The following is a 72089-nucleotide window of genomic DNA, read 5'->3' as shown; positions in this document are numbered from 1 at the left end:
ATTCAGCCAGAAAAACGGGAGCAAGAAAGAAGCGACATGGGGGAATCAGTCTTTCCAGAAACTGATCCGATTTCTTTATTTTGGGGTTTGCTTATATACCTTTTGTTACACGTAGGGATGAATACAGAGTCACGCGGGAGTCAGCAGTCCTGACCTTTGTCAAAATCAGGTGCTTCACATAAATGTATAAAAAAAAGGTCTTAGGAATATTACATCATCTTCTGGCCATGAGTGAGACCTGCTGAAATTTTATGATCCTTTCTTTCTGATAACCAAAAAACTTATTTCTTCCAAGGGTGTTTTTTCTTAAACCAGGCACCACCCTCCAAATAAAGTTACATTTCTATAGGGTGAGGGTGTAGTGAGTTACAATCAAGAAAGGAATTTATTTAACCCAAGGTTAACATGATTAGTCTTAAAGGTTAATACTTATTTCTCCTATATGCTTAAAGGTTAATACTTATTTCTTCCTATATGCTAGTTATATTCATTATAAGGGTAGGGAACATGGAGATTTAGCAGCAAACATCAGCCCAACAAATGAAAATCCTTTCACCAATGCTCCCCTTAAGATCTATTTAGTCTTAAGATATGATAAAGTTACATTCTTACATAGCAAGGACACAGTGATTTATAACAAAGTACAGTGATCTATTACAAAAGAGAAAATCCATTAACTCAAAAAAGTCTAGTATTGCTAACATCAAAAACTACTATATTTCCTTTGCTATATTCCAAATACATAGATTAATATATTCCCAGGTGCCTAAGGATATAGAGGCCTGGCGGCAATCATTGACTCAACAAGAAGAAAAAGCCCTATGCTAATTAAGACTCTCAAAGTACTCTAAAACTCTCTGTGCTGTTTACGGTTGAGAGGTAGTAAACAATCATGTGCGTAGTGGCAACAGTATGGATAATCCTGTCACACAAGCTAGTCTGTCAGCAGAGAGGTTTGACCTGAGACATCCTTGTCCCACCCAGAGCAGGGAATTAGCAGCAATTATTGACACAACAAATGAAGAACCCTTCACCAATATAATTCCTAACCAACACACTATACTAATAATTTCTAACTCCCCAAAAGAATTTGCCTTTAGTAAGTCTAAAACATCTCGTGCCTCTCAGGTTAGGAGGCTGTAGACAATCACATTTGGCCAGACGAATCTATACAGGTGGGCTAGATAACCTTCAGAGGAGTCCGTAAGCTGAAACACTCTTGTCACCCCCAAGAATTTTTATTGCCTTGGAGCTGCACGTTTACTCCTTCTCCAAGAGAAACGGTTATGGGGGAGAGCCCCCGTAAAGTCAGAGGTGTAGGTGAGAGCATAAAACAGACTCTGGTTTTGGGGTTAGATGCTCGGGAACAGGGGGTTTCCTGAGGCTTGATCACGCCTTTGTGTATGCCAAGCCTCCTTCCTCATGACCTTTGCCATGGGCGGAGTTCCTCACGCTGGCCCCCGGCAGCAACCCACTCCAGTGTTCTTGCCTTGAGAATCTCAGGGGCGGGGGAGCCTGGTGGGCTGCCATCTATGGGGTCCACAGAGTCAGACATGAAGCGACTTAGCAGCAGCAGCCTGTAACACTCATCTCTCACAAGATGGGTAAGAAGAAACCAGCTCAAGACAGACCACCATCTGCAAGTGGTGATGACCCAGATCCCAGCATCAATTAACTGATAAATCCATTAATTAATCCATTAATCAACAAGGAACTAAGTAACTAAGTAACTTCTGTGTGAAAGATGTTGGCACCTTGTAGACACATTCCTGTGCCCAGCCTGAAGCAAACTTACGTGCAATAGTAAGAGTTTATAAATAGATCTACATTTTACATTGTGAAGTTTTTTTAGTTTTCTTATCCATTAGAATATGGCAAAATATTTACAGATGAAAAGATTAGCTTCAAAATAGTCCAGATTAAAGAATGATGAAGCTGGGTGATGACTCTATGAGGACTCGTACTATTCTATTTTAACATATGCTTTAATACTTACATAAGAAAACTTTTTCTAAAAGTCTTACTGTAGGTCTAATGGTTTTAGAAATGAGTTGAATTAAGGAAAGGCAAGTTAGTATATTAAAGATAAAGCTAATTTAAATGGACAGTTAAAAATAGATCCATTCAGAAACTGGTTTCTATGATAAACTGAAGACAGTGTCTGAAGTGAAGTGAAGTTGCTCAGTCGTGTACAACTCTTTGCCACCCTGTGGACTGTAGCCACCAGGCTCTTCTGTCCGTGGGTTTCTCCAGGCAAGAATACTGGAGTGGGCTGCCATTTCCTTCTGCAGGGGATCTTCCCAATCCAGGGATAAAACCCAGGTCTCCCACATTGAAGGCAGGCACTTTAACCTCTGAGCCACCAGGGAAGGCCCCTGAAGACAGTGTCTAGTCTCATATAATTTTGATGACAGAATCATAATACAACTTTCCCATAACCCTAAGAAAATCAAATGGCATTGGGATCTGCAGCAAGAAGCTTCTGTTCAGCCACCAAGAAAAGTAACTTAAGACCCCAGACTCTCCTCATAGTAGGATAACATGGTAATTCCCAAAAGAAGAATATTAGGTCCAATCTGAGCCCAGAAATAGACAGCTGTGGGACCACCCAGGGCTTGCACGTATCTCCCAAAAGGAGCTTCTAGGTGGCATCAAGAGAAGGGACATAGAAAGGAGAGCTTAGAATTTTCTCTTCTTTCAAGATTTTTTTAATGTGGTCCTTTTAAAAAAAATCTTCATTGACTTCGTTATAATATTGCTTCTGTTTTATGTTTTGGTTTTCGGCCACAAGACATGTGCGATCTTAACTCCCCAACCAAGGATTGAGCCCACACCCCCTGCATTGGAAGGTGAAGTTTTAAACACTAGACTGCCTGAGAAGTCCCAGGATTTTCTCATAAATATGTGAGTGCAAGTTCATGTTTGAAATACTGAGGCACAGAGAAGCAAAACGTCATCTGGCTAGAAGAATAAGATAAATAGCAAAAACTCCAACAGATAAGCCAAAGCCAGATCAGACACACAAGACAATGCAGAGGAAATGCTCCCCATTTGTTGAGAATGAGAAGAAGACATCAATTATCTCCAACCACTGACCCCAGAGAAGACATCACACAAAAAGGAACAGTAAAGAGAAGTCTTGACAAAGGCTTCCCTGGTGGCCCAGACAGTAAACAATCCACCTGCAATGCAGGAGACCTGGGTTCAATCCTTGGGTTGGGAAGATCCCCTGGAGGAGGGCATGGCAACCCACTCCAGTATTCTTGCCTTGAGAATCCCAATGGACAGAGGAGGCTGCTGGGTTACAGTACGTGGGGTTGCAAAGAGTAGGACACGACTGAGCAGCTAAGCACATGATCAATGGAAATGAGGAAGGGGGAGCTTTCCAGGCTCAGGGAGCTGCATATACAAAGTTCAGAAGCATCAGAGTACAGTGCTGCTGCAGCTGCTAAGTCGCTTCAGTCGTGTCCGACTCTGTGTGACCCCACAGATGGCAGCCCACCAGGCTCCCCCGTCCCTGGGATTCTCCAGGCAAGAACACTGGAGTGAACTGCCATTTCCTTCTCTAATGCATGAAAGTGAAAAGTGAAAGTGAAGTCCCTTAGTCGTGTCCAACTCTTAGTGACCCCATGGACTGCAGCCTACCAGGCTCCTCCATCCATGGGATTTTCCAGGCAAGAGTACTGGAGTGGAGTGCTGTTGCCTTCTCCGTCAGAGTACAGTGACCACTCACAAAATAAAGACTGGCTGGTAAGGGTGTTCAGAGAAGGGACCCCTCCTACACTGTTGGCAGTAATGCAATTTGGTACAGCCACTATGGAGAATAGTATGGAGATTTCGTCAAAAGAAAAACTGACGATAGAGTTACCATGTGGTCCAACAGTCCACTCCTGGGCATACATCTAGACAAAGCTGTAATTCAAAAAGATACATGCACCCCAATGTTCATAGCAGCACTATATGCAACAGCCAAGACGTGGAAGAAACCCAAGTGCCCATCAACAGATGAATGGATAAAGAAGGTATGGTGTATATACAATGGAATATTACTCAGTCTTAATAAAGAATGAAATACTGCCATTTGCAGCAACATGGATGGACCTGAAGAATATTACACTTAGTGAAAGAAGTCAAAGACAAATACTGTATCACTTATATGTGAAATCTAAAAAATAATACAAACGGGTCTATATACAAAATAGAAACAGACTCACAGACATAGAAAACAAACTTATAGTTACCAGAGGTGGGAGAGAAGAGGAGAAAGACAAATTAGGGGTAGAGAATTAACAGACACAAACTACCATATGTAAAATAGATAAGCAACAAGGATATACTGTATAGCATGGGAGATCATACTCATTATCTTGTAATAACCTATAATAACCTATAATGTATATAATCTGCAAAAATACTGAATCGCTGTTCTGTATACCTGAAACTAACACAATATTATAAATCAACAATACTTCAATTTTAAAATTGCCTAATAGAAAGAAGGAAAAAAAGAAAGAGAGATGAGGGGAGGAGGAGCAGGAGGGAAGAAGGAAGGAAGATAGATAGATATAGATAGAGAGATAATCAGTATGTTAAGTCAAGGATGTGTGAAGTAAGCTGATTGGACATCCAGAAGTTGGTACTCTATTCTGCAGGCAGTAGGGAGCCACTACAATGACCTGTAATTTCGGGAGGGCTCTCTGAGATTAAGTGGGAAAGGAAAGATATTCCTGGAAGTAGGTGGCCTAAATGGGTGAAGGGGTGCACTCAGGGTCCGAAGGGGAGAGGACTAAGGACTGGCTGGCCAATGAGATGGGTCCAGCAGGGAAGGACTGCTGACAGGGCAGGGCAGGACAGGGCGCTAATCCTCAGGCGTGCTCAGTATCCTTCTCCTGTGGGTGTCTTCCTGGTGGGGAGGAAGCTGATTTCAGGGGCTCTGCAGAATCTGCTGGTTCTAACCTCACCCACTCTCATACCAAGGTCTGCCATGGCCAAAACTGGACGCTCAGTTGAGGAACTCTAGGACTAACCTTTAAAATAGATCTCTCCCCTTCCACCAGGAGTGAGCTATGTTTCCTACTCTCTTGAGTTGCCAATGTTCCTGATCCCCTATTTTTCCTGATTAAAGGAAGCCTATTCTATAGATTGAGCAGGATGACTAGGGTGCAGGGAAAATCACAAGACTTCCCCATAAATTAACTTGATCCAACAGTATGAAAGACAGACTGAGGGGACTTCCCTGCTGGTCCAGTGGTTAAGACTCCATGTTTCCAGTGCAGGGGGCACAGATTTGATCCCTGATCAGGGAGCTAAGAACCCACATGCAGTGAGATGTAGCCCAAAAAAGAAAGATGGACTGAGAATTTTAGGGTTTTGTCCCCTTCTTAGTATGAAGCCCTGGTTAAATATGTTGGACATGTGGGCGTCCAACTGCAGCGGTGGAGATCAGTGAGGTTTGGGCTAGCAGGACAGTGCAGAGATGCCCCCAATTCCCAGCCAAGGAGGCATTACTGTTACTGTTAAGACACTTCAGTCATGTCTGACTCTGTGCAATCCCATAGATAGCAGCCCACCAGGCTCCCCCATCCCTGGGATTCTCCAGGCAAGAACACTGGAGTGGGTTGCCATTTCCTTCTCCAGTGCATGAAAGTGAAAAGTGAAAGTGAAGTTGTTCAGTCGTGTCCGACTCTTAGCGACCCCATGGACTGCAGCCTTCCAGGCTCCTCCATCCATGGGATTTTCCAGGCAAGAGTACTGGAGTGGGGTGCCATTGCCTTCTCCGAAGGAGGCATTAGGAAGGATAAACCCTCAGAGAAACCTCATACACAAATTCTCTCCTGTCCACACCCGCAACCACCATCCCATGGAGGCCTGGATCCAAGACTCCTGTGGTCTGCATCTGGTTGAAAGCTTGCGGCAGGATCCCTGGGGGAGGGGTGGAGGCGGAGAGGGGTAGTTTTGCTCCTTGGTAGCCTGTTTGGAGAACTTTATTTGGCCAGAAAACAGAAGCAAGCAGGGGTGAAAGGGGTGAGGTTGAAGCATGCTGTGAACTTGGCAAAGGAACTCTGTGAATTCCGAGATAGGAGAGCTGCAAGAGACAAGACGGGGAGGGGAGGTGCCACCAGCATCTTTCCAATGAGTGGCAGCAAAACCTGCATTAGAAAACTCGGCATTTCCAAGTGGCTTCAAATGACTTGATTGTTTGAAAAATAATTGATGGTTTCTAAACAGTCACAGGAAATGGACAATTTAAATGAAACCCACATGTAGCTTTGGTTTCACATTTGTACTGCCCAAATTAGTAGGATAGCTTTTGTCTAACTCACTGCATACCTGGCTCCATACATGTGGCAGGGTTAGCAGCAGTATTTAGGTAACTGCGATGATAAAGTAGTAATTTTAAAAATCCCTTCAGTCTTCACATGATACCAGGAAAGTGAGTATCATTTTCTCACTTCTCAATTCCATTCTCTATGCAAGGTGTTTCCCAGGCGTAAGGCACACCTCAGCCCTTTTCTCATTCACCACAGGCTGTGATAGGAAAGAAACAAGAAATACTGCTTTGCATTTAGGATTGGATGTGTTTATGCTGAGATTTTAGCATTAATAGGAACAAAAATTACAGTTTAAAATAAAAAGTACAATTAAAAAATATATCAGACTAGTTAACTCCATTTTGTGTGTCACTTCAGGAAAAGACTTCACAACTCCAACTTGTGGGGAGAGGTCAGCTCGACGTGGGGTCTGCTCTTTTACTGCATCTGTTTCTCATAAACCGACGCGCCACGAGTACTCTCATCACCGCACCGGAGAAAATTCAGTTTGATTTCTACTTTTCTACACCATGTGGACTATAGTGGAATTCTAGAAATCTGGTTATAATTTAATCCAGTGTAGATTACACTGAGATGAGACCTGATGGTTCTTTAGTAACCGTCCTCAACAAATTGATGCGTGTACCGACAGCTGGTGTACCAGCCAGAGAACCAACAGCCTACGACAAAACTCTCTGAAATCACATCATGTGGATTTTCCCTGTGGGAGAGGAGAGGTTTTTGAGTCACGCCAGGGTGGTGGGTCCAGGCCACTATTGCTGTCAACCTATCACTTCTGAGCCAAGTAAATCCAATGTCTTCTGATCCCTGCGTCTCTGGAAATGGACCCAGTATCCGGATCTGCCTTGAACATCTTCATCCGCTGTGATGGGAGGGGCCTCTGCTCACCCAGCCCCCAAAGCCCTTCTTTCCCTCAGACTTTGCTGTTGTAGGTGACAAGGAAGGTTAAGAGCAGCCTCCTTCAGCATCCCATCAACTTTCCTGCTTCTTCCCTCTCCCTGTCCTTGATGTTCAGTGCCAGTTACACCCACATAATCCTATACACACATTCATACACTCACTACATTCACATACACACTCACACAATCACATACACACTGCACTCATAAACTCACTCTCACACTCACCTTCACACACTCACATATACATGCATACACTCTCACAATAACACATACAAACACACACACACACCAGCAAGTCGACAGACTATGTCCCAGTGGGACATGCACATTTAAGCCTCTGAGACCTGGCCCTCCTCTGTGCCCCCGGTTGCCCTCTTTGCCCCTCTTCTCCACTTTTTGCTCTTCCTTCCCCTTAAAAAAACACCTGTGCCAACACCAAATGGTCCCCACTGCCTGGACTGCAGTCAGGGGTTTCTACTCACCATGAACACCTCCTCCATCCACCCACGTGCATCCACCCACAATCTGAGCTGGGCTTTAGACATCATTATATTCTACACATTCAGTTTAACATCACTGGAGATCCATTAAAATAACAGAAATAAATAATCTAAAACAGATATAAAATATGCAAATTACATAAATACATAAATTCTAAACCCACAGAGAGAAGGAAATATAATAAGAAAAATAAATCTGGAAACCTTACTCCATCTAATCAGTGGCAATAAAGGGGGAAAAGAAGCATAGAAAATTGGCCCAGAGAGACAGTCAAAAGTAGGATGAGAATAGGCGAATTCAAACAAATCAGTAATGACAATATACAACAATGATGTATCATCCATCAAGTGGAACTGGTGAGATTGAAATAAAACAAAAAACAGAGTCCAACTCTGTACTGTTCACAAGCCATACACTTAAGCTAAGGACATGAAAAGGCTGAAAGAGAGGATAGAAAAATAAGCGCCAAGCAAATATCAATTACAAACAAGCTGAACAAATTATGTTAAAATCAGACAACATGAATTTAAATACAAAAAAACAGTAATGTCCACATCTTCAAAAAGCTATGACAATTCCAAACTTGAATGCACCTAATAAAGCAGCCTCAAAATATACAAGACAAAACTTGATAAAACCAAAAAGTGACATTGACTTCTTATAATAGAAAATTTCAAATTGCTGCTCTCAATTACAGATATGGTCCACAGAATAAAATAAACCATTAAAGACTTAGCAATTAAACAATTGCTGTTGAAGATGTTATATAGTTAATATGGTGACCCTGTGAAAGTGAAAGTGGCTCAGTCGTGTCCAGCTCTTTGCGACCTTACGGATTATACAGTCCATGGAATTATCCAGGCCAGAATACTGGAGTGGGTAGCCGTTTCCTTCTCCAGGGGATCTTCCCAATCCAGGGATCGAACTCAGGTCTCCTGCATTGCTAGTGGATTCTTACCAGCTGAGCCACCAGGAAAGCCCATGGTGACCTTACTGGTATAAAATTAGAATAAGGAGGAGAATGAAAAAAGAAAAAGAGGGGTAAGCAAATAAAAAATAAAAAGAACTCCTTGAAAATGTATAGCATTTATCCAAATAGCTACTGCAAAATCAAATTATAAATGATACAGTCTTTCCTAATAAGCTGTGAAATATTTGATATCAAAGTGTCTGGGATAAAGGACTAAGGTATACTCAGAGGGAAATGTATAGAACTATTGCATTTATATAACAAGGAGAAAGACTGAAGATAAATTATCTAAACTTTTAACTCAAGAAGCTAAAAAACTCTAAATACACCCCCATGTAGGAGATGAAAGGAATGAATAAAGATAAAAGTTACTGAAACAGTGAGCTGAGCAAAGTGGAATTAATCTATTAAGCCTAAAGCTGCTTATGTGAAAATCAATAAAATAGGCAGTCTTGGAAAATCTGATCAAGAAATTGGAAGTGAAGAAACAAATAATTAAGCTTAGGAATAAGAAAAATCTAGAATTGTAAAAGAGACATTTTGGTTATTAAGACTGACTTAAGAAAAAGTTTAAAAGTTAAAAAGTAGATGACAAACCTTGGAAGAAATCACAAATGCAGTCAAAGATTAATTTTAAAAGGAAAAAAAAAGAAAGAAAAGGCCCAGACAGATTATATGGGTGAAGTTCTACAGAACATTAAAGAAACATACCTTACGGCCCTCCCTGGCAGTCCAGTGGTTAAGACTTTACTTCCAATGCAGAGAGTGCCAGTTCGATTCCTAGTCAGGGAACTAAGATCCCACATACCTTGTGGCCAAAAAACCAAACACACAGAACAGAAGCAATATTGTAACAAATTCAATAAAGACTTTAAAAATGGTCCCTTAAAAAATCATGTTAAAAAGTACAATAAAAATTAAATTTAAAAAGTTTAAAAAAAGAAACAGGTCCTACAGTACAGGAAATGTTCACGAAGACAGAAAAAAATGAAAAGGGACCTGATTTATTTTACTAATATAAGCCATGTTAGCCAATTCAGGAGAAGACAACTCCAGAAAATAAAATAATGTACTCTCCTCTTCTGTGAATAAGCTAAGTCACTTCGACTGTGTCTGACTCTTTGTGACTCTATGGGCTATAGGCTGCCGGTCACCTCTGTCCATGGGATTCTCCAGGCAAGAGTACTGGAGTGGACTGCCATGTCCTCATCTAGGGGGTCTTCCCCACCAAGGGACTGAACCTGGGTCTCTTATGTCTCCTGCATTTGCAGGTTGGTTCTTTACCACTAGCGCCACCTGGGAGGCCCAAATGCACAGGTAAAAATATTAATTTAATAATCTAACATTGAATTCAACAGTATGTATTTTAAATATACTGTATCCTAATAAGGACTCTATTAAAATTCAAGATCAATGCAAAATTACAAAATTTTATGTTAATAAATTATAGTAATAAATTTATTAGAAAAACAATATGATAATCTCAATAGAGATAAAAAATGATTTGATAAAATTCAAAAGGAATTTTCATATTAAAAACTTTAGCAAATTAGACATCAAAGAAAACATCCTAACTGCCATTCCCTAGCCATTGCCAACAAGCATTCTGCTTAATCATAACACAGTCAAAGGACAAGACTGACCTCTCCCACCCTAACCACTCAATATCCTGTTGGAAGTACTTGCCAGCACAAAAACTATTTTTAAAAAGACACTAGCAAACAATAGAAAATCTATTATTTTCTATGTATGATATGATTATATAGAAAATTCAAAATTAATTAGCCATTTTTTGCATATAAGTGAGAGTCAAGAAGAGTGACTGAACGTGAAGATCAACATGCACAAATCATTTAGGCTCCTACTTACCAGCCCAACAAATAAACAAAAAAAGAGAAAAATAAGAGAAAATAGAGTAAAGAATTCAATCCATAATGGCAACACCAACTAGCAAATGTCTAGAAATAGAAATAAACAAGAAAATTCAAATCCTGTGTGAAGAAAATAATAAAATTTTCATAAAAGGAAGACCTAAATAAATAGAGAAATAGGCTGAGGTCTGACAAAGACAGATTTATTATGAAGCTAATAAGTTTTAAGCCACTTAGAGATAAAGCTTCAAATCTCAATGGAAGTTCCCATCCAACAAGTCATTCAGGGTTTTAAGTCCCTTCCATCCTGTAGCCTACCCTAGGAATTAGGGGCTTCCTTGGTGGTTCAGATGGTAAAGAATCTGCCTGCAATGCAGGAGACCCAGGTTCTATCCCTGGGTCAGGAAGATCCCTTGGAGAAAGGAATGGCTTACCCACTTTAGTGTTCTTGCCTGGAGAATTCCATGGACAGAGGAGCCTGGCAGGCTACATTCCATGGGGTCACAAATTTGCTTATTGCTGCATACCAGATTACTTCCAAATTTAGTGGCTAAACACAACAATAAATATTATCAGTTTCCATGGGGAAGAAATTTGACAGCAGCTTAGCTGGGTGGTTCTGCTCCAAGTCTGTTATGAGGTTGCACTTAAAATGCCAGCCAGGGCTACATCAACTGAAGTCTGGACCACATATAAGAAAGCTCCATCACATGACTGAGGGTTTGTGCTGGGAGTTCACAGGGGTCTCAGCTCTCCACTACATGGACCCTCCATAGCACTGCTTGGTGTCCTCATGACACAGCAACTGGCTACCACCAGAGAGAGTGATCCAAGAAAGGGCAAGACTGAAACTCCGTGGCTCGTATGACCTGGCCTCGGAAGTTCCACTGCCACTTCTGTAATACCCTACTGGTGATACACACCCAAAGTGTAGAGGAGGCATGAACCCCAGGAGGTAAGATCAATGGAGGTCATCATGGAATTTGGCCACTACACTCTCCTCTTCAAAACATGGCATCCAGTGTCATTATAGAAATGGAAAAAAAGCCCAGAGGATTGCCCGGCAGTTCTTAGGGGCCAGACCTGGAAGCAGCCAGCACTGTTCCTGCTCACACTCCTTGGCACATGACCCCACCTAATCCTAAAGGAGGCTGGGACATGAACCCTTGCTGTGTGACCCTGGTGAGGACAGGGGTTTGCAGATCGGCCCATGGTTGGACTGCAGGTACATAATCCAGTGATCAGACTAACAACAAGTGAACAGGAGAGCTTGGGTTTCCCGTTCAGCATCAAGTTGACAGAGAATCACAGAAGCAACTTCCAGCTCGGATCTACTGGGATGCAGGCAGAAGATGGCCACTTCTCAAGACGAGGACTTTGTAACAGACCTGGGAATACAAACTCATCAATGTTCAACCATCAAATAAAGCCGCCCATCCTCGAAGCTTTGGGGGAAGGTGAAGGAACCCCGCCATGGGAGCAGGGATTTTGGACTAGGGCCTTCTGGGTGATGAGTCTTTTGCCCTGACTCACCAGGCTTGACTTCAAGGAAAGGAAGGTATTTGATGGCTCTTGGGATTAAATAGATTTAAGTCAAAGGAAAGTGAGATAAAAGATGGTTCAGCTTGAGGGTGAACAACAAGGACCACAAAATCGTGGCTGTGGGTGGCCTGAGTGATGGATGGATGCAGAAGGGGAGCAGGTGGAGAGTGTGACTGCGTGGATGAACAAGAGGGGCTGTGAATGCCGTGCTAACACACCCAGATAGCCCCATTTGGAGTTCACAGAAGGAGGCTCCATGTTCTGCCCTGGGATTACAGACCTCTCAGACCAAGGGCGAGGATGGACACGGTGGGATGAGTGGCCCACACAGGAGATAAATCAGGGGTTTCATCGGGGACAGGTAAGGAGGAGTGGACAGATGGGCCCAGCCCCGGGGACACTGCAGGCTATTGGTAATGACTCACCAGCTTGGCTCTGTATCCACCCAGGCAAAGACCCAGAGTTGCAGCTGCTCCTGCACTGTTAGGACCTCCATTTTTTTCCAGGTACATTTTGTCATAAGTCTCAGAGTGTTCAAGAGGGAGGTTTTCTTGCTTTTTGTGTTTTAGAGGAAACTGGAACGACAGGCCCTGGTTGAGTGAAGCTTTCCTTCCCTCTATGAACAGCTCACTCAGGATGCCTTGAATTTGCATAACTGCCAGGTGGCAGTTCCCCATCCAAAGTCCTTCATCGGCTCCTGGACAATGACAATGAGGTGGCCATCATAACCACAAGGACATCAAGGGTGCCGCCCACCCTCCAAACTTCTCTCGAGCCCCTGCGGACCCTGCACTTGCTCTTCACTTGTGTGGTCTCATTAATTCTCAGAACCTCTTGAGGTAAAAATACTATGATTAACTCCACTTTACAGGTGAGGAAAATGTGATTTTAACAAGATTATTCTACCCCAGACCTCACAAGCCAGAAGTGACAGTGACAGAGGTGGAATTCAATACCTGTCTCTGTCCCTGGACACCCTTTTCTCTGCCGAGTCCCCCGTCTTTTGAAGCCTCTGTGAATAAAAATAACACCTACTGTGTACTTTCACCACCTCAGTCTGCAGTGTAGTATGTTGGTGCCTCAGACCCTGGGCTCTGGGATAAGATTGAAAAGCTCAGATCCCGGTCTCGGTTCTGTCCCGTGACATAGGAACAATAACATGTGTCTCCTAAGACTGCGGTGAGGATGTAATTGACTGATGCTTTCGATGCACTTTGTCACTGCATGTCACCCACGGCCGCGGTCCTGAGACTCACTGGGTTCCAGATCCAGTCTAAGTCCCTCCCACATACCGGGTCCTTGAATTCTCACAGTTCTTCAACAGGCACAGAAGAGCTCCACAGAATGTCAAGGTCCCAGCTTCCCTGCTGAGGTTGGCATCAGACTGAACTAGGGCAAATTATGCTCCTCTGTTGCTTAGATGGACTTTACAAGGAATAATGAAATGATTGTGAAATCAATCCAGAAAAAAAAAAAAAAAAACTTGCTCATGGACACTTTGGGGTCAACACAGCTGCATAGCACCATAGGTCACATTTCAGAAAGGAAAAATGAAACATTTTTGTCTTCAAAGACCTCGACAGAAATGTGAGTTAATTATACTGCAAAGCAGAAAGAAACCCCTCCAGTAATAGTGGTACTAGGAGGGAGAAAGGGAAGGCATGAACGAGGCTGCCTGGTGCATGGCATCAGGCATCTGAGCCGGACCCTGAAGGCTGAGTCAGGACTTTGAGAGGCACTGGGGTAAAACCATTCCTGAGTAAGAGAACAGCTTGGGAGAAAAAACAACAAACAAACACAACTCTAGTCCTGGAGTTTGACGTGTGTTTCAGATGTCAAGTCTGGTGTGGTTAGAAAAAGTGGCGCCTGTCCCAGGAATACGAACTCGTCACAATATGAATAATAGCTGCCATTCTGTACAGGCAAGAAAGAAGTCCATGGCCAAATACATTGGGGAACACTGAGCGAAGCAAAATTCAACAGGTTTCTTTATTTCAGAACTTCTCTGAGTCTCGAATGTGCTGACGGACCTTTTGACTATCCAAGAATGGGACAAAGTGGGCTGTGTTGTCCGAGTTCTTACCCTGAAACTCTTAAGCAGAGGAACACCCCCAAGGTACTCACACTCCTTGGAATACACTTTGAAAAATGCATAGATACTCAGGCAGGGCAGGAAAAGAGGCTGGAAAAGAAGTAAAACTAAGTAAGACCTGGAATGACAGCCCACATCACTGAAACTTGTATTTGTAGATGATGGAGGGCTTTCAAAGGTTTGAGAGGCAAGGAGAGAGGATGACATGATCAAACTCATCACTTAGAGAGACTGTCCTGGAAGAATGAATGGGCTGGTGTGTGGGAAGACTTTGGAAAGTTGAGATGAGGGGTAAGATGGCTGAGAAGTGGTAATGTGGGGAGAGGTTCTCTCAGGAAGCCTTAAAGGACTGGCTTAGGTTGTTTGGATGAAGAGCCAGACGTGGAAGACGGGGAGAAGGAACAGCCTGCAGCTTGGAAGTGTGTGACTGGCTTTTCATTGAAGGAAATGATGCTGAAGACAGGAAATGTGGGATTTGAGGGCAGGACGAAAGGGAGGATTACAGAGACACAAAAAATGAAGATTGTTCAGGGGGTGCTGAGTTTGAAGCATTTATAGGGCATCCAGGTATAGGTATTGCCAATTATTGTGAGGAGTGCTGGAAAAATTCATTTGGGGCTTTGCAGAGGTGGGCTGGGCATTCAAGAGTTGTCACAGTAGATAAGAATCCCCTTGCCCGACAGGAAAAAAGACACAGATGTGTATAACGGACTTTTGGACTCAGAGGGAGAGGGAGAGGGTGGGATGATTTGGGAGAATGGCATTCTAACATGTATACTATCATGTAAGAATTGAATCACCAGTCTATGTCTGACGCAGGATACAGCATGCTTGGGGCTGGTGCATGGGGATGACCCAGAGAGATGTTATGGGGAGGGAGGTGGGAGGGGGGTTCATGTTTGGGAACGCATGTAAGAATTAAAGATTTTAAAATTTTAAAAATAAAAAACTAAAATAAAATTTAAAAAAAAAAATCCCCTTGCCCATGCAGGGGACATGGGTTTGATCCCTGGTTCAGCAAGATCACAACTGCCACAGAGCAACTAGACCTGTGTGCCACCGCTACAGAGCCCACATGCCAGAGAGCCTGTACTCTGCAACAAGAGAAGCCACCACAATGAGAAGCCTGTGCACCACACCCAGAGAGTAGCCCTACTCTCAGCAACCAGAGAAGAAGCCTGCACAGCAACAAAGACCCAAATATAAAAACAATAGGGAAAAAAAAAAAGAGTTCTCAACTCTCAGGTGGTGAGAGAAGAGACAGAGGAGGATGAAGCACCTCCTTGAGTATGTGGAGAAAGAAGGAATTCTTAACAGTCCCCTGGCCGGTGTCTTGGAGCCTTTCAACCTCTGCTCTCAGCCCTCAGAGTTCTATTTCTCCTCCTTCATCCCCTGCCGTACACATGTACAGTGAATAGTACGGAGGTTCCTTCAAAAACATCCTAAAGGAAATCAGTCCTGAATATTCATAGGAAGGACTGATGCTGAAGCTGAAACTTTAATACTTTGGCCACCTGATGTGAAGTACTGACTCATTTGAGAAGATCCTGATGCTGGGAAAGATTGAAGGCAGGAGGAGACGGGGATGACAGAGGAAGAGATGGTTGGATGGCATCAGCGACTCAATGGACATGAGTTTAAGTAAGCCCCAGGAGTTGGTGATGGACAGGGAAGCCTGGTGTGCTGCAGTCCATGGGGCCACAGTTTGATATGACTGAGTGACTGAACTGAACTGAACTCAAAAACTAAAAAATTTTAGAATTACCATATGACCCAGTAATTCCACTCCTAGGCATATACCCAGAGAAAGCCATAATTCCAAAAGATACATGCACCAATAGCCAGGACATGGAAGCAATCTGTACGTTCTTCAACAGAGGAATGGAGAAAGAAGACATGGTACACCTCTACAAAGGAATATTATTCAGCCAACCCCTGCGGATAAGCACCCAGGTCACCTCGCTCATCTCTACCTCCTCTCTGCAGAAGCTGGCCTTGGGACTCAGTGCTCCCAACAGCTCTTGACTGGCTCCTGTGCAGATGGGCCCTCCAGTCATCACCCACTCACCTGCTCAGCCCAGAAGATCTTGCTCCTGGGGCTGAGCCCACAAAGGCAGCCCTAGCAGGACTAGGCAATAAAGTCCATTATCTTTATTTGGGTTCCCCCAAAGAAGAACCTGAGACAAAGATTCACATCCACAGATGATCTGGGAGGCAACCAGAGGAGAGGGCAACTGAGTCAGGAAAGGGAAGGCAGCCAGTAAAGGGTCACTTTAATAAAACAGAAAAGTTTTGTGGTCAATCGAGTCTCAGTCCCACTGGGGAGCCTTGGAAGACTGCACACAGAGCCTCTCATGGTTGTCCATCATAAGGGGCAGCTGTGCATCAGTCTGCCATCTCCTGTCCACCATGGTTCAAGGGCTGCTTCCTGATGTATTAACTGCCTAGAATTTACCACTTGCGTGTGTCCAGGGCAAGATGGTCTTAAGTCCAGGAAAAGTTCAGGAAGAATGACAAAGTTCCCAGTTGGAAGACATGAGTTCTTGAGTTTATCAGAGACAAGCACTGGGGAAGCATGAATGGGATACCCATAGTGGTGGCTGCAACCACTAATAACTGAAGAAACAGTCTATCCAACAGGAGATAGAATCTTTGGGAAGAGAAAAGTTTCTCTCTTGGGAAGCTGGCCAGTCCCATCCCAAAGGAGAAACCTGAGTCAAATGTGCTTATTTCATGCAGTTAGCAGTATATTTTAATGATCCCAAAAGTTCAGCAGTCACCAGCGGCACCAAATTTCTCTTGCGTTCACCCTCATTTTCGATACACAGGTCAAAGAACTCTCAGCCTCAAATGAAAGCATGATTGGCCAAAATTGTTTCAAATGTCAAATACACATCCCAAAAATGAAAACCAATCAAACCAAGGCTTAGAGAAAGTATGTGTATGTCGGACTTACCCTATAAATTACTTTTAGCTTTGATTAAATTCCTTTCTCTCTAACAAGTTTCTGGACTATCAATTATTATAATGGACAGGGCAGCCGGACTTCTAAAGGAGGCTTAGTAATTGCATTCAAATGTATTCTTTTCAAACACGCTTAGGACCTGGCATTTGAATGCCAGCTTGGAGGAGTTAAAAAGGCATGAAGAAGACCGAACACAAAGAAACGGGCAGCCAGCTGGTCGACCAACAAGCCTGATTCATGACGGGTTATGCTTAATATTCAAATACACAACCTGGGTAAACTTCATTTCCATGGAGGTGATGTTTACCAAATTGAGCCCTGCACTTTTCTGAATTCTGGGAAATGAATATACAGCTATAGAATCTTGTAACCCATGTATCACAAGCATCTTTGGGCTACCACTCGCTTTAGAGAAATAAATGGGCAGTCACAGGCCTCAGAGAGAGCAAGAAGAAAAACCATCCCTGTTGGGTGTTTTCCAAGTCAAAAATTTAAGTGAAAATAAGTCAATGTTGCCTTTTCCCAGTCTCAACAGGGTGCTGAAGTTTCTGGCTTGGCTTCTGGTATTTACTGCTCTCTGAAAATTTGTCTCCGGAGTCATATTTTTACAATGACAGATTCTCCATAAAAAATAAATTTTGGACATCAGCTTGCACTAAGGCAAAAAGAAAATTATTTGGAAAACTGGCCCTAAGAAAAAAGGGGCTGCCTCACCTATAAAATTGTAACAATACCTGTTGTAAAGATTAAATGTATTAACAGCACAGAGTGCTGGGCCCATCACAGGACAGGAGTTGAATAAATTTCACTCCCTGTTCTCAGGTCCCCAAAGGATCTGTATATCCCAGTTCAGGGAGCATCTGCTCTCTGAATTTAGGACTTCTGTATCAGTCAAGGTTCACTTAGGGGTCACGAGCCTCATGAGTGACATGGAATAGGGAATTCATTACAGGGACCATATCTAGTGTAACTTGGGTGGAAAAGTCTAGAAAGGCCATTGCTCCTGCATCTGGTAGTGGGCTTGAAGTCACCCCATTATCAGAGGTAGACACCTGGAAGGAAAATTGGATGTGCAGATGGTACCCACGAGGACAGATGGGGCCCACATCACTTCTCACCATCTGCAATCTTGATGACACAGGCGACCTTCCGAAGAAATTGGCACCTTCATCATAGAGTTGCACCCATGCAACCCAGGCCTAGGAGAAGCTGAAGGAGGAGATGGGTAGGAGCTGGGAGAACCCACATCCACCAGGTGAGCCTGCACACCTGTGAGCACCCAGGACTGCTACTGCGCTTCTGCCCTCTGGTCTCACACAGCCAAAAACTAGAACTATGCATGAGAGGGAGTCCTGGGAAATGTTGTTCTGAGACCATCGTGCCGACGGGGTAGAAAGCCATCATAACTTCCCCTCATAAAGGCGATCAATGTGCCTGCCCCGGGGACTGCTGGGAAGATAAAACAAGATAAGACATATGACCCCCATCCCCCTATAGCATCTAAGTCAACACACCAACTTGAGCTCCCCATTATCCCCAATACAATATCCACCCCCATAGAGATCTATAGCACACAACAATCCCCGACTTAACAAGTCTATTCTTGAAAACCTGTCCATAGTGAAAAGCCATTTTCCCTTAACTTTTTTCTTTAATATTAATGCAGCCGGGGGGGTGGGGGGGGGGGGAGGGGTGGGGGTGGGAATATAATGCCATATGTTCCAATCCAAATTAACAAAAAGTTACAAGTAGAAAAATATATCACCTGAACCACAAAAATAACTTTACCTAAGTAATAAACAACACTGTGAAAATGACAAATTGAGTCTTTACATAAAAATGTAAAGTGATAAAGATTTATTACTCTTTTCCCCTTCCTTTTTTCTGCACAGCTTTGTCAGTAATTTTCCAACTTCGGGGGGTAGGATGGTTATCTCATGCACAAATTGCACTTAGAAGTAAATGCTCAGTGCAGAGAAACCCAGGGCAGAATGAAGGTTGAACAGGAAATGTGCTTCAAAGCACACGTGAATGAGGCAAACACCCAAGAGACCCAACACTTAATGAAATGCTGCTGCTTCACCCCTTCACTCGGGCTGAATGCAGGAACCAAAACTTTGCGGCTTCACCAAATAGGGCACCCAGTTTAAATGTATCCTGTGTAATGTTCTTAGGCTACTGACTGTGGTATTGAGTAAATTGATAAGTATACTCATTTGCCTAGAACTGTAGTGTCAAAGAAATATTTCTTACAGTATAGTATTCAGTGCATTTTGGAGTAAGAAGCTTATTATTTTTTTAAGTGGGGAAAAAAGCCTAGAAAGTGACTAATTTTTCAAGAGCTGTTAACAGTGAAAAATTGACATCTGTACGGTCATTATGTGAAGGAGGCCTGCATAAGATCTTTCCACTCCATACTTCATTCAATTCTCAAAGCCCTGGTTGTGCTGCCCCAAACGTCTTCTGCGTTCAGAAATCTGACCAGCAAGCAAGAGGCTGAGGAACGTGGCAAACCCTGCAAGCTGCATCCTCAGCATCGATTCTCCCCAGTGACTTGACTTGACTTGGTATAGCAACGTTCCCTGGTGGCTCAGTGGTAAAGAATCCACCTGCAATGCTGGAGACCTGGGTTTGATCCCAAGGGTCAGGAAGATCCCCTGGAGAATAAAATGGCAACCCACTCCAGTATTCTTGCCTGGGAAATCCCATGGACAGAGGAGTCTGGAAGGCTATGGTTCATGGGGTCACAAGAGTCAGACACGACTTAGCAACTAAACCACCACCACTGTGTCTAGTTAAAGACTATGGTTACTGGCAGGATTGAGAGGGGGAAGGTGGGAGGAGAGATAAACTTGGAAACCAGGATTAACAAATGCACACTACTGTATATAAAATAGATGACTAATAAGGACCTGTTGTGTAGCACAGGGAACTCTACTCAGTGCTCTGTAATGACTTATGTGGGAAAAGAATCTTCAATCAGACAGACAGATAGATAGATATGTAGATGCGTATATAGATATGAAGCTGATTCACTTTGCTGTACACTTGAAACTAACACAACAATGTAAATCAACTCTATTCCCATTTTTAAAAGAAGAAAAAGAACCATAGAAATGGGAGAAAATAAAACACTCAGGCTCCCAGACTCTCACATTTCGGGGTGCCCAGGTGACCCAGTTCTGTCCAGATAGACATAAGCACAAAATAGCCAATTGGAGCTTCCAGGGGAGGATAGTTTTCCCGAAAACTGAGATCAGATTCAGCTGATTTTTACCATTTTCCCTCCTTTCTCTCCCTGCCTGGAATATATCTCCATGCCTTAAGATGGAGGGCACATCCTGTGACAGTGAGCACAAGTCCCCAGCTTAAGATACAGAACATTAAAAGAAGGGAGCTGAGCACTGACTCCAAGAGGCCCACCCTGGCCCTGGACCACCCACCTCTGCTTTGCCGCTCCTTGAGAAAGTCCTACTCTGATTTACATCTTCTGTTCATGCCACTGAATGGAGTCCCTAATTATTACAAAAAACAGATTCTTTGAGTTTGCATTTTATATTACCAATGTTCCACATATTACAAATAGGGTTTACTGTTTTGAAAAAGTAAATTGGCTCCGTAATAATGTGAAAGAATGCTTTTCTCTAAAACAAAAACATCAATTTTAAGAAATATGCATAAAATAAGAAAGATCTTAAACCCGAATTAACAATTACTTTATTTTCATTGCCCCAAAAAAACAACTTTGAAAATGTTCCTTTTAATCTGAGTGAAAATTTCATTTCAGGTTAATGTTAATAAAGTATGATAATGACCTCCAGATGAGATGGGTCATGTTTATGGGATTTCTTTGTTGGTTCACTTACTGATTCATTATTTATTTGTAGATAGAATCTTCAAAAAAAAAGACAAAAAAATTTGCAATGAAAAGTGGATGTACAAAGATGACGTTACAATCAAGATTCAAAATTAATAAAACATTTTCCTAATAAAACTCTTGATTGTTTACTGTGACAATATTTGAGTTTTAGTCTCTCTTCCGGAAAAACAATAGAGTGGATAAAACAGAATGTCATGGACAGCATGGTGACTACAGTTAATAATGTGTGTGTGTGTGCGCACACACACATGCACGTACGTTCAGTTGTGTCCAACTCTTTGGGACCCCATGGACTGTAGTCTGCCAGGCTCCTCTATCCATGGAATTTTCCAGGCAAGAATACTGGAGTGGGTCACCATTTCCTACTCCAGGGTATCTTCCCAACCCTGGGATCTAACCCAAGGCTCTTGTGTCTCTTGCATTGGCAGGCGGATTCTTTACCACTTGTGCCACCTGGGAACCCCACAGTTACTAATACTGTATTGCAAATTTGAAAGTAGCTAACATAGTAAACCTTAAAAGCCCCCATCATGAGAAAAATAAAACAAAAACAACAAAAAAATCTTTGTAACTATGTATGATGACAGGCGGTAACTAGACTTCCTGTGGTCATCAATGTACACAAATATTGAATCATGGTGCTGTCTACCTGAAACTAATATATTTTTATGTGTCAGCTATACCTCAATTAAAAAAACAATACCAAAAACTCATTAAAGCACTTCTCAAATATATAAAAATGTTTTATAATAGAAATATAAATAATAAACCAATAATTTTCTTTTAAAAACTGATTTTATAAATCATCAGCTGGTTTTTAAACATGCCCATTTTATAATAGTGCCTTTGAATATTTTTAAATCTAATAATTTTTATTACTAACAAAATACAGTGCTTATTAAGCATCTTTTCCAGATCATACACCTTTTATCAGCCTTTCACTGTCTCCTCCAAAGAACTTTGTAGTGAAACCATCTACCTGAAGCATGCAAGACTGACCTATTAATAGAAGATCACAGGATGCCTGTTGGCTGGTCCCATCCATTTGGTATCATCAAAAAAACATCAGATGTTCAATTGCACTGACCCACTTCAACCAGTGGTCAAAAGGTCACATTCCAGGGACCAAGGAGTCTTGACTAAAAGATAATGTAACCAGTGGTGGCCAGCATATCAGCCCTTAAGCCTGGATGTCAGCTGCCCCTGTGATGAGCACTTTCTGCCACAAAGGAAATCCAGGTAAGTGTGTTCAGAGGGAAGGCTCACCCAGCAGGCATGTGAAACACTCTCTGTTCTACTGTGGTCCTCATTCTGCATTTTTTTAAAATTGAAACATAGTAGATTTACAAAATCTAGCTGCAGCAAAAGTGATTCAGCTATATGTATGGGGCTTCCTAGATGGTGCTAGTGGTAAAAAAATTTCTCCTGCCAATGCAGGAGACACAAGAGATGTGGGTCTGACCCCTGGATTGGGAAAATCCCCTGGAGGAGGAAATGACAACACACTCCAGTATTATTGCCTGGAAAATTCCATGGCCAGAGGAGCCTGGTGAGTCCATGGGGTTATACAGCGTGAGACACAACTGAGTGACTGAGCATACATATATATTCTTTTTCAGATTATTTTCATTATAGGTTGTCATAAGATATTGAGCATAGTTCCCTGTGCTATAATAGTAGATCCTTGTTTTAATTTTTTTTTAGATTCCACATATAGGTGATACCATATGATATTTGTCTTTCCCTGTTTGACTTATTTTATTTAGTATGAAAATTTCTGGGTCCATCCATGTTGCTGCCAGTGGCATTATTTCATTCATTTTTATGGCTGAGTGGTATTCTATTATTTAAATGTTCCACATCTTCTTTATCCATTCATCTGTTGACAGGCATTTAGGTTGCTTCCATATCTCAGGTATTGTAAATAGTGCTGCTATGATTATTGGGATGTATATATCTTTTCGAATTATAGTTTTGTCTGGATATATACCCAAGAGTGGAATTGCTGGATCATATGGTAGTTCTATTTTTCATTTTTTAAGGAACTTATATACTATATCCCATAGTGGCTGCATCAGTTTACATTCCATCAGGAATGAAGGAGAGTTCTCTTTACTCCACACACTCTCCAGCATTTATCATTTGTAAACTTTTTGAAGACAGCCAGCTGACCGGAGTGAAATGTAGCGTCTGCTACAAGTACCCTTCTCCTGGACTATTAGGGAACCGTCTAGGCTCACCTTAGTGAGATTAAGAACCTTAAGAAGATTCACCCTATACACTGCTGCATTCCATGAAGGAAGGAGTCCAGCGTAGTCCACATTCAAGGAGAGAGGACTCAGCTCCATCTTTTGAAGGAATGGCAAAGGATTTTTTGCTTCCACCCTCCCTAAGCCTGTACTTCCCTAGTAGCTCAGATGGTAAAGCATCTGCCTGCAATGCAGGAGACCCAGGTTTGATCCCTGGGTCAGGAAGATCCCCTAGAGAAGGAAATGGCACTGTGGTATTCCTACCTGGAGAATTTCTTGGACATAGGAGCCTGGCAGGCTACAGTCCATGGTGTTGCAAAGAGTCAGACACAAGTGAGTGACTAACGCACACAGCTTTCTCTAAGCTACCAAACACATCACTCTCAGCCGACATTCAGATCCCCCAGCCCTGTCATCCCGAACGTACCCACCCCCGGCCACTCGTTCACACTCCCTCGTACTACCCCAATTGATCTGCTTGTGGGTCCTCACATGTGCACCGGGCTTTCCTATCTCTGAACATTTCTTGCCTCTCTTCTTTAAACAGGAATATTCTGCAGACATTTTGGCATCGTCCACCGCCTGCCACCCATCCATCAAACTGAACTTGGCCTTCATCTTCTCCTTAATACTTTACCAGTGCCCCTGTGGAAATCCTAAAGCATGCCGTACCCTCTATGGCACTAGTCATTTTCTTACATTTAAAACTGTATTAATGTCCACGCCTTCTCTTTCACAATTAGACTGTAAGTTCCTTGAGGTAAAGCCCAGGCACGTCACAGTATGCTCAAGAGCGACTGTCCCGATAATCTAATCTTTATCAGATGGGCAAAAGCAGGAGTCAGCAAATGCTTTCTGAAAAGAGCCAGGTGGCAAATGTTTTAGGATTTTCGTGCCATGTGGTCTCTGTCACAGTTGCTCAGCTCTGTGGTGTGGTTCCCAAGCAGCCAGAGACAGTCTGTAAACATACTGTTGTATGTTTGTGTTGTGTTTCAATCAAACCTTACCTACAAACAGGTGGCCGGCTGAATTTAGCCCATGGGCCATAGTTTGCCAACTTCTAAACTAAATATTGCCTATGGATTGTCAATTTCTACAATTCTAAAATTCAAATACAGGGATTACTGTGACTATTTTTACATAAAAATTTTTAAAATAATTTTTCTGTTGTGGAATTTTGTATATTCCCTACTGTTTCTGTAAACTGGGTATAACATAACAACAACAACAAAAAAGATATTTTAACTTTACAAATCTTTCACAGTTTTTGAGAGAATAGAGGCTGGAGGAGATATGCACACACAGTTATATGTTAACCATTTTCTTCCTATTCTTCTAATGCAAAGTCTCCACTTGTTTTATAGTTTTACTATCTCATCTGAAAAGCAACTTTTCATCCCAGTTATAGCAAGACTACAATTTTGCAATGGCTGAACAGTAATTTCTATTTGAACCTGAGTTTTAGATCCTTGTTCTGAAGATTTGTCTTAATTTCATCTTTGACATATATTTAAATTATTTTGAATAGCATTCATTTAAAAATTAGTGATCCACAATCACATAAATGGATATAATATGATTACTTAAGCAGTGAGATAGAGCTCAATAAATATATAACACAGAAATAAATAATTGTCAAGTTGTATTGAGACAGCAAGAGGATGTGAAGGGATGCTAGTTTGAAAAGTCTACTTATGGGTTTTCATGAGAAAGTTACAGAGCTCAACAGAACCACTCCTAAAAGATTCAGCTCACTTTTACAACAGTGGATATGAAGCTTGGAAACCACCCCGGTGATAAAAGAAATTTGCTGTTTTCAGGGAAATGTCAGGAGGCAAACGTTATTCTTGTTTGAACAGAGCTAAAAGAGAGGCCACTGTGTGTGCCTGACAGTGACAAACGGCTTCCAAAGTAAACGGCACTGTCTGCCCACTCCCACCATCCCCAAACCTGTTTTGCTGGCTGTCAACCTTTAGCCTCCATTCTATCTGTCTCTAGTGATCATGGGAAATGATCATGAATTACTTACTGTCCTAAATGGTAGATAGACCTCTTCATTTCAAATATTTCACAATACCTCAAACTCTGTATACAAGAGGAGACAAATGTTGATGTAATTTATAAATAAATGTAAAAGACTTTAAGACCAGCTTTTGACTCTCTTCTCTGCCTTTTCAGAGCACAAGCCTTCTCTAGTTGTCTGCTGAACTTTGAGGAGAGTGTATTTAAGCCTCAGCATTTCAGAAAATACTCGGAAGAAAAAGAAGGAGGAAAAGATCCTCATCTCGCAAGTGAGACGGTAATACTTAGGACAGATTCTTTGACCGTTTATTTCAAAGGATGGTCCAAATTTGCTGAGTTAGATCTGGAAAATGATGGAAGGATTTAGAAAGTCTTTTTTTATACTGTGCAAAAACCTCTATCTCAATTAATTATGAGACATTATTTATAGGTAATAAGGTTTACTAAGTAGTTATTCAAGAATATACTTCTCCCAATTCAATGATGGTTCAGTGGTTAAGACTGGACTTTCACTGCTGAGGGTTGGGGTTCAATCCCTGATCAGGAAACTAACATCCCACAAGCTGTGCTGTGTGGCCAAAAAAGAAAAGTTATTGGCCATATTCCCTGTGCTACACATTTATCATTTTATCTTATTTATTCTATAGCTAGTAGCCTAGACATATAAGGGAAAGTGGGTGGTGCAGTCAGAGAAGGCTGCCTCCCAGGGAGAAGCACCCCTATGGCCCACTGTCCTTTTACCCCTTCAGAATGTAAATTCCCCTTCTTTCCTGTGTATCAACATAGGTGGCATCTGGTAGGTAAATTGCTCATGCCTTCATTCAGCAAATAGAACTGCGTGCCTGTTACCTGCCAGGTGCTGAGGACTCAGTGCCCAGACAGACCCATGTGCTCAGCAGAACAGGTAGTAAGCCTCGTATGTGGACAGAGCTTCAGAGTCACTTAGCCTCATCAATGAAGAATCCACTCAATCACTACAATTTAAGTTAGAGGAATGGGGGAACTTCCCTGGTGGTCTTGTGGTTGGGAATCTGCCTTCCAATGCAGGGAATGTGGGTTCGACCCCTGATTAGGGACCTAAGATCCCACATGCCAGAGGGCAACGAAGCCCATGAGCCATGACTAGAGAGAAGCCTGACCACTGCAATGAAAGATCTTATATGCTGCAATGAAGACCCCACAAACTGCAGCTCACACCAACGCAGCCAAATAAATAAATATTTTCTAATTGAGAAATTAAAATAAAATAGAAGAATGCAGTCCAGTTTTCCAAGAACAAGTAATCTCCATTACCGTAACTGTAGACATATGTCCCAGGATAAGGTAATGTTTCAAGCCTCTGTCCTAAAAAAGGCCATTTGACAAGGCTGTGTGCATGCTCAGTCGCTTCAGTCCTATCCGACTCGTTGCAACCCTATGGACTGTAGCCCATCAGACTCCTCTGTCCATAGGATTATCCCAGCAAGAATGCTGAAGTGGGGTGCTATTTCCTACTCCAGAGGCTCTTCCTGACCCAGGGATCAAACCTTTGTCTCTTGTGTCTCCTGCACTGGAAAGCAGATTCTATGCCACTAATCCACCTGGAAAGCCCCTTTGACAAGGATGCAATGTGGCGTATAGTCTTGAAGTTCCTCCTCCAAAAACCCCCAAAGTCACTCTGTGAAGTTCCAGGCCTTGGGCTTGATGGGAAAAAAAGGTGATTTTAGGAGATCCCAGGGGATCAGCCCCGAGTTCCCCCAGAGGAACTATTTTGAAGCTTCCCATAATAAAATTTGGTTGAATGGTAACCTAAAGCCCTATACATTTTGTGCCCACAACCGGAAAAAGGAAATGAGGAGTGTGGGGAAGTTTTCTATTTTTATTTCTATTTCAGGTAGCCCCTTTCTCCAAGGAGCTCCAGAGGCTGCTTGAACCCTGGTTAACATTATATATGGTGCTTCTGTTCACACATGCTTTCCTAGATTGTCCAGTCTGGCTTCTGCTGTGGTTACCTTTTTTCCTTTCTTCCTCTTATTGCCACTCACAGTAGTAATGTTCTGGTTTATTCATTTACTTAAGTGACATGAGACTTCTGTTTTAGAAATCTAGAATACCAAAACGATGTGCTTAAAAATAGAATCATTTTTACAATCGCAACACGTTGATCCAGGCTTTTATATATTACATGGTGAATAAATGCATCAACACACGAAGAAATATTAACAGCGTGTCCTGCTTCTGTCAAAGGGCTGGTGAACACATATCCAGCCATGGGGAACAGAGCGCCTGCAAAAGTAGGGACAGATGTTCTTCCTGTGAAGGACTGAGTTCAAGGTGATTCTCCCCAGAGGATGGATCAAAATAATAGCTTTCATAGGAGATTTGGCAGTAGTCGGACAGGAGGCTGTAGCTTGGATGCGTGGCCACGATGGGCTACGAGGTCTACCATGAAGTGAGAAAACCAACCCACCACAGCTCTGTCATCAGCTCCAGGCGGGGACTGGGTCCCCTGCCCAGGGCTTCAGAAGGGAGGAAGGAGGAGCAAAACTTGTTCTGAGCTGCTCATGACATGGGAAACTGGATGTCCGGGCATGTTTTCCTGATTCATGAGAGGCAGCACAAGAGACAAGGAGAAGGCGGGGCTCTGGCTTTGTTTTCTTGTTGCTTCTTTTTAAATTGTTATTTATATTTTAATTGGTGGAAAATTGTTTTACAACTTTGGTTTGATTTCTGCTATATAGCAACACAACTCAGTCGTAATATAGATAGTCATAGATATAGATAACCCTTCCCTCCTTCTTATTGTTTTGTGAGGTTTTTGCCATTTAGTCCCAGTCACCCAAATGGCAATCCACTCCAGTACTGTTGCCTGGAAAATCCCATGGACAGAGGAGCTTGGTAAGCTACAGTCCATGGGGTCGCAAAGAGTCGGACACGACTGAACAACTTCACTTTCACTTTCACCCCACCCTTGGGCCCAGTCACCCCACCCTTGGGCAGTGCAGACCTAAAATACCAACAAGCTGTCACCAGTCATGTGAGCTCCTTCTTTGGGGAAGAGGAAGCAAGAGAGAGATGAAAGTTTCCTTTCCATGTTGCTCCCCCTGAAAAGTGAGGAGAGAAAATGTGAGGCTAGAAGAAAGGACCCATCTCACATGTGTTGTTCAGAAGACAGGGTCATCAAAAGATTATTCTGAGTCTAGAAGATGCTATTAATAATATTCCATAATCTCGAGGCTGTGGAGGGAAGGAGCTTGGGCAAGACCTCACCCCAGCCTCCATCTTGACACCATGAGTCAACCACCATGGCTTTGAGGCAGACAGGAGGGAAATAACTGTTACTGTGTCATCCCCAGCCTCGAGGCGTGCCGGGGACACTAAAAGCAGGCTTATACTATAACCTCCTCCACAGAACAGCAGACTGGCTCCGCCGGTCAGCCCCCTGCTGCCTTCCCAGCCACACCAGCCCTGGGTGGCATTTTCTGTTCAGTGAGGGTCAGACTTGGAAGCCTCTCAGTGAATCCTGCCGGCTCATTTCCTCCAGAAAGAGAGCTGGTAACTGTGGAGGTTTGTGACTAGGACTTCCTAGTGTTCTGAATAAAGCAATTTATGCACTCAATTCCTTTGAGGCCAAGCCAACGGTCTTCAGCCCCAAGGTGTGACTGGCCTCGCTACAAACGTGTCCCGGGACAATAAAGATCCTTGCCCAGTTCTCTAAATCAGCTGACCACAGGAGTCAAACATAGACTGGGAAGTCTTCCTACTGTAGGTATCCATGTGGCTGCCAGCTGTAGGCTGTGTCCCTGAACGATGGGTAACGGCGACAGTGACAGTCTCCATCACAAGTGAGGCTGCAGCCAAGCTCAGGATGAGAAGAGTGACCAGCAAGGTGAGCAGACAAGCTGGCTGACCCTTCACTCTGTCCTTCAGCTCACTTCTCCCCTCCAGCCACGTCCAAACACTCTCTCTAGAGCTTCGACTAAGGAATCAATTCTTAAATGTGGCTGCTACAGGGTGGCATCTTGAGAGGAGCCTGGACAAAGACTGGGCTCAGACCCTGGTTCTTCTCTCAACTAGAGAGTTCACTTTGGGAAATCATTCAGTCCTCTTAGACCCAGAATCGTGACCAGCAACATGAAGATAAGCAAGAACTTTTTCTGAAAATGTTATGTATATGTGATTCCAGCTATGCTAGACTAGCTGATGATAAACCAAACCTCTCAGATGGAATGATTTAAAAGTTTGGATAGAAAATTAAAAATACCTGAACTCAGAGGCATCAGAGAGTTGAGAAGGCAGCAAGAATTTGAGGGGCCATGATCCAAGACAGAAGAAAAATAGAAGTGTGCCTGCATTTGGTCTAGCCATTCTCCCTGAGAGATTTCTGGTTTCCAAAGCAGCAGTTCTAAGGGCTTGGAAGCCTAGAAACTGGGTGTGGCGTGGGGTGGGATGGGGGAGCGGTGGAAACCAGCAGAAAGTGAAGACCAGAAGTCTGAGATATGCTAGATGCAACTTTAAGTGGCCTTGCACAGTCTCATGAAGCTGGATGAAGGGAACACAGATCCCAGCCAAGGGGAGGAGCCCTGGACGAAGACCCAGGCTATGGGATGAACCGTGTCAGGGGCACACCCTGGAAGTGAAGGCAAACCAGGCACCGACCAGCTGGGACAGATGCTGTGCTCAGCTCCTGCCTGGATGAGGACCGTCTCTGCCTCCTTCAGCAACCCGCAGGAAGAGAGGAAGGTAAGACTGTCCAATCCCCCAAATTACCTCTGACCTTTATCAGTGTCTGGTATTTAAGAAAAATTACTTAGCACACCTTGGGTCCAGATAACATGACAGGACACACATCCGAAAACACAGACCCAGACGAAACAGGTAACAGAGTTGCCAGCAAAGGACTTTAAAACAACTGGGATCAATATGTTCCAGAAAATAGAAGAGGGAAATTTTCAGTAGATAATTAAAATCAATTTAAGGAAGAATTAAATGCCGATTCTATACTGAAAAATAACCTGGAAAGAAATACTAAATACTTGGGTTCAAAAGCAGGTAAGATTTGATGTGTTGGAAGAAAGGTTAGTAAAAATCAAGTAAACTGAGGCACAAAGAGGAAAAAGATGGAAAATACAAAAAAGAGCATAGAAATACGGGACACAGGGAAGAAGTGTAACATCATATAACTGGAATCCCAGAAGCAGAGGTGAGAGAGAAGGCGGCAGAAACATTACTTCAAAAAAAATAATAATGACTAAAAACTTTCTAAAAGTGATGTAAGACATCGAATCTTAGATTTAGGAAGAGTTATGCACTCCAAGAGAAAAATCGTGCAAAGAAAACCACATCTAGGCTTATCACAGTGCTGTTAAATAAAGCAAACAGAAAAAAAAAGAACAGAGGATACAGAAGTCTCAAATGAGAAAATTAACAAACTTAACTTATTCAGTATATACAGAACACTGCAGGATATACACTCTTTCTGAGCCCTTGTGGAAAGTAGAAAAGTAAATGTAAATGTGAAAGAAAGTATGGGATCTTTAAGACAAGTTTAAAGCACTTCAGAGGTTTTAAATCAGAGAGGGATGTGTTCTGATGAGAGTGGAATTAAGCTAATAATCGGTACAGAAAAGACAACTCTCAAAATTCCCTTATGTTTGCAAATTAAGTAATACTCTCCTAGGTTCCTAATAGACCAAAGAAGAGGTCACAGTGGAAATCTGAAATTATGCAGCACTGGATAGTCATAAACGTATAACATACTGAAAGTCGTGGGATTCTGCAAAAGTCATAGTCGGAGGAAAACATATGGTCTCAAACGAATATTTTAGGAAAAAGGGAGAAAATTAATGAGCAACTCCGGAAGTTAGGTAGAAAAGAGAGCAAATTAAACCCCAGAAAAAAGATAGAGCTGGGTGGGAATTAAAAAGGTGATAACAGAAATTGGTCAAATGAACATAGGACACAAAAGTCTAGAAACCAAAGAGTTGTTTCTAGAAAAGAGGAAGAAAGGAGGACAGAGAGTACCAACATCAGGAATGAAACAGAGAGCGTAACTGCAGAGCTTAGGACTCTCTTAAAAGTAAGAGGATGGTATAAACAGCAAATTTTCAAACACCTTGCAAATAAAAATCTGAACAGTTTTATAACAATTAAAGAAAATATTAAATAAATTGACTACATAATAACAAATTTTCTCAAGGAAAATACAGACTGAAACAGCTTCACTGGTGAAATCTACCAAATACTAAATAAGGATATAATGTCAATCTTATACAAACGCTTTCAGTACACAGATAAAGAAACATTTGTTGTTCAGTGGCTCAGTCGTGTCTGACTCTTCGCAACCCCATGGACTGCAGCACTCCAGGCTTCCCTATCCTTCACTATCTCCTGGAGTTTGCTCAAACTCATGTCTGTTAGTCAGCGAGGCCATCCAACCATCTCATCCTCTGTCCCTGCTGCTCTTCCTGCCCTCAATCTTTCCCAGAATCAGGGACTTTTCCAATGAAATCAGCTGTTCACATCAGGTAGCCAAAGTAGTGGAGCTTCAGTTTCAACACAAACGCTATCAATACACAGATAAAGAAATATGAGTTCCTAAATAATTTTATGAAGCCAGGGTAACCATGATACCAAAATCTGAAAAATCCATTACTAAGAAGAAAATTTTCAGGTCAATTTTACTTGTATCAGTGCAAACTTTCTAACGAAATATCAGAAAACCAATTCAAGTTACATGTAGAGAGAATAATATATCAAGACAAACTTGTGTTTATTTCTGAAATGCAATGTTAATTAACATTGAAAATTTAGCAAATGTAATTCAGCACATTGTGAGAATAAAGGTACAATCATATGACTATACAATAGATGCAGAAAAAATTCAATACCCTTATGATAGAAAACAAAAATGGTGTGCACATTGGAAATATAAGGCAGATTCTTTTACAGTCTGAGCCACCAGGGAAGCCTCAATAAAAACAGAATATAATAAAAAAACAGTACATATAAAAATCTAGAACAAACATGATTCATAATGCTGAAATACTGGACATTTTCACCTGAGATCAGATGCCCATCATTAACTATTACTCTAAAAAAGATTTTAGTTTATCTCTTTGGGTGATACACTTGGGTAACCCATTCCACAACATGCAGATTTCAGTAAAAAAATTTGGTCGTTTCCTCTGGGAACTTAAATCTTCCTAAGGAGAAGACAACATTGGTACATTTTTAAGTTTGTTTTCCGTGATGTAAATAAGACTTTTCATGATTTGAGGGGCATGTTTCTGGGTTTCAGAGACAGTTTAAATGCAATACCTGCCCAGTTGTGTGGACTGAAAGGGGCCATTTGAGAGGGGTGCCATGTGGGATCTCGAGGACTTTCAGATATGTTATCCCTGATACTAATATCTGTGCTGTAGACTAGAAAGGGAGACTTCTGGAAAGAGAGAAAAGGAGAAAGGAGACTGTGTAATTGATAGGGTGGGCCACCTAGTCCCACACCCAACCATCATTTCTCCAGTCCCTGATGCACACATGGGGCTTCTGCAGACAGATTCCCTTTGGAGAAAACAAAAACTACTCTCCCACTCAAGGCATTTGAAAACCAATGGCTTAGATTGTTGGGAAATTTTTCAACATAGCTAAATTTCTTTCCAACTGGTAATGTTTTTCTTCCCTCTTGTCATCCCAATCAAATTAAGCTGGTCAATTATTTACTTTCTAGTTTAAATTATATTTTCCATTCTGTTGTTTTCTCTGTCCTGGGTGAATAAAATGCTATTGTCGTAGGTCCTACTGATGTCAAAACATTTGAATAGTGGAAGACTATAACATTTTGCCTTGATTTTTTTTAACAAAAAAATTCTTAAATATACTTCTTTTTCATGTTTGGGAACGCATGTAAGAATTAAAGATTTTAAAATTTTAAAAATAAAAACTATATTAAAAAATAAAAATAAAAAAATTAAAAATTAAAAAAAATCAATAACTCACTTTAAAAAATGCAAATCCCAGAGTTGATTAAAAACGTTACTACCATTGATGTGTGAAATTCTTTGATTCACTTTCTTTCTCATTTTAAATACCTTCTCAATAACTTTAGCCTTCAAAGATAACCTTCTGTTTCACAGAAAAATTGTATTAATAAAGAAAGTTATTTTTCTCAACATAACTCTCTATATACCTTCTTTTTCTTATCTCACCTGTTTTATATCCTCCTTTATTCTTTTGCTGATCTCTTCTATCACAGTTATGCTTCTTCAGGTTTTACTTCCTTTTTATTGCAGACTTCTTTATTCTTAATGGATTATCCCACATTTTTTTAATCTCTTATAATTTGATTTGGCTGTTCTTCTGTATTTCCTCTTACTTCACTTTTGGTAGAAATTAACATATGTTAATACTTTGTCTTAGTAAATGAACATGATCTTTATTGGAATTTTTTCAAAATGCAAATAAAGATTTCTAAAAAAACCCCTAGGCTATCACTTTGGACAATGTGCTGTGTGTGTGCTGCCTGACTCTTTGTGACCCCATGGCATGTTAGCCCGCCAGGCCCCTGGGTCCATGGAACTTTCCAGGCAAGAGTACTGGAGTGGGTTCCATTTCCTACTCCAGGGTATCTTCCTGACCCAGGGATTGCACCCTCATCTCTTGCATCTTCTGCCTTGACAGGCAGATTCTTTACCACTGTGCCACCTGGGAAGCCCCTTAACCAAGCATGAAGTCCTTCTAAGCACAAGACCCTGTGTGATCACACAGGTCAAAAGCCTATGAACACTCTGCCCAGAACATATAGCCTAGTCCTTCCAAATCAACACCTTGACCAGTTAGATCAACCAAGTCAGTCCAAAATGTTTCATCATTTCATGAGCTTCTCAATTGAGTTGCTAAATGGTCGTGACTATTTGGGGGCTATTTTTCTTTTTTTTTTCTGTTTTGGATGTGGACCATTCTTGAGTCTTTATTGAATTTGTTACAAATTGTCTCTGTTTCATGGTTTGGTTTTTTGGCTACAAGCCATATGGGATCCCAGCCCTCCAACCAGGAATTGAACCCACACCCCCTACATTGGAACGTGAAGTCCCAACTACTGAACCGCCAGAGAAGTCCCATGACTGTGTTCTTTTTGAACAAATTAGCTGAATCTACTAGGATGTGGGGTTGTTGGGGGGGAGGAGGAGTGTGGGGGCGTTATGTAAGAAGGACAATATCAGGCTAAAATTTACGCAGAGAATTGAAGGGCTATATCTGAAGTCTGTTATGATACGAAAGACATTGCTCTAAAAATAAATAACTGCCAATGATGACCATCCTCTAAGATGCTGGGCATCTCCTTCCAAAGGGCACTTACAGGGAAAGCCAGTTGCAGGCCTCAAGGCAGCCCCATGGGGTAGGCACTCTACAGACTCAATTTACAGATGAGGAACCAGTCCTGGGGAGAGATAGATGGAGTAAATTCTCCAGGTAACACAGTCTGTTAGCAGTGGTACTGTTCGTTGCTAAGTCATGTCTGATTCTTTGTGACCCCAAGGACTGTGGCCCTCCAGGCTCCTCTGTCCAGGCAAGAATATTGGAGTGGGTTGCCATTCCCTTCTCCAGAGGATCTTCCCCACCCAAGGATCAAACCTGGGTCTCCTGCATTGCAGGCAGATTGTTTACCGTCTGAGCTACAGTGAACAGGGGCTAAAATCAGGTCTGAATCGCCAACCCCCTCTCGGCCTTCACATGATTCCAGTACCGTGATCCCAGGCCCCATCTTCTACAGACACAAGCAAAGATCTGGATTTGGGAAAGCTGTGGGAAGGCTCATATGGTGGTCCCGCACTTCAGTCTCCCTGAAAATGGGCCTCCTGCTTGTAAAGATCCCAAACTCTAGAATATACCTGAACTTGCAAGCCCACATCTCAGGGCTGAGGCAGGTAAAGCTACTCTGTTTTCAGACACAGACAAGGATTTTTTTTCTCTTCTCTGGATAAACAGCAGGTTGTTTTCCTAGTCCTTAGCTGAATGCCAAGCCTCCATAAAAAAAATAAAAGCAAAAGGAAATTCTTGCATAGAACATGAAGGATTCAGCAAAACCAATCTCAAAAACCTAGGTATTCAAGCTCTGTGGACATAGCCGGCATTTTGGGGACACACTTAAGCCCTGCCTCCACCTGTTTAAAGGCTGGAATTAAGGGCTTTGGCATTTGATGAACCCTCTGTTTTCAGTCCTCCTAGAAACAAAGCTAAAATGACCTGTCTGCAGCACTAGGTGTTCCTTATCTGTTTTCATGGCTGCCTCCAGGCTCAGGGTAAAGTCTGAAAGCAAGAATTGAACTGACTACAAGAGTGAAGTCCAAACCAGGAGGTCTATGTGTATACAGTCATGTACATATCTATATGGCTTCCTCTGTTCCCCAGTTTACTGTCTCTATATAGATACTGAGATAAAACAGAGAACATCACTAACTTTTCATACTTCCCATGTTCCCTCCAGGATGCAGATAACTGGACAGAAGGTTTTTTTAAAAAATTATTTATTCTTCTCATTCAGATTTAATTTGGTTACAATCCAGGTGTGTCCCCCAATTCCCTATCTCATGTTTGTTTTAAACAATCATTATCAATGCTCTTAATGAGAATCCTGCAACATGTCAAAGTGACTTCCAAGTGATTAAAGATGGCATTGCCAGTATAACACTGCAAAACCTATATTTTCTTATCATTACTTAGGAATTGGTAATCCTTGTAATATATAGCATACATTAATATAAGTGGGCTTCCGAGTTGATGCTAGTGGTAAGAGACATAAGAAATGAGGGTTCGATCCCTGGGTAGGGAGGATCCACTGAAGGAGGGCTCAGCAACCCATTCCAGTACTCTTGTCTGGAGAATCCTATGGACAGAGGAGCCTAGCAGGCTATAGTACATGGGATTGCAAAGAGTCAGTAATGACTGAAGTGACTTAGCACATTAATATAAACATATAATATACATTATTTATAATAAATATTTATGATATATAGTACATATATGTATTATCATATATAGGCTTCCCTGGTGGCTCAGATGGTAATGAATCTGCCTGCAGATTCATTGGTGGGACCAATATTTACCCCTGTTACAGCAACTGATAATATCACAATCAAAAGCAGAGCTTGCAAGATAAAAAAACCTATCTAAGCAGGAGACCCGGTTCGATCTCTGGGTCTGGAAGATCCCCTGGAGAAGGGAATAGCTACCCACTCCAGTATTCTTGCCTGGAGAATTCCATGGACAGAGGAGACTGGTATGCTGCAGTCCCTGGGGTCGCAAAGAGTCAGACACGACTGAAGCAATTTAGCATGCATGCATATGTCATAAACATATATGTAGTGTATATTGTACATGTAAGGTCTACATACATAAATATATGTACATAAATGGTATCTGCTGTGGTAGACTGCAGTAGTTGATCATAAATTGCTCCTACCCAGGTATGCAGGCCCCTTTGCAATTGACTTGGCTGTTCTCAAAGAGGAAGAGACTATTTTATCATCTCGAGTACCTAAGTTGGCCTTGTGACTTGCTTTGACCCATAGAAGTCTATGGATGTGATATTATACAACTTTCAAGGCTAGACTTTGAGAGACCTTGCAGTTTCCACTCATGCTCTCTTGGACTGCTGCCCAGGAACTGCTCAGTAAGGAAGCCGATCAGATGTGCTACATGCTGGCTTTAAAAATTATGGTCTCCACATTAGTATCGTCGATGTGTGTCTTTCTGTCTCTGCTAGAAAAGCTGGGGACAAACATGAAACTCCACTTTTCCACCTATACCAGAGTGTCCCATTGAAAAATGATTCTTTCAAGACTGGAACTTGTTCTCCCAATACTACCTCCTTTTTTCCCAACCATAATACTTATTTTGAAACAAGAATACTTCCCAGGGTCTGGGAATTTTATTTTTATCCAAGGAACCCCAAGTCTCCACACTGATAAAAACAGATGGAAGTTAACTAGACCATTTATCATTTTCACGTGTATTAAACCTTCAAAAGAAATCTCTTAAGGGACCAATACTTACCAACGTTACAGCAACTGATAACATCACAACCAAAAGCAGAGCTTGCAAGAAAAAACCTATCTATGCTAATTTGTTTTCATTTAACTCAATGGAATGAAATTCTTGCAGCCAAAACTTCTTCTGATGCTGAGCCTAGGACAACCTGAATAATTCTCAGAGGTTAGGTTATCATGACAATTCAAAATAAACTATGAGCTACGTTCTTGACAGAACTGATAGATCTTTGATTCCAAGCAGGACTCAGGTATAAATGTTATTTTACATTCTTGAAAGAATTGATTCCATGGAACCATAGGAACCCAGATATTGCTTTCTTTCACTTTTTCCCTCGCTCACACCTCTTCTGCCTCAGGGAAAACATGATCAAGAAGCCTCAGTGGCTCTGATGATGGTGTTCAGTTCAGTTCAGTTCAGTCGCGCAGTCGTGTCTGACTCTTTGTGACCCCATGAGTTGCAGCACGCCAGGCCTCCCTGTCCATCACTAACTCCCAGAGTTCACCCAAACTCATGTCCATCGAGTCGGTGATGCCATCCAGCCATCTCATCCTGTCGTCTCCTTCTCCTCCTGCCCCCAATCCCTCCAAGCATCAGAGTCAACTCTTCGCATGAGGTGGCCAAAATATTGGAGTTCCAGCTTTAGCATCATTCCCTCCAAAGAACACCCAGGGCTGATCTCCTTTAGAATGGACTGGTTGGATCTCCTTGCAGTCCAAGGGACTCTCAAGAGTCTTCTCCAACACCACAGTTCAAAAGCATCAGTTCTTCAGTGCTCAGCTTTCTTCCCAGTCCAACTCTTACATCCATACATGACCACAGGAAAAACCATAGCCTTGACTAAATGGACCTTTGTTGGCAAAGTAATGTCTCTGCTTTTGAATATGCTGTCTAGGTTGGCCATAACTTTTCTTTCAAGGAGTAAGCGTCTTTTAATTTTATGGCTGCAATCACCATCTGCAGTGATTTTGGAGCCCCCAAAAATAAAGTCTGACACTGTTTCCACTGTTCCCCCATCTATTTCCCATGAAGTGATGGGACCAGACGCCATGATCTTAGTTTTCTGAATGTTGAGCTTTAAGCCAACTTTTTTACTCTCCTTTTTCACTCTCCTTTCACTTTCATCAAGAGGCTTTTAGTTCCTCTTCATTTTCTGCTGTAAGGGTGGTGTCATCCGCATATCTGAGGTTATTGATATTCTCCCAGCAATCTTGATTCCAGCTTGTGCTTCTTCCAGCCCAACGTTTCTCATGATGTACTCTTCATATAAGTTAAATAAGCAGGGTGACAATATACAGTCTTGATGTACTCCTTTTCCTATTTGGAACCAGTCTGTTGTTCCATGTCCAGTTCTAACTGTTGCTTCCTGACCTGCATATAGGTTTTTCAAGAGGCAGGTCAGGTGGTCTGTATTCCCATCTCTTTCAGAATTTTCCACAGTTTATTGTGATCCACACAGTTAAAGGCTTTGGCATAGTCAATAAAGCAGAAATAGATGTTTTTCTGGAACTCTCTTGCTTTTTCCATGATCCAATTTAAAAGAGAGTGACAGTATGCTGAGCAGAGCAACCTGAAAGTTTGTATAGGAAGAAATGAGTCGAATTCAAATGGCAAGTGCCACTCTGGAGCTTCTTTCAAAAAAGCACTCTTGGCAGGAAGGTGGCCACATTGATCATTATCCCATGGTTCAAATGACATGATAAGATGCAGGCGTATGCTTGGTTTTGAATATTTCAGGCATCTCTGATTATTTTTCAAGTTTCAGTGAGAACTGAAAACACATTGTTACCAGCACATTTTCTTTAAATTTTTATATTCATGCATATTGTAAGAAAAATGAAATCCATACGCTTATAAAAATTCATTTACACTTTGCACTTCACAATGTGTGACCGAGTCTTTTTATAAATCTTTTAATGTCTTTGTTTACTTTGGAAAGCATCCGGTTGTGAGAAAAAAAAGTCCAAAGACACACGTCAGAACCCAACTGCTGTATTCCATTCACATGCACTCTCACACACAACCAACGAGGCTACAGACTTGAGAATCACCCTCTAGAGCAAAAAAGCATTGCTAGGTAGGAAGACCTGGACAGATGGATGGATGGATGGAGGCGAACGTCACTAAAAAATACTTGATCCTACAGCTACCTTTTAAATGTTACTTTGTCACACCAACTTGGTGTGCGTTTTCCTGAGGTTCTGAGCATTTGTGGATTTCCTCTAATTAAACCTCAGCAGTAGATGAAGACTTCACCTACACTTCCAACTCCAAAGTGGACTTCTGAGTTGAACAGGGCATTTCCTTTCCTGCAAGTCTGATGGGATCTTCCAAAGGAGAAGACCTTCCATGTAACTCTTCCTGAAGATACCGAGTTGAAGGCTTTAGTGCTCTTTATGTCCCAGCCCAAAGGATGGAGTTGAGAATGGGGTGACTTTGTCTCCAAATTCATTTACTCAGCAAAGAGCAGGAAGGCACAGCCAAAGTCCACCGTGGCCGCCACAGTCTGTGCCAGGATGGGCAGCTGAGGCAACAGGCTGTACAACCAACCCCTTTGAGGTCTCTCTGCATCAATTTCTAGCTTCCTAACATGAGGAAACATGGTCACATAACATCAACGTAAGTGGGCTTGTCACAAAAATCTTCAGTGCGGTCATGATGGCTCCTGGGCTGTCAGTGATCCCACACGTCTAGCTATAGATGCAGTAAGTATTCCTAAGGTCTTGGTGACTGTCTCAAGGCTGTCAGATTTGATAAGTAGCTGACAACAGTGGCTCCTTCTGAGGTTACCTGACGTTCTGGTCAGCTCAGAGACTTGAGTGAGCAGTCTCAATGGCCTCTGTGCCTTTCACAAACCTGAGAGATAGCAAATATGGTCTGCAGGGCTGTGACATGATTAAATTCACCCTAGAATGTTGATGGGAAGTACATGGGGAAAAAAGGAGGAAAATTATGATAACAGCCCTAATAACGAATGAGCATGACCCAAATCAAGTCTCCGTTCTTTACATATGATCCAACTGAATCCTCACAACTGCCCAGGGAGGGAGCTATCAGTCCCATTAAACAGACAAGGAAACGAAGGCTGTTGAGTTTTGCCAAAACTTGCCCAAAGTGACACTGCTGCTAAATGGTAAAACCAAGATTTGAACCAAGCCAAATCTGCCAGCTTCTAAGCCCCTGAATACCCCCCATCTCCTCCGAGATCATCTCTTTCAGGGAGCCATCTCACAGCTTATAGTCTGAATTTAATATCTATGAAAGCACAAGGTAAAGACAGAGACCCCCATCCCCACCTTGTTTAATCTAAGGAAAAGGTCCTCTTTACCCCCACCTGTAAGTGACCTTTCAGGATTTTATCGTAAAACAAATGCAAAAGTGAGGAAATAGTCAAATTCTACCTCTCTACAAAAGATCAGCCCTTCTTTAAATGTGAATCATGATTTTTAAATAATTTAAAACTTCAAAAAGATGACTAAGATGCTTAAAATTGGGATGCTTCAAACCCAAACTAATCAAAAGTATCAAAACTACACAAACACAGATAAAGTTTGTTTCCTGAAGACATCAGTTTTGACTAGGTTGCTTTTTAAAACTCTTTTTTGCTCTAGATTTAAAGCATTGAATATATATGTATCTAGTAGAGTCAAATTTAGAAGTGAAATTTATCTCTAAGGTGATCTTGAATCTCATCTAATTTATTTGATAATTCCCACATGGATGAGCTGAGAAAATCTGTTTCTCACTCTATGACCAGCCTTTCCTATTTGCTCCAGAATCAATGCATCTGATTATCAAGTACAACAATAATCACAACAGGAAGAGCACTATTCTTGTAAACAGGTGTTGTTCACAACTGGACAGGTTACCACTTAAAGAGAATGATGAATTTTTTGTATATTTAGTGTTATCTTTGTATTCATCTTTATCTTCCTGGAACAATTCGTGCTCCCCCTCGTGGCCAGAATGATACCTTCACTTCTTAGATCAAGTTAAACCTATTAAAACTCTGCCAAAGCAGCTTTTGCTTGTTTTTTTGTTTTCTGTTTCACAAGCTACAAGTTCCAATTCAACTCTTTTAAAAAATCAATTTCCTTTAATTCATTCAAATATCTTTCTCATTTTTTTCATCCAAGAGTTTTGTTGTGAAATTAAAACCATCTAGTTAAAGAATTTTGTTTTGTTATTTGTTGTTTAGGGTAAAATTAAATCTTATAAAACTAAAACCACATCCACCAGTGACAGGGAGAACTTCCCCAAAGGGAAAATTGTATGGCTAATATAAGACACTGGAGATAATCCATTCAGTCAATATATCTCACTAGAGAAAAAGGAAATAGAATGTTACAGGATGGAAATGTAATTTAATAGCTGAGTGAGCACTTGATCAGCTTATTTCATCCTCAAGAAGAAAAAGAGTGAAGGGAACCCAGGTGGTTAAATTGTAAGGCAGTTGAAATTCCATCACCCATGAAAACTGTAATTGGGATTCCACTTTTGGACTTGGCCAGCCCAGAAACAGATGTGTGTTCCAACGAGGATCACAGAATGCTCTCCTGGAGAAGAGCTCTTTAGAGTGAAACAGGGGTTTCAACTGGTTTCAACTCCAAAGACGAGACTAGACTAAATTCAGTATAATTGTTCCAAGTGTTTATAATTCCCAAGTTGGATTGTTACTTAATATGTGGTTTTCCTTTTATTGCCTTGGAAAAAGAAGACAGTGTGATTCCTCCTTGCTCTGTCCTTTTAAAAAAAATCCAAAAACAGAAGACTTTTTTTAAGTTGAGATCCAACCGTTTGGCTAGAAATATCTCAGCCACAGTGAATGAAGCTATAGTTCAAACAGCAAGGTCAAGGTGAAGACCAAATACCATTTTGTGCATAATTCCTGCCTATTAAAAGAAAAGAATCAAATGTTTCTCATTACACAGCCTGCCTGGATGCAAGGTCCTTTCGGCTGAGTTCCTTGGGCATTTTCTGGCAAGATTCTAAATTTATTTTATCCAAGCCTCACATAGAGCAGGTAGAGTTTCTTTTGGGAAAAAAAAAAAATGTAATTCTAGCTAGAAAAACTGATGCCAGAAAATCTATAGTGGGCTTTAACCCAGACCACCACTCCATTAAATAAATCTCACCCTCCTTAACAGGAGTCAAGAAACAAGCAAACAGGGAAACACAGTTGTCAGTAAGTGGGGTCCACCCAGCAGAAGATTAATGCCACATAGATTTCGAATTACTTGGGGAGAAGTAAAGAGAATGCTCAGGCCAGTGCAGGATGTTTACATTTTATTGCTATCCATTATTTCTTCAAACAAGGGTCTTCCCCACCCCTTTGCCTCCATCTCTTTTTTCGACCTAGAGAGACAGTCTCCTTTAGAAGGAAAGGAAAAGTGCATTCTTCAACCCCTGGCAAGTTTAAGCATCCTTCGGTGACCCACAGGACAAACCAGAATGTGTTTAGGAAGGATAAAGTTCTGTGTCTCCTGCCCTTTTGTTGGCTTTTCTTCCTCCTTGCCCCAAAGCAGCCACCTTTCCCAGGGAAGTTCTTACCATCCATTCTAAGCCCATCCTCCAATCAAGAAGGCCACAAAATTTCATCTTTATTCATTTAAAGCACAGAGCTGGCCCTTTTTACAAATATTCTGTTTCTAATAAAACCCTGTTGATATGCATCTTTTCACAGAATCAAGTAGATATGCTGGAGCTGGTGATGTGCAAAGATCAGACTTGCAGACCCCACCCATGTGCACCCAACACAGCACTAGATGAACCTGGAAAGTACATACACAGAAACAGAGTGCTGTTGTCTGCATTTTTTTTTTTCCTGGAAGGAATCATTAAAAAAAAAAAAAAAAAAACGGAAACAACGTTCACCTTTAAGGACAGCGATGAGGACTGGAAGAAGCTTTCCCTTTTCATTTCAATGTTTCTGTGCTGCTAGACTTTTCTAACTATATATATATATATATATATATATATATATATATAACTTTCATCCTTTCAACAAATCAAAGGGTGACTTGAGTGACTGCACATCTTGTTTATTTTTTGGTACTTCTCTTCATTTAAAAAATTTTATTCTTAAATTAAAAAATAATAAAAGGCAGGTGCTAGTGCAAATTGCTTCTGAGGAGTGATTCTTTCTCAAATTATTCTATCTGACACAGTACTCTGTAATCTTACCATGAGTCCCCAGTACCTCCACAGAGCCATGTGGACAGAGAACAACAACAACAAAAAATCCAGTCCTTAATGAGCTCTTCTGAAAAGCGTTTCAATTCTAGGTCCTTCCATCATTCTAAAAATGACTCTCCTGCCCTTTGTTAACCGCAAAAAGAATAATCAAACAGGTAAAGCAAGGCCAGGGCCGGGCTTCCAGTGACGTCACAACCTGGGAGGGTCCATTTCACACTCAGGACAATGAGGCTTGGCGAGGGTACAGGCCCCCTCCCCAGCCGGTGGAGTAGCGGCTTCATGTAAGCCTGCTGGGACTTCCCAGGACCCACAGCCTCCAGGAAGGAGACAGGATGGATGCTATAGAGCACACTGGCCCTGCGCCTAGATGCTGCATGTCCCCCATGAATGTGCCCTCAGAGTTGGGAACCCTGGAAGACCCTCCTCCAGCCACACCACAAGAGGAACCACAGGGGACAGACTTGGAAAGTGCCACCCTTTGCACGGGGCATCCTCCAGCCTTCCTGGGCTGCATTTTCCAGCTCTTCTCGCCCATGATCCCAGTCAACTCAAACACAAAGTGAGAAGTGGCAGAGTGGGGGCCGGGGTGGGGGCGGGGGGGGGACAAGGATGACGGCAATGAGAGATGGATTCTTCTCATTTCTTCAAAAAAGGTGAGGCGCCTTCTTCCTGGCCGGAGGCAGCCAGTCCTCCAGGAAACAAGGAGGGGTGTGTGAGATGCTTGGATGACTGACCACATAAGCTCATCTAAATGCTTTATCCCTGTTACCATTATGAGCAGCCTCTCTGCAGAAAATGCTGGCACAGAAGGCTGAGGACCCCAGGCTCCAAGTTTGAACCCCAATCTTGGTTCTCTGATGAGATGATGTCACCCAGTTTCTTTGTCCAGACCTTGTGATCCATAGCTTGCTGCATGTGGCCCAGAAAAATAAACTAGGTCTCTAATCCTTAATAGTCCTGTCTATAAAATGGAACCTTTTTTCATAGGCAAGAGACTTTAAAGACCTAGGAATAAAAGCCTCTATATGAAAAAAAGGCAGATACTCTTCTCATTAATTTTGATGAATACCTCCAGCAGGTACTACTGAAGTAAGATGCACTGAAAATAATTTCCCCACCAGTTCCCTCCAAACAGACAGCTCCTCTTACAAGCAAAACCTTCAATTCAAAAATCTCTGCTGTCAGTTTTAGAGAACCAAACACAGGGAGGAAAAATAAAACAAGTAGTGGAGCCTTCTCGGCACTGAGAAATCCCTGGGTTATTTGATAGTCTCTTATAATTTTATTTAGCTTTAGAACTTTTTTTTAAAGTGTTCTGAAATAGTCCTTACTGCCTTCTTCCCATTTTTTTTTCCCTCTAAGAATTAACTTCATTTTAGGATGGTTCCTGCATTCTGCCTTGCTACCTTGAGTTTTCAGGGACCATCCCTGAAAATGGTCGTCTCCCCTTCCTTTCTCTTCTACCTCAATCTGGGTGGCAAGCGCTAAGGAATAAACCAGTAAAAACAATTCCCTCTTAATAGTGTTGATGCTGGTAACCCAGAGGCTAAGTCAGTGAGACATACCTACACAATACTCCAGGCTGGACACAGACTGGCTTGCCCTTACAAAGCAGACTTTTAGATGCCTTCCTTTATTTAAAGGTAGCCATGGTTAACAGGTGATGTCAGACTCTCACCAGTGACATTTTTCTGACCACAAAGATTGCAATTTTGTGTCCAGGGTCCTACCGCCAGAGTGCCTGAACTTGGAAGCAGTGAACAGAGCTTGTGTTCTGCTCTAGAGGACACTTTCTGGGTTTTTCCAACCCCATCCCTTTGCAAACCAGAAGTCAGATTGCACCTTTGTACCCAGAAGCAGTTTGTGGTTTAAATTAACAAATGGGCTGACTCCTGAATACAGAAAAAAACAAAAACAGTGCAGACATGTCTACCATATGCTGGACTCCCTCCTGTTGGGTGTGGAGGAGTAGGAGGGGACACTTCCAGGGTAGGAATGGTTTTCTAACCACAGAAAACACAAGTGGCCGCAGGTGCCCCCCTGCCCTCAACCTTATTTGGGGTGACATCACCTCAAAGGAAGCAAAGAGAAACCCAGTCCTTAGGCACTGAGAAGATATCCAGACAAGAATACTTCCAGATAATGTCCTTGGAGGAGGGAGGAGAAGGGACGGTTCACCGAGGCTTTGCTTCGGTTCATTGTGATAAAACGTGAAATAAATGCTGCGGCTTCTCCAATTCCCAGGTTCGAGCCCCCGCCTAGAGTAGGCATGGGGGCCCCTGAGAGGTGGGGGCTAAAGACCAGAGGATCTGTCCTGTTCACCTGTCGAGGGGGAGGGGGGCTCTTGGCAAAGTGATAGGGCTGGGGGAAGCAGGGCCAACGAAGAGAAGCGGAGTAGTGACTAAAGGCCCAGGAGAGGAGGTGGCCGATGGGGCCGGACACAGGAAACAGGGACCACGTAGACGGGGAAGACGCAGGGGGAAAAGGAGGCTAGAGACAGAGGAACATAAAGAGGGCGAAGGTGAGGGAAGAAAGGAGGGTCGATAGGAAGGAGATAGAAGAGGGAGAGAGCAAGGAGGCGTGGGAGAGCAGGCACGAGGGGGACGGAGGCAGGGTGCGATCGGCCGGGACGAAGTCGGAAAAGGCGCTGGAGGCCGGCAGGCGAGGGAGGCCACGTCGGACGAAAAGTCGAGACGAGGATGTAACAGTCCAAAGCCAAAGTTCAGAGAAGCCGAAAACCCCGGAGAATGGAGAACGCGCGGCCTCCGGGCGCGGGGCAGAGCGAGGCCAGGCTGATGGGCACCTCGGCGGCGGCGAATCCTCGGGTGCGCTCTCCGCCGCTGCCTCCGGGCTCGGGCTCGGGCTCGGCTCGCGGAGGCGCGGCCCTAGGAGGTCGAGGCCGGGATGGGTAGTCCGTGTAAGCTCCCGAGGCCGTCTGGGGCCTTGCCGCCGGGGCTGGGCGGCTTCCGGTCGGCCACTGCGGGGGGAAGCACAGGGCGTGGGGTCACCGTCGGGCGCGGCGCGGAGCAGGAGACCGGCGGACCGCGACGCCCGGCTACGCGGTGGGTAGCGCGGGGCCCAAGGGGGAAGGAGCGGCTCGCGCTCCGCAGCCGGGCACTGCAAGGAGGCAGCGAGACTGGGCATCCCCTGTGCCCTCGACGGCCAGCCGCGGGAGCCCCTCGCCCGCCCAGCCCGGGCCGCGGCTCTCCGCTCAGGGCACTCCGGCAGATGCTCCATAACGCAGACCCCCTGCCCTCCGCGAAATGGCCTGGTCCCCACGCTGCTCAGGAAAGTGGGTCCGGGGCGCAAGGAAGCGATGCCGAACGGGACGGCCCCGGGATGGGCGGCTCTCGGATCCCAGACGTCGCGGGGAGGGAGCGGGGAGTTGAGATGCTCTCACGCCGCCTCCCAACAGCCCAAGAAACCCACACCAGACCCCAGCCGGCACACCGGCTGGAGGGGCTGCCCGCGGACCAGGTCACTATCCTCCAAATAGTGCAGAGCTCGCTATGGGCTGGGGAAATCGAGTCATGGCGGGTCACCAAAACGCCCCTCGAGGAAGTCCCCGGCGGCCTGGACCGACGTGGGCGGTGGTTGCGCATGAGGCGGGCGGCAGGCTTCGTTCTGCCCTGGCGGCCCGGGGACCCAGCTGCGCTCGCCACGGCAGGCACACCGCGTCCTGGGGCGTGGGGCCTCCGGAGTCAGTGACTGTGGTCTTGCCGGATCAGGCGGCATTTTGCTCGTTGCTCTGTTGCTTAGGGTTTTGGGAAGGGGCCCAAGCTTTGCTGCTGGAAGCCAGGAGAGTGACGCCACTATTGTGCAACCCCTGTTTTTCCCTTTCCCGACGCCCTGCCGCTCGGCTTCTGCACAAGGAGGCACAGGATTGTTTACACCTAAAGACGTCTATTCTCAACTTTCTTTTCCACTCCCCACCCCCGACTCATGTCTTCCTTTAAAGGGAGGATCTGGGGGCGCCTCAGTCTGGGGCGAAGGGGAGTTCCCCATTGTTTACGCCCGCAGCAGCCGTCGCCCGGCAAGCGCACTGCCCCTTTAGCTCCCGGAGCCGGGCCCATACTTCTGCACCAGGGGCGCGCGCGCGCACCGCTTTGCGCAGAGGTGGCGAAAGGACCTGAAGACCTTTCCAGGACAGAACCCTTGTTCGCCCCTGCCTCTCAGCTCTCTTTTCTAAACACAGTTGCGGCCGCTCAGCCGACTGAGTTTTCAGATTTTTTCATTCCACCCACTACACACACTTGGAGGTGAGGGCCTGTTTAGAAAACATCTCCGGAGTAGGAGGTTTCTCAGCCAAGGGCCGGTTGCCTGAGAGACAAGCGGGAAAAAAATGAACTCGTGAAAAACAAACACCCGGAAGGCCAGAGACAGATTGCACTCCACTCTACGGGGGTCGATCCTGCTGCGGTGTTTTTAGCTCTTCCCCGACCAGTCCCTCCCCATAGGACCTCTCCTCCCCTGCGTCCCCATCTCCTGGACCCCGGGCGCCAAGAGCGCGTAAGGCATGCTGGCTTCGCAAGCTCGGGCCTTCGTTAGGCGCGCTGCAAGCTCATTTAATCATAATGGGCAGGACGGGGACAAGCTTTTTTAAAACATATTGGGACTTCGATTCCACGGCTACCGGGACCCTGGGGCGGGGCGGGGAGGGGAGGAGGAGATGTCAAGGGGATTCTGAAAAAGGGTCTCCAAGGTCTTATGCATCAAATGAGACGCCTGTTGGCGGCAGTGGCAGGTTCTCAGGCCGACGTCTGCGCCCTAATACTCCTGGCAAAGATAGCTTTTAGGATCCTTCAAGAACTAATCCGGAGCAGAGACGACTGGAACAAGCCTCGAATTGTCTCTAACAAATAACAAAAAGACATTTTCTTTGAGCCTATGCAATATCTTATAAATGTGATTTCCAAATCTTTAGTCTTTCCAAAAACTGGCGGGGAAGGACCTCAGAGCCGGGACACTTTGAGTTTCTACAAACCCGGTAAATACCATTTGTCTGGTGGGGTCTGTCACCTGTCTGGAAAGAGAAGGAGACGGTCCTGTCTGGATAAATGTGGAGATTCCTACACAGAATGTCGTGGCCCATTCACATGTAGATGAAGTGGAACTTTCCTGTGCTCACAGCCCTCAAGAATTAACGTTCCCTTTCACCAATGGGAAATGTTAATCACACGTTCTTACCTACATAATAGGGAACCTAGACCCCCAACCCTTTACCAAGATAAAGTTAATCAATTGCAATCCATAATTTGACATCTGAGTAATCTTATCTTAGCATAATAGTTAATGTTCACCTACACCTGATTTGAAGGACATACTGAAATATATGTATATACATATAAAAAATATAATATATATTGTCCGTGCATGGACTAGATGACCAAACGTATTTGTTTTTACTGAGCATTCATGACTTTCAGCTAAAAAACTGCTTTCTTACTGAAGAAGTTCAATAAATGTTATTCCTACTGTTCTGATGAACTGAACAATGAATGGTAGTAAACTGTTTTCTGGGATAGATTTCTTTGAAGATAATTTTGTAAGCAATGATTAGAAAATTAAAGGCAGTGATTTGCATTACTTTGTAATTTTTCAAAGGCTACTTGGAGGATGGGGGGCAATTTTTCAGGTCCGTTTTTTTCTGCCAATGAGAAGAGTAACCATAACCCAAGTCGGTATGTAATTCTCATTATATGTTCCTGTTCAAATGCAAACACTTGTATGCCAGCTGAAGAAATCATTCTTAATGATGGACCTGATTTATTCAATGACCCTTTACCTGGATCTTTAAAGAACTGTCAGGATCAGGAAATTGTTATTAATTTAATAACGAATGTAGCTGATTATCGCTGCAGATTTGGGAAATGGCTGGGATGCTCCATGATAGGAAGTAAAAATACAGGGTCGGTCAATGGCTCTGGGTTTTTTGTTTGTTTGTGTTTGTTTTTGTTTTTCTGGCTGCTCCATGTGGGATCTTTCATGTTTCAGTTCTCCAACCAGGGATTGGACCCATGCCTCCTGCAGTAGAAGCGGGCGTCCTAACCACTGCACTGCCAGGAAAGTCCCGGCTCCGTATTTCTGAAAGGAAGGTATCTTCTAAAGAAAATCAACCATCAGTGAGTTCCCCCTTCCACTTCAAATTAACTGGATTTAGCAGCTTCCCCTCTGGATTATTATCTACATTTCATAACTTGTTTCTAATGTAGTGCTTGACATGTTCCACGACAGAGCGGCTGTTTGAAAAGGACCTCATCGTTCTGAAGTTAGTGAATCCTTTTTCTAAGTCTTGCTGCTCCTTGGGGTCACCCAAGGGGAGATTATTTAAATTTTTGGCTACACTTTTCTAAATCAAGTGAACTTACTTAAATGTTTAGTCTCATTAATGTAATTTGATAAGTCCCATTTTGATTTCTAATTCAGCAGAGAACCTCAGGTGTCAAGAAAACAGTGGACTGGAGTCCAAGGACAAGGCTCTGAGCAAAACATTTCCCTGAGACCCTTTATCTGTCCTTAAAGGGAAAGCTTGGAGGAGCTCTGAGTCTGGACTTTTAAAATTCCCTTTACTTGGATTTTCCTGTAAATGAACAGATGGAATTTAAATTATTTAAATTTGAAGCTTAAAGGAGTTCTCATTCTCAATATCTGTAAATTGATATCCCAGAATTTTTGTGCTCCACGAAAGGTGAAATTATTTTTTGAAAACTTTTGTTCCTCTGCGTGACTGTTAACAGTGACATCTAGTCCCTGCCCCCTCTCTTTCACGGATTGTGCTATTATGTCTCAATGAAACTATGAAACTACTTGGAAAGAAAACTTTTTGCCTGGGTGTCACCAGACATACCTGTCCTCTACCTATGGATGCCACCTGTCCCCACTTCTGCCTGGGTGAGTATGAGGCAGGTCAGCTGCTAAAGGTCCCTTCAGTCATCTGGAACATCCCTGTGGCCCATGCTGCCCCCAGGTTTGTCTTCAGCCTCCTTTACAGGGAGGCTGGCACCCCGCCTCCCGGGGATGACTCCTTCCTTTCTCTAGAGGAGCCGAAGTTGCAATTTTCTGGTGCCCAGAACCCGGAAGCTGCAGCTTCCAAACTGGCAAATCCTGTCATTCTTTTCACAGTGAGGAAAATGCAGACTCAAGGGCAGGTAAGTTTTTCCCAAGTTGTAGGAAAAACTAGAACACAAAGATCAATGTAAGAAGAGGCCCCTCAGGCTGTTGACTGTCAAATACCTCAAATTTGTTAGTTGGCTTATCAGAGAGCAGATTTATGGAGGAGGGGGTGGGCAAGACAGCAGCGGCAAAAGAGGTAGAAACCCCCAGCCACATTTCCTGCAGAAAGATGGATCCCCAAAACCACCACACACAGTTGCGTCTAGCCTGTCTAGCCTTAGAGACTTAGAACTGAAATGCTGTCTCCTTTCCCAAAGGATGTGTTTAAGGAGAGACCAGGGCCTGATGGGGTGGAGGGGGAGGGGAATTTAAAAAAAAAAAAAAACTCGGACCTGGAGGAAAAGACCGGCAGGACATGGAAGAAGCCCAGAGCAGGTCCAACCCACCTGCCGGGCTCAGGTGCCACTAGCAGGTCCACAGAAAGTACAGCCCTGCAGGCCACAGGAAGCTGCCCCTAGAGGGTGCCTTCTAGACCTTTCTAGGGACAGAGAAACGAGACTTAGAAAGGGGGGACTCTTTTTCTCCACACCAGGTGGGGAGACAGTCCTAGCGCCTCTCCCAACCTCCTCCTGCCTTTCTAGGGACACAGTTTACACCTGTTTAATCTACTGAGAAGTTAACAGACTGAAAGCATAAACCGAGCGAAGAATCTAGGCCAGTACCCACTCCAGCCTCTCGCTGTCGGTCTCTCTGTCTCCCCGCTTTTCTTCCAGGGACCCTTCCTAGCGCTCCTGCCCGCCGCCCTCCTGCCCGCTGCCCGTCCGGCCGCACCCCTCACCTTCTCGGTTGGGATGCTTGAAGGTCACGGCTGCCGCGAGCTCCCCGCCGTGCACGGTGACGCTGGCGCCGGGGGGCGCCAGCGGGGGACCCTGCGCCGGCGGCCACGGCGGGCCCGGGGCGAGGTAGCCGCCGGCCGGCGAGCTGTACACGCCGTGCTGGTTGGAGGCCGGGTAGGCGCAAGCCGGGAGGAAGCCGCCCACCGCGGAGAGGCCGGAGGCCGACTGCGAGGAGAGAGCGCGACAGCCTGTCACCAGCAGGCGACCCCTCAGGCTTCCCCAGCACAGGCAGTAACGGGAGGGGTCGGGGGCGGGGAGGATCCTCATTCCCCCTGGTGTCTAGCCATGATTCCCACACGAAGCCTGGCCTCTAACTGTCCTGGAAAGAATTCCGGCAAAGTGATGCCCACTCCAACTCTAAAAGTGCTCATAAAAGGTGAAGGGGTCAAGGGAGTCACCATCCGGAATTTAGAGAAAGGGAGTCAGTCCTCTTATCTTTTGTGTTAACTCGTCCCAGCTTTTTTAGCAAAAAATGTCTTGGCCAAAATGCAATTCAATCCCCTTGAAAGCCAGCGCGCCTAGGAAAAAGAGAAATATGCCCGCAGATGCCGGGCCAGGCAGCCAAACCCTGACTGTCTCCCCAGCTCGCTTCCCCCAACCTCGGAGTAGGGGGGTGGTGGTCTCTTCTTTTTCTGTCTAACCAGCCCCCAACTCCTCCACTCCCCTGATGAAGGACGGCTCCTTCCCCGCGCTGGGTTACCTGCGTGTATTTAATGTCCGTGTCTAAGGCAGGTTTCTCGAGCCCATTCACAGCGGGGCTGGCAGGAAAGGCCGCGCGGTTCACTCCCGCCCAGTCTTCCATCTTCGGGGAGTAGGCGGCGCCTTCGCTCCCCGCCAGGGCCCCTGCGGGGACACAGGACGGATTAGAAGGGCATGTCCGCCCCGACAGGCGCACTCGGGCCTTCGAGTGTCCACCTGGGATCCAAGGGCGAATCCAGGGCTCCTCTGAACCCCCAAGGGTCAGATGCGCCCACGGCCCCAGGTTTCGCTTTTGCTCCCAGCGGCACAGGAGGGCAGATGGGCCTACTCCTCCCTCCCCTCAGCCCTCAACCCGCTTCCCGCGAAACAAGGGATCTCCAGCGGGTAGACAGCTGGCAGCCAAAGCTGGCGACCTCGGCCCAGGCCGCCTTTCCGCTGTCCAGAGATGGTGCCCCAAAAGGTCCAAGTTCAAATCCATAGAAGGCTCAAAAAAATTACACGGGGTTTCTCAATGTCTCAAAAAGCGTCTGGAAGGCTAGAAGCTGTTTCTGTGCAGAACTCCCTGCAGAGACATGCTGGGTGTCCTGAAATAAGTGTCAGCTCAGCCACCCAAGAGCGTCGGGGGACAGGTCTGCTCCTGGCACGGGTGTATGCGAACGAAACCAAAAGAAAGCTCCAGAACTGAGCTCAGGCCTGGCCAGGTCACCTCCCTGCCAGTTGCCCATGGGCTGCTCCATGCAAAGCTTTGGCCTGAGCCTGAGGCCCAGGCTGAGTTTGAGCCACAAGGAGAAACACAGCCTGTGCACGGGCCTGGAGACGTGGCTCAAGGCCGCTGGAGCTAAGCCTTCAGTTTCATCCAGGACGCCGGCCCCTCCTCTCTCTCTCTCAGGCTACAGTGAATTTTGCCTCTTACCCTCCTGCTGAGTCTGTTCACCTAGCAACACAACATTCTGCTAGGGGCAGGGGACAGTGCAAAGAGACTCAGGGCTCAGTTCTGGCCCCCACCATTCTCCCGAGCCCGCATCAAAGCTGCCCCCAACCCACCTCCTCTCCCTCCACACCCAGACAGATTGCTGAGAGTCTCATTGTAGGCCGAGGGCAAATCCATGGGCACTTCCATCCTAAGGACGGCCACAGCCTGTAGGCGCCTGTGATCCAGGTCTCAGCCTCAGGACCTGCAAGGCTGTGGGGCCTACTGGAGACTCAAGTCACTGGGCCAGGTGGCCCTTTCACCCTTTACTCAAAGAGTCTTTGGGCCTGGGAGGGACAGAGCCCTTTCCGGAATGATGAGGGACCCTGGAAGAAACTAGTCTTAAAGAAAATGTCGCAGAATTGACTGCGGTTTGTTTGGCTTAGATCTGGTGATAGGGGTTTGCATACTTTTTGCAAGAATGAAAAAGCGCAATTTCAGGGCTCTGAATTTGTGGTCAGCGATTGCTCTTCCACTTGGGAAAATATTTTCCATATTTGTCATAAAAAGTTCAAGAAGTCCGAGGACTCCCACAGAAGGCCCCAGGACCCTCAGCCTCCCTGGCCAGCCCGGAGCCTTCCCCTGAGCCAAAAGCGGTTGGAGGAGCCCCGGCGAGAGTGATCCCCTTACCCACACTCCTGCCCCCCTCGCTCCATTCTGCCCCTTCCAGGAAAGCTACCGAAGGCCGGCGCCACTGACCTGTTTGCTCCATAAACGTCCGGATGCCCAGGATGTTGCTGACCGAGTGAGCCGAGGGCCATGAACGGGGGATGCTGACGTGGCCCGCTGTGCCAGGGACCCCGTGGTGGCTGCCCATTTTGGCGCCCGTGGACGACACGGGGCTGGGGTAGGGGTATTGGTAGATGTGATTGTAGGGGAGCGCCGGCTGAGGCGGCGGCTGCTTGCTCGCCTCGTAGGGCCCGGGCTGCGCCAGGCTGCCAATCTTATTGCGCAGAATACGGCTGATGGAGCTCACCGAGGGCACGTTGTACTTGTCGCAAACGCCGTCGGCCAGCAGCCGGTCGCGGATCTCCCAGGCGAAGATGCCGGGGTCACCCTGCTTGTAGTCCCGGATATGCTTGACCACGTTGGGGGTGGTGACGCGGGGTTTGCTGCCCCCGATGGCGCCGGGCAGGATGGAGCCCGTCTCGTTGTAGCGCGCCAGGATCTTGCTCACGCAGCCGTGGGACACGCGAAGCTGCCGGCTGATGTCACAGGGTCGGATGCCCAGCTGCGCCAGCTCCACGATGCGCAGGCGGATGGCGTTGGGCAGGGGCCGGCCGTTGACGAACACACCGCCCAGCTGGTTCACCTCGCCGTAGGTCTGCTCTGCGGACGCACCCGGCCAGAGTGAGGGGAGGGGAGAGAACACCGGCGGGTGAGCCGAGGGTGGCCGCGCGGGAACAGGGGCCGCACCCGGGGCGCCTCCGACGGTGACCGGCGGCTCCTCAGAATCCCAGCGAGCAGACCGCGTCTGGTCCCGGGAGTCAGCATGCGCGCAGGGGCGGCGAAGGGGAGCGCCGCGCGCTCCAGCCCTCCGTGCCCTTTTGCGATCTCTGGCGCGTCTACTTGGAACATCCCCTCCCGATACTAGCCGAGCGCCCCCTCCGCTCCCGGGACTGGGGGTGTGCGGAGAACGCAACCGGTCCGGAATCCCGGACCAGATCTCCCCGGGAAACCTCGGACGCGAGGGAAGGGAGGCGCCGGGACACCGCCGCCCCCGCGCCCCCCTCCTCGTCCGCCCGCCCCTTACCCATGGCGCGCGGGCCGGCCGGCTGCCTGGCGCCGAGGCGGCCGGGGGTGGGCCCGGCGCGGTCCGGGAGAGCTGGGGCGCCGCCGCCGCGGGAGAGGCATAGAGAGAGGGCGCGCGCGAGCCGAGAGCCGCGGCGGCCGGGCCGCGGACTGGAAGAGCGCCGTGCGCCGCCGCCCGCCCCCGGGCCCGCTGCCGCCGCCGCCGCCCGCTCCCAGGACACTCTCCACGCCCGCGACCCCAGGCCTAGGGTGAACTTCATCCGATTAGGAGAAATTCGTCTGACCGGGAGGCTGCGGAGTGCGGGGATCAATTTGACGTGTCCTCCACGTCAATCTCGGCAGTCACGCCGGAGACTCGCGAGTTGGCAGCTCATTGGTTCCCGTCACTGCGCCCCGGCGCCCCCTTCCCCGCCCTGAAACTCTACCCCTCCTTCCGTCCTCCCCTCTCGGCCCTCCCTTGGAACCCATCCCCCTACACACACACACACACACACACACACACACACACACACACACACACACACACACACAGAGTCCTAACCCGCGCCAGGCCTGGGTCCTTCCACTTGTTCTAGCTCCCTGGAAGCCCCTTACCACTAGAGTTTTCAGAATGATAGGATGGGCTAGTCATTTCAAACTGATCAGTATTTATTGGCAGTAGTACGTGTCTAGTCATTTCAAATTGATGAGTATTTATTAGCAGCAGTACTAGTCTTGGTTTTAGTTGTGTTACTAACCTCCCCTGCCATTACTACTAAGATAGCTGGGGATTAAAGTTGATGGTGGCAGGGTGCTCAGTATGGGGCTACCCCTCGTTTCCCTTTCCCTGGGCAGCCACTAGTGCCCCAGCCTGGGTCACGAGGGCGCCCCAGTAAAAGCAGCAGGCTGGTGCAGGATGCCTGGTCAGCAGACCTGAGGCATTTGGGATGGAGTGACTCTAGAGTGTCCCATTTCTGGCCAACACCTCAATCTCGCTCTCAGAAAATCTTTACAATGTTTGACAGTTACCCACTCCTTGGGGGTAGTGTGATTTCAGTGATGTGAGAGACACGCATTCTAGACTCTGTCCCCTGTAGACTGGCCCACCCACTTGAATTCAGGACACAGGTCAGAAAGGGATTCTGACCTACGGCCCCCAGAAGGGGGTCCTAGTGCTGTGGAGACCCCAGGGGCAACCTGCTGGCCCACTAGAGGACACAAGCTATAGCTCCCATTCTAGGCCACTTCCCAGCCAGAATCCAGCATCTTTCCATGCTGAGGCGGCCTGGCCTCACCATTCACTCTGCATCTGCAGCTTCCAGGGGATCTTTGTTAAACCACTGAGTGGTCCTTTCCCTGTCAGGTAAGTGGGGTTTGTGCAGCCCTGAACTCTCTGTCCTTAGCATTAACCATCACCTCCTTTCTGTCTTTATCCTGAATTGTGGTTTTCGCTAACTGTGGCAGTCCCAAAAGGAGCCTAGAGGTGGGGACCAGGAGTGAGGAGGTGGAGGAGACTAGTCCTGGGATTTCTGAGCTTGGGGCCCTGCAAGTTCAAGGGCACTGAGCTGAAGGCGGGGTGGGTTGGAGGGAGCCTAGGAAAAGCGCAGGTTCCCAGGGATTCCCATGGACTACCAGCTCTCCTGAGGAGGAGAAAAGAGTCTCCCACACCCTTGGTCCCAAGAGTCCAGTGCTTGGGAGCTGGTGGAAAGCTGCACACAGCTGCAGTGATGCTACTGGAGGCGCAGACAGACCCGATCAGCACATTCTGGGTAGCAGCGAAGGCTGAGTCCCTGGGAGACGAGAAAGCCTGCTGGCTCCTAACCCAACTGTCCGAATATGTCAGTTAGGAGAGGCTGAATTAATCCTGGCTCTGGGGAAGCAGTGCGCAGGTCCCGGCAGGTGATTTCAAGAACCGTCTTTGGACAAAGAAAAGCCAGGTTCAGAAGAGGTGAGGACTCTCCCTTCCTGGAGCACAGAAATCGTAGTGCAGCCTTGGGTTCCGGGTACTTCAGAGAGGACACCGGACCGGGCAGAGGAGCGTCAGAGTACACTGGTGAGAGGTGGGGTGGGACTATTTTAGAAGATTAGGCCCCTCCACCACCCACGACCGTACAGCGTCGGGTTCGGAGGAGAAAAGGTGATTTGGACGAAGATGGGTAACCGAAGCCAGGAGCTCTGAAAAGGCATCGAGCGAAGAGGACTGAGCACGCAAGGGACCTGGGGCCCTCCGAGGCCACCAGCAGTGGGGCAGCCCCGCAAAGATCTCTCCAAGTGGTTTTGGAACCTGTTAGCTCCTGATCTAGACTTTTCTTGCCTGAATTTCAAGTCGGGCGCCACGGAGGACCGAAATCGTTTTATCCCTAAACCCAGGAAACGCAGCACCCCATCACCCGGTGTGCCCTCAAGACAAGGTGAAGCAGCTAAAGCCATTTCTAACCCCCGCCCTGGCCCAGCTCCCCGCGGCAGGCGCACTCAGCGAACAAATAAAGCTGGGTACCCGAGTGAGAGCCGGTTCTCCCCAATCGTCCCATCAGGGGAGCATCAACCTCCACTTCTGTGCCAGTAGACCGCGAACCGGGGAGGGCATCTTGAACCCACTCCCCTTGGAGAAGACCTTTGGGGCTGGAGGAGACGCCTGGAAGATTAAGCCCGGGGGCTCTATGGGGTGTCGGAGCCCCCCACCCGGGCCCTTACTTCACATTCCACATCGCTTGCACCCCGACCCCTCCAGCCGCCCGCCGCCTGCTGGGGACCACACAGAGCTCCCCGCGACCCGCTCCCGGCCCGCCGCCGAAAAGCTTACAGTTTGTCGCCCCCTGACGGCAGGCAGCACTGCTCCACCGGCTCCCGCCGCGGCAGTCGGGACTGGGGCGAGGGGGCCCCAAGGTGGGCTCACGGAAGGAAAGGAAAAGACTCTTCCCACCTCTCGGGATGCAGCCTGGTCTCCTCGGTGGCAAGGGGCGGCGACGTGGTCGGCGCTGAGAGCGCAAAGGTAGAAAATAGCAAAGCTTGCGCGGGTTCCCACGTCGCCGCTGGGCTGGGCTTGGCTCTGTTGTTTCGAGAGCCCGGGATGCCGAGTGGAACAAAGTCAAGAGAGGCTAGGCTCCGGGGCCGCGGGGCCGCCGCCGAGGACCGGGCGCCCGCTGGGACCAGGGAGCCGACGCGCCTCTCGGGGCCCGGACGCCCTCCTGGCGGAGGACAGCTTCGAGGATCGCCGAGTGACCTTGGGGACTGACGCGGGTTTCTTGGGCCAGAAGAAGGAGAGGCAGTCGCGTGCCAAAATCTTGAAGCAAACAGGAGGCTGCGGGTCCTCCCGGGAGGCAGGAAGGGCGGCGGGTGAGTGCCCTTGCGCTTTGCCGCCTGAGCCCAGAACATGAAAGGTAAGGCTGCGAGAGTCAGAGGTTCGGTGCCAAGGTCGTCCTTGGAGCCTCAATCACCCCGTTTCATGTCTCCTGCGCCGCTTTGATATTTTGTTGGGGCTGTTTCGGAGAGCTATTGGGGGATGCCAACGAAATGTGCCAGTCACAATAGAACCGGGTGTTCCCCGGGGCCCGTGCATCGCAAAAGCTTCAGGGAAAACCTAACCTGAAGAAGGAAGTCCCGCTCGGGTCCCGCGAGGCTGAAGGAGCGACCGGGCGCCCTTCGGTTAGGCGACCGCGACGGAACAGAGCGCAGAAGATAGAGGCTGCATTCCCGGAGGACCCCGGGCCGAGCCCGCGGACTAACAGCAGACACCGGTACCCTGCCGCCCGGCTGGGCCGCCGGACCATCGCCGGCTCCGAGGGAGCGGAGACCGGATCCCGGGGCCTTCCTCCGGCGCGCGCGCCCCAAGCCTGCGAGCTCGCGCGCGCTCCGGGAAAGTCCGGGCTCCACGCAAGCCTCGCGCTTTTGCTGGGATTTTAAGAGCACTGTGCCGGGGGTAGCGTGGTTTGGAAAGCAAAGTCAACAGACTCTCCGCTTTATTTTTAAATTTGCTTAAAAAAAAAAACAAGGCAGGAGACACACGTGCTTTATGCAGCAGGTTATAGTGTTCCCCATCTCGGCACAGACAGAGTTTTGCAAAGGCGATCCCGCGCACCACACTTAAAAATAGGAACGAGCAAGAAGTGGTCAGCTGCACCGAGACCTCAGCGAGGAAGAGCGAAGCCAGGTCAGGGAACTGCAAACCCCAGGGAACGCGCTCACAGCGCACTAGCTCGCTGGATAAGGGACTATGAGATAAATCAACGGAACCCCACCCAGAGTGATTGCGGCGCTGGGGACCTGGGGGCGGGTAGGAGGGAGGAGGACTCGCGGCTGAATTGGCCCCTTTGCCGGCGGCCGCGCGGACTCACAGGTAACGCGGGCGGGTGCGTCTCGCCCTGCACCTGCTACTCCACACTGGAACACACACACACCCCAGACCCCACGTGGAAGGTATTGAAGATAGTGCCAATTGGCAATAAAATAGAGCTACAAGGACAAGGAATATCGACGGCTTCCATTGGGCCTGCTAGTGACCGCGCTGGCCTTGAAGTTGGTTGCCTCGCGTTTCAGTCTCCAGCTTGGAGCTGGGTCGAGCTGGCAGTGATGGAAAGAAGTGCCATATCCCTGGGGGCTGACGGCGGGGGTGTCCTTGGAAATACAAGAGGAGAGGAGCAAAGAAATGTCTTTTTCATTTTCCCAAAATGAAATGAACAGGCAAGAATACGATGAATAGTGTCCGCTGAATAACAAAACAGTTCCCCCATTCCGTTCAGAGGCGGAGGTAAAAAAATCAGAAAAACAAGACCTGCCCTGAAACCCTCATTAGAAACACATAGAGGGAAATAGAACTTTGCAAAGGAAGATCTGAGATACTTCCCACCCTGCAATGCAAGGAATGCCTTCTACATTTATAACATTTATTTTGGAGTATAGACATTTTACATGTGCATTTGGGTGATGAAAATTAACTACAAGAAGCCGGTGCCCTGCGGCAAGAGATGGTTTCTTTGAGCTTTCTGAAAGAGCAGCATCTCTTGACTCTTGTATGCCAAATCCAGAATTTCCCTCCTTTCCCTAGCAATGGGCACGTCAAATAAGTTTCAATTTCCACTTAAATAAAATGATCTTAGATCTATTTCATTTCATTCCAGCAACCAAGAGCCTCCAAGGAGTTCTCCAGGCACTGGACAAAATTCCACCTCTGCAGTGAGCTCTCAAAAAATGTTTATATGGCAGTGCTAAGAGCCTAAACAGCACTATTCAAATGGAAATATTTGGGAAATTTAAAATGTCCATGGGGCATATCTCCTGTACTGGGTCTGGGCACTTGGAGAAGGAGAGATCTAAGAGTGGCTACAGGGATAGAGGACAGAGATGGCATTTTCAAAGGGGACAGAGAGGGTGATGGCAGCTCTGCCACAGGATGACTCACACAAGTGGCAGTGGGTGGGTGAGGGTCTCTCACTGCCTGGTGGATGCCCCTGTGGATCAGACTTGCTCTGCTACAAATATTGACATGTGTGAGATATCCATGCGGGACAGCCTAATTGGAACCAGCTTGAAGTGTGCTGCCCCTTGAATGCTTTGGAAATTTCTGATCCTCCATGGACATGAAACCAGGAGAATGCATGGAGGACCTGGAAATGAAAGGACGTGTAGAGCCCTTTTCTTGAACTAAAAAAAAAAAAAAAAAAATGCCCATTCAGTTGTGATTTACCTGTATTTGTCTGATTTCTTATTAAAAAAGATCAGTCCTCTCCAATCTTAAACACACATACACACAAACCATAATTCAAGCGCTAGAAACAGGGCAGTTAGAAGGTTTGCTCTAAAGAACTCTGAAACCTGCTGGTAGAGGGTTTCCACCTTCTCAAACAGACAGTGAAGCAGGCATCCTGCCCCCATTTTCTGTTATCCGTTTCTTGCAAGCTTAAAATTATCATTCATTATTTATGGTAATGATTTTACATGCTGAACCCAGCATACTACTCGGAAATATTGCTGTTTTGGAATAAAGGCGTTTTTCCAGGCTTGTGGATTGATTTGTTTAGTGTAAGCTTAGAAGTCTTGAAGGCCTTTGAAATTGCATGTTCTCCTCAAAGTAAGGTCTCCTTCACGTTCATTTCACATTTCATATGTACATCCCTATGTAATCTCTCCCTGCAGTGCCATTTACATCATTTTCTTGCCAGAAGTCAAGTGTCTTTTATGATGAACTTTCTTTCAGGCACAAATGAGATTTTAACTTGTGAGTAACTTTTCACTGCCAGGCTACTTGATCACTTTTAACTAGTTATTGCTTGATATCTTTTTCTCTGTAATTGCTGCACTATCTCAATGCCTGCTATATACACATATATATAACATGTCCGCAGCTCGGTGATGGTTTTAATTTTCTCCCCCTCCCCCTTGCGTATGGGCGATGGGGTTTTATTGAAGACCCGTAATGCCTCCGGTTTTGATTTAGTGTTTTGGAGTTTGTGATCTCATTGCCCGGTATGGAAAATATTAGACAGGGTCTGCAGATTGCATGCAGGAAAAGACCCGCATCACCACAGTGGGCTGAGCGTTCGTCCCCAGCGCCCCAGTGCCCCAATAAGCCAAAAGTGCAGCCATTGAAATCAATGCTGAGATTTGTGTCTTAGATAGAGGCCCCCTCAGCCAGCCCTGCCGAAGCAAGGCTTCTTGAAGACGCTGATTCTCCCCAAGGCTGCACTTTGGTCACCAAAGGAGCCTTAGAATGTTCTGATACTAGGGTCCCACTCGTAGATTCTAGCTGAATTTTTGAGGGAGGAGACTGAGGGTTTTAAGAGCTGCCCAGGTGATTCCAATGTGAATTAAAGGGTTGAAAATATCCACTTTAGAGGGGATGATGTAATTCGATGCTTCCTGCTTTGCAACTGTTTTCCAGGATATAGGACTGGCTGGCAAGTGACCTGCCTCGCTCACCTCCGTGGGTACTTTTAACATGACACATGAAAATATGTTTAACTCCATGGAGCAAACGTCTTTCCTGTGCATTTTTGCCCTGTGCCACTTTGGCCCCTCTCAGAACCAGCCGAAGAGGGGGAAGGCTGCCTTCTCAGACTTGCTGGGCTTCCACAGGTTTGCTGTTTTTAAAAGCAAGAACCCTGTCTCTCTGTGCTCATACAGGTGATCAGACTCCCGTTGAAGCGTAACCATGTGCACAGGGAACTGTGGTGGGGAGGGATCATGGAGACAGAGATTGACTTAACCCTTGGCCCGATGAAGAGGGACTTGAAGAGAAATGGCAACGAATTTAAGCTCTGCCCAACGGGGAGCTACAGAAACTGCATTGTTCAAGGAGGTGGGAAATGAACTGCCCTTTTAAACAGGGTTAGTTAACTCTGCCCTTTTGCCATGTAAGGTAGCAGGGCAGGCATAACCCTCCAGGTTCTGGTAGCATCGAAGACTGAATCTTTTTAAGGGCTAAGCATAGCTTAGTATTTTTATGACTGTTTCCATGCGTCACATTATTTAATGGCCACGCACATTGTCAGGGGTAAATTTTTTCAGAGTGGCTGCTGCAGGGTTGCATTTTAGATCTTAGAGCTTCTTGCCCCTCCCCCCAGATGGCTGTCTTGTTGTGATAATGACTAAAGTGTCAATTCGTAGGGAGGGTAAGGGGGGAGGAAATAGAAAAATGTTTCACTTATCCTCTGCAAAGTCTCCGAAGTCATTAAAAGGAAACTCCTTTTCATTTTTAATTAGCCCCATCTTGCTAGTAAGGGTGAAGATTTGGACTGCTTTATTTGATCTAGATTGTTTTCTAAGTTTGTGCATATAATATGAACTGCATTTCGTTTTTAAACAAGTTCCAAGAAAATCTGAGGTTAACTCTGTTGCTGCAGGGCCTCCAGGTCCTCAACCTTTAAGGTACATGTTTTTAAGATCCAGTTCAGCCATAACATTTGTGTCTAAGTCACTACAAGATCAAGAGGACAAATACAGATTTCAGTGGGGCTTTTAGATCTCGTTCATTTTTTAAGATCTTATGTGGGCACCGCTTGAGAAGATCTTAAAATGTCTATTTTAGGAATCACATCCATTTTTTAAAGTGTCTTGTAAAAACTTTATTGTGTTCATGTATTTTAATAAGATGATACTGTTCCTGTTATGTTCTAAGGTAATTTTAAAATAACTTAAAGGTACAGGGAAATTAATCATAATAATAACAATAAAAATTAGAATGCCTTCAAAATGATTCGGCATTTCTCAGCAACAACCAGAAGCTTAAGGTTTAGAGAGCTGTACCCAAGGCAATACCAGATGCAGAACTCGGCAACAGGACACAGGCCTTCCAAATGGATGTGCTGAGAAAACGAGTTTTGACAGGGTTTCTTAGCATCGAGATGTTGGCAAAGTGGATACATGAATTAATACCCATCCAACTGGGAAATGCTCAGCATTGGGAATATTGCCTCTTGACAGGCCATCCAGGGAGAGGTTGCCTCCCCCGTGACCTGGCAGCATAGAGGTGCTGTCCATTTCACTTTCCGTAATAACACCTCCAGCTGAGCTAAGACTCTGCTGGGTCTAATCTCCTTCTGTAATTGTATCTCACAAAATACAAGCCAGGCCGTGATATGAGAAGCTGGTCTTTGCATGTGTGGGACATGTGTTCGCGTTTGCCATGTCAGCCGACTGATGTGGGCAGAACGAATCTGGCACTTTCATCTTGGTTTCTCTTTAAGCTGGGGCATAAGGTAACTGGAAGGGGTTGGCTGGGGCTCAGGGCACAGCGGAGCTTCAGTCTGAACAAGTGACCCTCCGTGAGGTGAATAGTGGTTTGATTTCCTCTGGGTCCCATGTCCTCCTGGCTTCTTAGGCTGTTTTCCTGCTGCCCCCCATTACGGAGAGACTGGGATTTCATCGGAGGGTCTTCTGTTCTTATTGTGCCTCTGGAGCTTCTCTTTGTGTAGTAGTATTGAAGCTGCTGCGAGGTTGGAGGAATTTATGATCAGACGGGAGCCGAGCTGAGCTGCTATCCACAGCGAGAACACATGTGTGAGTGCCATCGTGAAAACAGCACAGAGAGGTGGACTCGACCTCTTCATTTTTATCTTTTTTTCACTGGAGTATAGTTGCTTCACATGCTGTGTTTGCTGGGTAGCAAAGTGAATCAGCCATACAAAGACATATATCCCCTCTTTTCTGGATTCTCTCCCCATTTAGATCACCATGGAGTATGGAGTAGAGTTCCCTGAACTATACAGTAGGTTCTCGTTCGTTATCTATTGTGTACACAGTAGTGTTTGTGTATCAATCCCAGTCTCTCAACTCATCCTGCCCAGTCCTTTCCCCTTGGTCCCCATATGTTTGTTCTCTACATCTATTTCTCTGTTTCTGCTTCGCACATAAGATCACCCATACCATTTCTCTACGTTCCACATATACGTGTCAATATACTATATTTGTTTTTCTCCTTCTGACTTACTTCGCCCTGTAGACGTGTCCTCCTTAAAGAGGATGCCTCTAAAGGTCCAAAGTGCATATGCATCTCAGATTCAGTAAAGGACCTGGCTACAGAAAAGTTCAGTATGGCTGAGTCGAGACTGTTTATTCCCTCTGAAGTCTCAGGTTGGAATCCAGGCTCTGCCACTTCCTGGGCTTCCCTGCTGGCTCAGGGTTAAAGCATCTGCCTCTAATGCGGCTGTGCTCTCAGTCTCTCCAGGATAGGGTCGTAACAAGGATGTGCAGCCTGACCGTGGAAAATGCTTCATAGCCGCAGCTGGCTAATCTGTGGCCCTTATTCCCTTTATATTGGTTTTCTGTATTTTTTATGAAACTCATGCATTTTAATTTTTTTGTCTCTTTGATAAGGCATCTGTTACACATGCAGTGGGTGATTTGCTGATAGAAATGTTTATAAACCAAGCTGTCTTAAATCAGGTCTGGGGAAGGAAACAGCTTCAAGGTACTTTCCTGAGTTTCTGTTTGTTTGCCACGTGCTTTTTGTGGTTCCTCCTGGGGAAGGGACGCTCCTGGGGAGCCAGGGTACGCAGTGAAGAGGTGGTGAGTGGTGGCTGTAAACAGTCCAGTCTGTGGAAGCTGAGGAAGAAGGAAACCCATCGATGGTCCACGGTTTTCCTGAGTCCTGGGAGGACAGTGGTTCTTAACCAGGCTGACTTCCTGCAATGCTGGCCGCACACTCACAGAACTCCAGGCTTGTTCTGGCTTTACCCCTGGAACACCAAGCTCTTTCTTTGTCAGAGAGAAGAAGATCTTATGTCTCTGTTTGCTTTCTTGCTCTTTTTTGTCCTGAGTTTTTCCTTCCTTGTTTACCTTCTGAACATGTTCTTTCTGCTCGAGGACGTGCGGGGGGCTCCCTCCAGGGATGGGCCCTGTTCTTTGTGAACCAAAGCTTGGGCCAGGCTGTCCGGAGACTGTCTCTGTGGCTCTCAGTGTTGGGTGCCCTCAACAGAGTGAGAGTGGGGTTTGAGTTCCTGCCTACCACAAATTACCATTCCCCTCCCCCAGATTTGCATCTCTCTCACATTTTAACTTTTCCCCATTCCCTGAAATGCTTCAGCTCCAAGGTGTTGGTGAAATGGCCACTTTGATTCCTGAAAAGCTCACCCCCTTGGGATAACCAGGCTGTTCCTCGTTCCTTATTAATTTGGGCAGTGTGCTTGAGTAACCTGATGGCCTCAGTTGACTCTGGGGCCAGGCACCTTCAGTACAGCCATGCCCCGACCCCCCCACACCGTCCCACCCCAGGTCTGAGCCCTCACCCCTCACTGCTGGCAGCAGCCTTGAGCTCCCAGCTGAGAGCCCACCCCCCTGCTTCGACCGATGACAGCTGTCCCATGCAAAGAGACACCCCTTCGTGAGGCTAGCTCACAACCCATGACTGTGCATGTGAGGACACAGAAACCTCAGTGGGGACAACCGTGAAGGGCTATCCCAGGGCCAGGGCTTGGCTCCTGCCCAGTCCTGGCCTATTACCTCTGAAGATGTTGTTCACAGCAAGAACACCTCACAGCAAACATCCTGCCACAGATCCTGACTCAGCCCACTTCCCAGGGAACCCGGACCGTGACACACAGTTACCTCCTTTGCCAACCATGTGGTTTTTTTCCAGCCGTGTCCTTGCTCCAGAGATGAAGCTTGGAGGCATGGAGATAAAATCACGGCCACTGAATCACATGGCGAGGGCCAGAGTGGCCACCCAGTCATCCTCCTGGCGGGCTGAAGGAGATGCTCCAAGCAGGTGGGATGTCTACCTGGAGAGGTGACTGGACTCAGGTCCCCTGGAGCCCACAGTGGGCTGGCTGGACTGCAGCAAGACCATCTCAGATTCACACCAGGGATTGAGAATCTGAGAGGCAGAGGGAAGACAACAAATAGGAAAGTAAGAGGGCTCCTTCCCTCCCACCTTCAAACGCAGTGATTTTAAAATGTGGTCTGGCTCTGTTTCCAGCACATGTGAATTTCTGGAATGAAAATACAACAGAACCTCCTAAGGATGCCACAAATTAGAACTTGGGAACATGAACTGTGTTGGTGGGCTAGTGCCAGCTCTAAAAAATAGCTTCATTGAGCAAATTAATCAAGTAGCTTCAATTACAACGGAAACATATCTACTGAGAAAGAAATTATTTTCAGACTTTTAGGAGCTTATGTTAATATGTAATTCATGCGAGCAAATGTGAAGTTCTTTTTACAATCAACACACGGTGGTAATTCAAGGATTGGGAACAAGATGCCGTTTTCACTCTTTGTGGACGCTATGTTCTGGTTACAATTTCTGAAATTTGGGTGTGTAGCCTCTGCTGGGGCTGGGCAGTGAGAGAGAAGGCACTCCCAACCATGCAAAATCACGTCTTCCTAGAGACTTTGCTTTCTAATGCAGAGGGTGAAGTTTCGACCCCTGGTCGGAGAACTAAGATCCCACAGGGAGCAAGGCCAAAACAAAGCAAAACAAAAAACTAGGGGGGGAAAGCACACACATCTTTCTAAAATGTCAATCTCACCCAATGATTTTGGAAAATAACATGATTTTGATATCCAAACAAGCATGAGTGTTCAGGCATAGGAAAAAAATTGTTACCCTTTTTAAGAAAAACAGAAGATATCAAAAATGCAACCTTTGCTCCCTGGACCCTGTGGCCAGGCAGGGTTCTGGCCCAGGGCATCAAGACAGGTGCTGTGGAGGAATCCCTGGAGCCCCACTGTAGGCAGAGCAATCAGAGGTGAAGCCATGGTTTCAAACCAAGAAAGGTCACGTATGGTCAGGGGCCACTGAGTGTTCCAGGAGGGAGTCAACATCTGAGATGTACCTGGAAAAGTGAGTTTTGACAAGCGGAGGCCCAGAGGGTGAAGGAGGGGCAGGAAGGGCCCTTCCAGGAAAGAGAAGGTGAGCAAAGGAAGGTCACAGGAAGGCAAGAGTGAAGAGGAAAGAGTTAGGCTGAGACAGGAGCAGGGCCCCAGCCAGAGAGTGAGGGCAGAAAAATGCAGAAAAGAGGGTTAAGGCTATGCAGTGTTGAGCCTGCAAGTTAAACGACAGCTATGGAAGCGGGCATGCCAGAAAGTGGGGGCTGAGGAGTTCAAGCCCCTGTCCTGTGGGGAGTCCTGCGGGGACTTTAGAACACAGACGGGGTGCAGACCAAAGACACCACCTGGTCAACCACTGTCAGCCTGGGGCATGTCGTTGAACCTCAGTCTTTCCATCTGGGGAATGGAGTCACAAGATAATGCATTTCTTTTTTTTCCCCCATAATATTTATTTATTTGGGTCTTAGGGTCTGGGTCTTAGTTGTGGCATGTAGGATCTTTAGTTGCATCTCTAGTTCCTCCTCAACCAGGGATTGAACCCACGTCCCCTGCATTGGGAGCATGGAGTCTTAGCCCCTGGACCGCCAGGGAAGTCCCAAGAATGCATTTCTTGAAGTCAAGAGGCTTAAATGAGGCCAAGAAGACAGGGCAGGCTCTAGGGCTGGTGTCAGCTGAGTAGCAAGAGCTCGATAAATGATTGTTGTGACAATAATAATCATTAATGATTATAATCACATAACAATTTTATTATACTTGTCATCATGGGTCTCAAGATGAATCAGAGAAACAGTGAGAAATCAGGAGGAAGCCAGGTGAGCTGTGACCTGGGAATGCTGAAGGGGAAGGACGCCCAGGCAGGCGTTTTGCTCTGCTAATTGTAAAATGATCTCAGTTATGCATGAAGGCAGAGTTTCTGCAAGCCGTGGCCTGCTGGCCTCTGATGTATTTTTTCCTGGAGAACAACAGAACTTCATTCCTAAGGAGTCCTCACAGTCAGATATGTTTTCCCGGCATTCTCCTCCCCAAATCCTGCCCCCTCCCGCCAATTTCCACCCAATTGTCTCAGTACTGGAAATAGCCACTGGGAAAAAGGGGCAGCTTTGAGCTTCACCTTCAGAGGCCAAGAGAGAAAGAAAGGTACCCTGTCTGGGACTTCCCTAGGATCCTAGGCTGGATGGTCAAGGTCTATGGGTCTTGACAGCCAGCCACACCTACCAATAACCAGCCATCTCTTCCCAGAAGTGACCATGGACCTTTGGGACCATGGACCACTCTTTTTAGAATTTCATTCTTTTTGTCAATAGGTAATACATTCATATGACTCAAGTTCCCAAAAGATTTAAAGTGGTCGCCTTTAAGTAGTCTGGTTCTCACCTACATCCTGCCCTGTTCCCTCCTGAAGTATACAGGGTCCCACTTTTACCCATTGTTTTTGTCTCCTTTGATGCAAATAAATGCAAACATGTGGTCTTTTCCACCCTTTCTTTCACAAAAGGAAGCATGCCAGGCTCCCTGTCCTGCACTCAGCTGTTTTCACGCATCCTAGAGAACTTTCCATATCAGAGCAGAGAATACTTCACGATCTTCTTTTGTTAGCTGCGTAGTATTCTGCCATCTGAGTTCAGCATTTATTCAGCCTCTTAATTGTGTCTAATCTTTTGCAGTTTTGTGGCCACACTGGTACACCTCTGTGGGGTCAATTCCAGAAGTGCCAGAGGCTACATACATTTGTCACCCTGATAAATGTTGCCAAATGATCCTCTACAGGAGCCGTACCATTTTGCACTCCTGAGAGCAACTTTTTCAGCCTGTCTTTTAGGGGCTAGATGGGGGTAGTATGTAAAGAAGGAAATGGCAATCCACTCCAATATTCTTGCCTGGAAAATCCCCATAGACAGAGGAGCCTGGCAGGTTCCAGTCTATGGGGTCACGAAGAGTCAGACACAATTGAGCAACTAACACTGGGGGGTATTATGATAGTTATAGTTGGCGTTTCTCTTTGTAGGAGTGAAATGGAACACTTTTTCATATTTCAGGCCTTTTCATGGTTTTTTTTTTAATTTGAGATATCTTTACCCATTTTTTTCTATTAGATCTTTTCTCAGTTTCTAGAATATCTTCACATACTGGGGAGATTCACACTTTCTCTGCAATGTGTTTCTCCCCCAGTTTCTCACTTATCTTTTTGACTTTGCTTATAGTGATATTTTTCATCCAGAAATCCTTGACTCTTAAGAGTCAGATTGCTCTTGCTTTGTTTTAATTTTCTGGCTTTGGGCACCAGAAAATTTGGCACTCTTAGAAAAGTTGGCACTCTTAGAAAAGTTTTCCTTGCTCCATAATGTGCAGAATTCCCTCACGTTTCCATCTGGTACTTTCCTAGTTTCGCTTTCTTAAATTTAATCTGTGACCCATGGGCATGAACTCGAGTGTATGGGGGGAGGTGTGGTTCTGACTTTCTCCAGAGGGTTACCTGGTAAAGGAACCCCTCATAAGAACCCAGGCAATTCTTAGCCTGACAATAACTGAAGCCTTTTACCTGCGCGCTCAGCCTCCTGTCACTCCCTGTGTATAAACGATTGCCCAGGACTCATTCTAAACTACCTCTCTGACCACACTGTTCTCCAGTCTGAACCAGCCAGCACTTTGCCATGCCTGCTCTCCAGCCACTGTGGTTGACCCAACAGCCCCTTCCACAGATGGCCCAGCTCTGGGTCACCAAAGAAAGAGGTTCCTCTTTCACAGTTCTTGCCCCCCAAGTCATTCTGCCCTCCAGGGGTGGTATCCTCCAGCGGTGCCCTCTCTCTCCCTGGATCACCAGACTCTTGAAGGGAGACACAGAAGGAATAGAATAAAGTGGTTCAAACAAACAGCAGCAATAATGTAATTTATTATGCAATCTCATTAAGCCCAAGACACTGCTCTTGACACTTTGCATGCATCCACAGCATTCACCACAGGGCCTAGGCTCTGTGTGTTCAAAAAACATCATCTACACTTCTGGCTTTCTCCAGCCTTTCATCCTCTATGAGGTCTCACTCTCTCTCTCTTTTTCTTTTTTTTGGCTGTACTGCATGGCATGTGAGATCCTAGTTCCCCAACCAGGGATCAAACCCTCATCCGCTGCAGTAGAAGCACTGAGTCTTAACCACTGGACTTCCAGTAAGTCTCTGAGGTCTCTATTTTTGCTACTGGCCTACTAGCTCTTTCTGGAACAAGATGGAATTTAAAAATTGTCTTCGAGTCTTTTATAGCTCTAATGAAAATCTGTCCATTAATAAGACTGGCGACATCTGAACCTAGTAGTCAGTCTTCACAGAAGAGGAGCAGCCAGACCTGTGTGCCTCCCTGGGATGCAATAGGAGGCCCTGGGCCCAAGGAGTGAACTGGAATCTGATCCAGACTCTAGATCTCATCACCAGCCTACTGTAGGTAGAAGATGAAGGTTGTTTAAATGACCTTACAGGGATGTAATTAGCCCAGTCTAAAATGTGGGAAAATCTACAAAGCAAGGACTCAGTTTATTCAACAAATAAATGACAAAAGAGAAAGAAGGGAGGGCATATAATAGACAAAAATAACATTAAAATACACAAAAGAGACCTAAGAGATGTATCAACCAGTGGAAAGGGTTGACTTTGTTAGAATCATAATGCAAACAAAACAACTGCAAATACTCATTTTTTAAATCAATCCTGGAAATGTGAACACTGGAAAAATATTAGAAGATGCTAAGAAATCATTGTTAAGTGTTTAGGTGTAAACAGTGTTACGATTTTTTTTTTCTAATTCTCATCTCTTAACTCTACATTCTTACTTACATACTTATATACTCTTACATAAATACTTAAATACATACTCTTAACTCTACATACTAAAATATTTACTAAATATTACTAAAATATTTACCAACCCAGTGGTATCTGGGATTGGCTTTTACATAATCCAGCAAAAACACTTGGTGTGTTCCAGGACCCCTCTTAACCCATGCCTGCTAGGTCCCAAGCTGCTCATGGGCAGGGACCAAGCCCTACACCTTTGTCCAGGGCTGGCATTTCTGGGAAGTATTTGCTGAATTTCCTGAGCGTGGAGCCACTTGAGCCCAGGAGCTTAGCAAGAGCTATCAACTCCCCGTAAGTGTCTGGAAAATAAAAAACTAATGTGATCCACTTCAAATGGTCCTTAAGTTTTTTACTATCTCATTCCCAGACATGGCTGAACTCAGACAGCTCTCCAAAGACGAGCCAAAGCCAACTGCTCTGCTCTCTTCCTAAATGTCCACTTCCTGCTCACCTGTCACGTATAGATCTACAGTTCTTGTTCTTGAACAGCATATAGATCTAAACTGGAAGGCAATGTACATATAATGTGCAGCAGTCTGTTCTCATCTTGACTTTATTACCAAGTCACCATGGAGACCCTGAAAGCCTTGTCTGCCAGTTTTCTCCAGATGAGACCCTGGGGAGAATTTCTCGGGGACCCTCCTCTCCTATTTGTCTTTCTCAAAGAACTGGTCTGTTTTCTCTTCAGATGCAGAGCTGTTTAACCCGTCATGTTTTCCCCAAATGTTAATGTCCAACTGTGATAATTATATTTGTATATTATTGCTAGGGCATTTCCCTCAAGATCCTTCTGTGATCTTCCTGTTTTATTGGTCTTATTGATATGCAACCTTATCGATAGGTTGTGTGTGCATGCTAAGTCACTTCAGTCGTATCCAATTCTTTGTGTTCCTAGGGACTGTAGCCCTCTGGGCTCTTCTGTCCATGGGATTCTCCAAGCAAGAATGCTGGAGTGGGTTGCCCTGCCCTTCTCCAGGGGATCTCCCTGACCTAGGGATCGAACCCATGTCTCTTACATCTCCTGCA

The 72089-nt window shown here is 45.6% G+C and overlaps 1 protein-coding gene across 2 annotated transcripts; it reads right to left on the bottom strand.

Moving 5' to 3' along the window:
- Positions 1–42622: 42622 nt before the first annotated feature.
- On the bottom strand, positions 42623–55263 carry PAX1 (paired box 1). Of its 2 annotated transcripts, none has more exons than XM_027976419.3 (5): positions 54980–55263; positions 53926–54555; positions 52258–52400; positions 51493–51722; positions 42623–46511 (listed from the first exon to the last, which is right to left on the bottom strand). In XM_027976419.3, exons 1-5 carry the CDS (start codon positions 55236–55238, stop codon positions 46271–46273), a joined length of 1503 nt encoding a protein of 500 aa, XP_027832220.2. In that variant the 5' UTR covers positions 55239–55263; the 3' UTR covers positions 42623–46270. The 2 variants fall into 2 exon arrangements, with proteins under 2 accessions (XP_027832220.2, XP_027832221.2); XM_027976420.3 differs by having other exon boundaries at positions 46314–46525; positions 51500–51722.
- Between the last annotated feature and the right edge of the window lie 16826 nt (positions 55264–72089).

The sequence above is a fragment of the Ovis aries genome, chromosome 13, assembly GCF_016772045.2.
Source record: "Ovis aries strain OAR_USU_Benz2616 breed Rambouillet chromosome 13, ARS-UI_Ramb_v3.0, whole genome shotgun sequence".
NCBI lineage: Eukaryota > Metazoa > Chordata > Mammalia > Artiodactyla > Bovidae > Ovis > Ovis aries.
This window is presented reverse-complemented; position numbering and strand designations above follow the sequence as displayed.

Bases quoted from the DNA above. Each gene is read 5' to 3' on its own strand.
- PAX1 (XM_027976419.3), bottom strand. From the start codon at position 55,238: ATGAAGTTCACCCTAGGCCTGGGGTCGCGGGCGTGGAGAGTGTCCTGG. The intron at 54,556-54,979 runs GTAAGGGGCGGG...GTGCGTCCGCAG, and splicing joins GGCCGGCCCGCGCGCCATGG to AGCAGACCTACGGCGAGGTG. The intron at 51,723-52,257 runs GTAACCCAGCGC...CTCTCCTCGCAG, and splicing joins CGGACATTAAATACACGCAG to TCGGCCTCCGGCCTCTCCGC.